The 55,767-nt window shown below is 40.1% G+C and overlaps 2 pseudogenes; both read left to right on the top strand.

Annotated features, from left to right (window-relative positions):
* Positions 1 to 13,481: 13,481 nt before the first annotated feature.
* LOC110561131 (metallothionein-1-like) lies at positions 13,482 to 19,013 on the top strand (annotated as a pseudogene).
* An 11,447-nt stretch (positions 19,014 to 30,460) lies between these two features.
* On the top strand, positions 30,461 to 31,683 carry LOC110562522 (archaemetzincin-2-like; annotated as a pseudogene).
* The last annotated feature ends 24,084 nt before the right edge of the window (positions 31,684 to 55,767 follow it).

Below are 55,767 nucleotides of genomic sequence, written 5' to 3'. Positions count from 1 at the left end.
AGGTATGCTACAGGTGTAAAGGAGGGTCTCAGTTGGTGACCCAGGGCTCCAAGGGCATATCCCTCTTTTCCTGTTACATAGAGGGAGAAAGGATAGGTTAAGTCTGGGAGATATAGGGCTGGGACCTCAAGAAAAGCCTGTTGGAGCCTCCGAAAGGGCTTAAGAAGGGATTCATGAAAGGGGCCTAAGGCTGCCTCATATAAGGAGCGGGCAAGAAGGGTAAAGGAAGGGACCCAGGATGTAAGAAACCAGCCATTCCCAAATGCAATAAAATTTCTTTTTTAGTAAAGGGACCTGCCAGAGACCATATTAGGTCTTTCCTATCTAGGGTGATGCCCTTGTGAGTTGGGGTTATTGTTAGTTCCAGGTAAGTGACCTCAGAGGTGGACAACTGGACCTTGGAGGGTGAGACCCGATAGTCCCTGCTGGATAGGAAATTTAGAAGAGCAGAGGTGTTAGTTTGGCTAACTCGTAGGCATGGGCTGCAGAGTAGAAGGTCATCTACGTATTGTATAAGTTTAGATTTAGGGAGAGAAAAGAAGAGTAGATCAGAGGCTACGGCTTGGCCAAACAGGTGTGGGCTGTCCTGGAATCCCTGGGGTAAGACAGTCCAGGTAAGCTGAGTAGGAACCAGGGTGTCAGGGTCAGTTCGGGTAAAGGCAAAGATATTTTGTGACTAGGCATCCAGGGGGATAGAGAAAAATGCATCCTTGAGATCCAGAACTGAGAAATGGGAGGTACCTGAGGGGATAGTGGAGAGGAGAGTGTAGGGATTAGCTACAACAGGGTGGAGGGGGACAACTGCAGAACTGAGAAGCCGGAGGTCTTGAACCAGGTAATAGGTTCCCATTGGGCTTTGTAACTGCAAGTATAGGGGTGTTAAAAGGAGAGAAAATGGGGCAAAGGAGGTTTTTCTTAGACAGTCAGTGATAACAGGCTTAAGTCCCCTGAGACTCTCTATAGGAAGTGGGTGTTGAGCTTGGGTAATATACCAGGTGGGATCCTTGTAACTGAATGGCCACAGAAAAATGGTGCCTAGTGATAGAGAGGTTTTGGACATCCCAGACTTGAGGGTCCACTTGAGAGGCTGGTAAAGGAAGTGATGTGTCACAATTGGTAGGTTGGTAGCTAGGAGAAGGAGGAGAGAGGACGCTGGTGAGCTTGGGGTCAGGCAAATGGGTGGAGTAAAGGAGATAGAGGCTCCCACTTTGGCTAAAAAGCCCCTTCCTAGTAAGGGGACTGGACAGGTTGGCATCACTAAAAAGGAATGAGTCAAGGAAACACCCCTGAAAATACAGTTGAGTGGTGGAGTCCGGCAAGGCTGGCAAAGCTGTTCTCCTACCCTGACAATAGAGGAACTAGAAGGAGAGGTTGGTCCTCAATACTCCCTCAGGACTGAGCAAGTGACTCCAGTGTCAACAAGGAAGGAGATGAAAGACCCTGATACCATGATAATTACCCATGACTCCCTGCTAGTGATGGCAGTGATTGGGTCAAGGGAACCCAAGCACCTTCAGTCATCTCTAGCCAGGCCTAGGATATTGGCCGGAAGGTGATCTGGGAGTGATGCCCCATACCATGGGAGAGACGGTGGCAGTCAATACCCCAATGTCCCTCTTGGTGGCATTTTGGACATGGCCTCAGTGGATTTCAGGGGTTAGGACAAAACCAGGCCCAGTGGCCTTCTTGACCACATTTGAAACAGGGACCCAGTGGTCCTCTTGCCTTAGGAGAAAGGGAGCCTGAGCAGTCACTGAGGCCAGTCAGACGGCCTTGGCCAGCAATTGGTATTTTTGATTGAGGGCTTTCTCAACTCTCCCATGGTACACCTTTAAGGCCAGTACTAAGACTTCTGCCTGTGGCATCAGAGGTCCTCTCTCCAGGCACTTAAGCTTAACCCTGGGGTAACTCTGGGAGAAAAAATAGGTCCCTGGGAGTTGCCAAACCCCTGTACTTTCAGGGTCTAGATTAGTATGTTGTAAGAGGGCCTTTGTAAGGTGCTCTAGGAATTGAGATGGGTTTTCTTTCTTGTCCTGAATGACCTCCTGGAGCTTCTCATAATTAACTGGCTTGAAGGCAGCCATGCTGAGACCAGGCAGGAGGCAGGTTGTGAACTGATCCCTAGCTAAAATGCCTTCCAGGGCATTATAATCCCATTGTGGATCCTGCTCAGGCACCATCTCAGCCCCAACCAGGAATGCTGCACTTGTTTGGTGAACCTCATCTGCATGTGTTCTTGCTTGTTTCCAAACTTGCCTGTGCTCCTCAGGTAATAGATTGTTGGTAAGAATTATATATATATACATCGAGTGAGATTGAAATTCTTTAATGAAAGTAGAAGGATTAGAGGAAGAGGATCCTAGTCTTTTCTACTTGAGAAAGTTCAGTTAATGAGCAGGGAACATGCTCCCTAACTAAGCCATCCGTGCTGGCCACCTCTACCACCTCCTGCAAGGGAAGAATTGAGACTGGTTTATGCAGAGTAGAAGAAAAAGGGGGCTTTGCTACAGAGCAGGAGAGGGTAGCAGGGGGAGGCACTAATAGCTTTTGTGGGGTGAAAGTGGGTGCCAGAGTAGGATGACTAGGATGGCCTGTTGCTGGGGAACAACTTGAGAAGTTTAACAAGCGCTTTTTCCCCTCTTCTATAAAGACATATCTAGGCTTGGTGGTGCAGAAACAAAGACATAAACTAAAAGAGTGTTATCCTATCCCCATGAAAGATTGTAAAGATATAAGCAATATTATCCAGGCTTGGCAGGCAGTCCAGCTCTGGGTGTGGTTGTAAGCCAGAACTCGAATGGCAGCAAGTCTCAAGACAAATGGGGCTCCCATAACACTCCCCAAACTAACAGGGCACCTCTGAGGCAGGCTCCACGGGTTACCCCACCTGGTGTTTTGGCTATGTTGCATGTATGGTCTGTCAAGTGGAGTATGACCTCCCACCTAGAAGGTCAGACTGTGTCAGAGCCATACAGAGGTGAGAGAAGGAAAGAAATGGAGAGTAAAAAAAAAAAAATGGCTGCCTGAGAGAAAGGGTGATCCTACTGGGCCCACTCTGCCTAGGGTCCTCACGCATATGAGAGCCACGGAGGGCATGGGTGACTGACTAGTGGGTTCAAATTCCCTTCCTGGGTTTTGGCACCACATACTAGATTTCTAAGACAGCTTAAAGAGACGGAAAACAGAAAAAGAGACTGCACTGATTTGTGATAGACCAGGCTGTTTATGGACACACACAGCTCTGGGGCACACTCTCACACACATGGCTGTTTGAGACTACCTATGGAAAAAATGGCTATGACCCTTTATAAGCATAGAACTGACTTTAGCATTTCCTCCCATAGTCCCTCCCTTCCGGAGTTACCTGCCCAAGGTGAGATAAGGTGTCTCCGCAGATAACCAAGCAAGATTGTCTGTAATCTTCTAAGAAACCTGCTTAGCAGGACAGACAGTCTATCAGTAAACACCTTTAGTCCCAGCACTTGGGAGGCAAAGGCAGGTGGGTCTCTTTGAGTTCAAGGCCAGCCAGGGTCACGTAGTGATATCCTGTCAGGAAAAAAGAAAAAAGAAATGCTACACTGAAAATGGCATTTAACAAGCAGCAGAGGTACAGAATGGAGTGACGACTGTTTTACCTTTTCCATAATCTATTGCTGTCTTGCAATAGATTTTGGGTTGAAAATACAGTGATGTGTTACTTTTTTCATTCCTGTTGGACCCCGTGGTTCTGTTCCAGATGTTTTAAGTGGGACCTCTCACATGAATACCCTGATAGATAGTCCTTCTACAACATCTCGAAACAACAACAATAAAAATTAATCACACTTAAAACATCTGCAAAGGAAACAATAAGCCTGGTTCTTATAGCTGAGGATCTATTGCTAGTTGATGGTTTCTGGGGGAAGGAAAGTCAGCTTTCTTTTAAAATGTGGTCCTGATATGTCAACTGTTCTCCAGGGGATGGCCCATGAGTATGATGGCAGCAGAAGTAGAATCCATGGGCTATAAAAAAAGAGGACACAATGTTGGGAGAGGGTATGGTAGATCTGGAGTTAGAGTAAGGAGTATGAAGTAAATATAATAAAAGCACATGGTATGCATATATTGAATTCTCAAAAAATAATAAAAATATTATTTTAAGACACACTACCTAGATTTTTTGTCACCAAACCACCACTCATTTTAGAAACTCAAGCGCAGTGGGCTGGAGAGATGGCTCAGTGGCTAAGCCCTAGCTGCTCTGGCAGAGGACGCAGATTTGTTCCCTAGCACCTGCATGATAGCTCATAACCATCTGTAACCCCAGGTTCCAGGGTATCTGATGCCCTCTGCTGGCCTCCCTGGCCACCAGGTATGCATGAGGTACACAGATGTCTATGCAGACAAAACACCCATACACATTTTATAAAAGAAATTGATTGGGCCTGGAGAGGTGGCTCAGAGGTTAAGAACACTGGCTGTTCTTTGAAGGGTCCTGAGTTCAATTCTCAGCAACCACATAGGGACTCATAACTATCTATGAGTCAATCTGGTGCCCTCTTCTGGCCTGCAGGCAGAATGATGTATAAAGAAATTGGTTAATTTTTAAAAGACAAGCAAACACAGTCTATGGGTATAGTTCCAATGGTAGTGTGCTTTTGCTTTCATGAAGCCTTGAGTTTGATGTCCAACACCACAGAAAATTAGATAATGTGGGGCACACCTGTCATCTTAACACTTGGGAAGATGAAGCAAGAGGATCATCTTCAGATCATAGTGAGTTCAAAGCCAGCGTGGGCTAAGTGAAGCCCTGTCTCAAAAATAAATAAACACAAATGTGAATAATTTTCATGTTTTATTCAGCTGTGTAATTTTTTCAGATGCATAGACTATAGCATCTTTTGTTCCTTCTAAGTCACTGTTCACCTTACTGGCATATCTGAGATGCTTAATAAAGATTGTGGCATTTGTATTTCCATGATACTTTCCCTCACTAGATCTACCAGTCTCTACCCCACTACTTCCATACACAGTCTCTGTCTTAGCTGCTGTTTTTTTTGATCTTCTGGGATCATTTCATTTGTTTCTCTTAGATGACTGTTTATTAGCTCTAGAGTGAGTATGGAAAGCATCCCTGAAGGAGACTTGCAGTTAGGATGAGGGAGAAATGAGGAAATGCCCAAGAGGTCGGCTCCAGCTGGTGCCAACAGACAATGACACCCAAAATCCTTCAAGACTATACTAGCCTTACCTTAGCATTGCACAAGGAAAATGGGACTTCTGTGTATGTGATCCTGAGTTAACTCAGACTGTTTATGCACTAACAGATACATTGAACATCACAGTAAAATTAATTCCAGGCAAAGAAAATTAAAATTTTTTTGCACATCTGTGTTTATGGTTAAAAATAGCACCTCTATATGTTAGGGGAGAAACAAAACTGAGGGCTGAAGAGATAGCTCAGTGGGAAAAAGCACCTGCCACTAAGCCTGAAAACCTGAGCTTAAGGACCCTTTGGGCAAAGAAAGAACAGCCAAGACAGCTGTTCCACCAAATAAAAATATCCTAGGTAAAAAGTAAGAGACAAAACACAAATCAAATGTGCCAACTGTGTCTTCTATCTCCCTCAGGAGATCTCCTGGAACCTGAAGTTATTGGAGTAATTTATTTCTCATAATATTCAAGCTCCTGATTGTTGCGAGGGAATAAGACTATTTTTTTTAAGTGTCATATTCAAAGACACATTCCTTGAGACTTAGTGTCATATTACCAAAGACAAGGAAAGCTTAGTTTTTCTCTTATTTTACTTAATTTCTCTTTCTCCATAATAAGAATGGATCTCATTTCCTAAATTCTGTGAGTGAGCAAGGAGTCACAGTGTTGAAGAAATTCAAATCATCCTGAATAAATACACTGGAAGATGATTCATTGTTTCAGATTTCCTTAAGCCAATCACAAGCAGCCAGCGGTAAGCTTCAGCACCCACAACATGAATCCACCAAAGGGCGCTACAAGCTAACTTTTAAAAATAACCATTTGTGGAGACTAAATAAAAAGCAATAGGTGTAATCTGATTGGCACTAAATGTGGCTCATGTCTAGGTAGACTTGAAACCTTCATAGTGATTCAGGAAGTTAACTCTGTAGCAGCTGCATCTGAGCAAGAGCCGCCAAAGTGTCATTCTGTGTGAAATTGCCTTGGTAAATGTGATGAGTTCTCTCTCTTATCTCTCCCTCTCTGTTCTTCCCTCTCTCTCCTCTCCTGCTTTCCTTCCTTCTTTCTTAGACTCCTCCTCCTCCTCTTCCTCCCCTCCTCTCTGGGTGTTTTGTTTTGGTTTGGTTTGGTTTCATTTGGTTGTTCTTTTTTTGTTTTTGTTTTGTTTTTTTTTATTTGTTTGTTTGTTTTTTGTTTTTTTGTTTTTGGGTTTTGTTTTTTTGTTTTTGAGACAAGGTTTCTTTGTGTATTCCTGGCTATCCTGGAACTGACTCTGTAGACCAGGCTGCTGGTGAATTCAGGGGTCTTGCCTGCCTCTGCCTCCCAAGTGCTGAGATTAAAGGGGTGTGCCACCACTGCCTGGCAAAGCTTTTTTTTTTTTTCTTAATTAATTAATTTTAATAGACTTTTCTTCACTTAGAAAAATAATCAGAATGGCTTACCTTATTGGAATCATTGATATGTGTTCTTTTTTTTAATTGACATTTTGTATAAAACTATGGTGTGCTAATCAGCTAAGCAATAATTTTAAGTATTTGTGTTTGAAATGAGCTGTAATGTAGGAGATCTTAGAACACTCTTATGAAAATATTTCTCCAAATGTACTCTGTGTGTGTATGTGTGTGTATGAGAAAGAGAGAGAGAGAGAGAGAGAGAGAGAGAGAGTTTCAGGCACATTTTTGACACAGCACACATTGTGGAGGTCAGAGGACCCTCGGGGTTACTTTTCTCTGTCACCTAGGGGATGGGTTTTCAAACTCAGGCTGTCACGATTGTGCACAAAAACCTCTATCCCCTGCGTCACTTCACCAGCCCTTTAAATAGAGCTTTTTTAAAAAATTGCTTTTAAAGGGAGGAGGAGTCAAAATATGATGGCAAATTACAATGTGATTGGATTTAAACAAATTTTCTAAACAACAAAAGAAAATGCTGGTGGCCTAAGGGACCTATTTCCAGCAGGAAAATGTAGAAGTGGTTATTCTTACGGCAAACACGTGGAGTCTAATTTTATTCAGTTTTCAGTCTCATAACTCTTTCGTTATGTGTGTATGTAAATGGTATTAATGAGTTACAATGGAGCATTGTTTTTGCATTTCTTCTTTCAACACGTAAAGCTGTAACCAGAACACCACACCCCTTATAATAGAGAAGTGAGGTAATAAAGCCCATAGTCTTAAAGTCTTACTGTGAAAAAGCCAAGCAGGTGCAAAACGATAAATTGCTTGGCTTAGATAAACCAGGAGTTTAGCCACCGCAGAATCCTCACAGCTGGGAAATCCTGGAGAAGATTCGCTTCTTAATTCCTTTCTCCATATACTAATTTTCCATTAGTTATAATCTGTTACCTCGACACATGGCGACTTAACGTAACTAAGATGAATTGTTTCATGGGTAATTTCAGCAGTATTTGGCTTATGGTCTCTCATAAGCATTTGCCTAGGCTATGTGGTGCCCTGTATCAACTCATTTAATACTCATAACCATAAGTCTTTGTTAGGATAAAATTATAACTGAGTATTTATAAGTGAGGAAAACTCACTCTTCTCTATTAGAAAACTCCCGGAACTTGCTGGCAGTGGGGGATCTAACCCCAGGTCCTATAGTTTGGACCCTAGGTCCAAACTTCCCCAAAGACCTGTGTGTTTAAGACTTGGTTCTGGCCCCTAATATAGAAACTATGAAGAAGTGAGGCTTTGTGGAAGGAAGTAAGATGACTGGGACTGTGTCCTTGAAGGAGACAGTGGGACCCCTCACTCTTCCTGTATCTTACTTTATTGACCATCATGAGGTTAACAGGCACCACCACCACCACATGATATGCTATGTGATATGCTATGCCATCGCAGGCTGAGAGGCAACAAGACCAACTAACCACAGATTGAACCTTTGAATAAAAATAAAATTGTCTTCCTTTTAAGCCGGGTTTCTCAGATACCCTTCTATAGCCATAGGAAGTTAATATGTCAGCTATCTAATTCCAGAGTCCATGGTACCACGGTGTCCTTTTCTGCCTCCCATTTGGACACTGTACTTCTCACAAGCCCCACCCACCCAGTCATTGAAGAACAAAACACAGCAGCAGCCAGGAAATGGAGGAGGATTTGAAATAAGATTAAAGAAAAGTTGACAGCCCCAACCAGCACACAAAATGAATCTCTAAAAAGGGGTAAAGTATATTGAATTAAAGGAGATTGGATTAGAATATTGGTTTACAATGAACGTTTACCCTTTACTTGCTTCATACTTGTTTAAAATGCTAATACACTGTGGTGATGATAAAGTCTAGAGACCAAGAGCAGCAGGAAAGAGCTATTTTCTGGTGTCTATTACTGAACCTGAGTTTTGCTATTCTAGCTATGCTTAGTAATTTAAAATTGACAAACTTGTGCTAATCTCTCCACTGTACAGATTGATAAACTTACCGAAGTGTAGCCAAGGTTAACTTTAGATATAACTTTATCAAAGTGTAAGTCTGAAAGGAACATAGGAAGTTATTCATCTACTGGTAACTATGAAGCGATAACACAGAATGGGTGTGGACACAATGTAATAAAATGTGAAAAGTGATTCCTTGGTATAGACATTTTCAAAGAATGACTGAAGTTTAGTGATAACTCAACACAAAAGAACAGAGTAACCAAACACTTATTTTCTGGTTATCTGCCTGATTATTTGCTTTTTTTTTCTTTTGAGACTTGTCTTGGTTTTAGGCTCCTCATTCCACCAACTCCCAAATGCTACAATGACAGATGTGTGCCACGCTACTACAACCACTGTTTCTTTTTAATTCACAGCTTCATAACTTAGAAATTTCAAACTTTGTTTCTCATTATTCCGAAGGTAACCCAGACTCAGAAAGACAAACATGATATGTGGATCTTGGTACTGAATTTTTAAAGGTGTCTGCTTAACTTGGTGTACCCATTGAAAGCCAGGAAACTAAAAAAGGACCACTGGTGAGGAGGAGAATAGATGAGAATAAGAGGAGGGAAAAGGAAATGGGAAGGTAGGATGTAAGGGGGGAGGAGTGATTAACAATAAGGATGTTTTAAAAAAGTATCTGAAAACCTACTATTTTGCAAATATATATGTAATAGACATACATGCATAACAAGGTATACTTATAGTTATGTATGTTATAATATATGCATAAAATATATGTGCCTGTTTATATATAATATATTCCTATAAAAGAGTTTAATTTGAATTACTGTATACAGGAGATAATGATACTTCCAAAAGCCACTAGCAGCTAAATAAAAAGTCTAGTGCCAGAGGGTAAAAGTAGATACTCTCCTTAAGTTACTGATGAGGAGTGTCCTAGAGAAAACCAAAATAATACATTTTATTGCCATTGTTCTTGGTTGTTTGCCAGAACTTGATATTGCTGAAGACACCATATGTTTTGGCTACACGACATATAAAAAACAAGTTGGTACTGACCAAGACACTTTTCCCCTTATGCCTAGTTTTCATATACTAGAAGGTACTATGCAAGAGGCTGGAGGCAGGAGGTCATCAATAGTCTTACAGCTGTGGGCACTGAGAGCTGTAAGAACCAACTTGGCAAAATATGCCAGCGTGTACAAGAGTGGCACTAACGTTATGGGAGCCACCAAATTTTCTGCTTGGGTTTAAGGTCAGTTTCATAAGGAAACACAGGCTTGGTACTATAAACCTGGCCAACAACTCAATGCTTGGGGAGTTTATAGACCCCATATGTGAAACTGCGAGTATTATTCTGCTAAATGGACATAACACCAAATTGCTCTCTAAATATGTATCTCTATATCCATGCTCTTAAACCTCATCAGAAAGGTTTCTTTGTGGAGTGGACAGTGGTTAGCTACGAAACTCTCCAGCCCCCATCCTTTTGTCCTTCAATTACAGAAAATATGAATGTCCATTATATTTAAAATTTTAAGACAGTTTTGTCATGTATGTGAAGAAAAACGTCAATTGAGAAAAATGCCTCCAGGTCTCCGTTTTCAAATGAAAACAAAAGCAAAAGGCTTGATAATGCTAGCTTTTTGACCTAATAGCAATAAATGCTAGGCTGCACCTCCTGAAATTCTGATTCGTTGTTCATTTTGAATGAATGTGGATATTATTGTGTATATATGATACAGATACGTGTGTGTATGTGTATGTGTGGTGTTAAATGGCGTTTGAGAAAAATTCTTACTGTAGAGACAAGACTTGATTGTACACTTGTTCTATAGCTTAAAATCCTCCTATGGCAGACTCCAAAGTCCTCCCGTTAGTGCTCTGTGCTGCCATACCTCTGGCTACTGTTTTCTAAACTGTCTCTTTGCAATTAGAATCATGACCCCAGCTCCTTTTATGTATGCAAGTGTGGCTCATTTCTTTTTCCAAAAGGCCCTAATACCAAACCAAAGCAACTAGGCAGCTATATAAGCCTTCTGTTAAAATGCTACATCCCGTGATTTAACATTTTTGTAGTTCTACAACTATACTGTTTCCTGGTCATTCACTATAATTTTCCCAGTGCAATAAATGACTATGGATCAAGAGTTTTTATAACTAGTCTCAAAACTATTTTTAAATCATTAACATTTTTGTTAACACTAACAGGACCTTAAACTGAAATTAAGGCATTATTTTCCTTCAAGTGATCCTCATTACAAATTTATCTACTATTCACTGGCATGGCACTTTTGTAATCAAAGGCATTCATATGTAAATATGAATGCATACATACATAAATTTATAGCCCACTGTAGTTTGCCATTGCTTATAAAAAAAATCATTTGACAGTTTTTCCACTGCCTTACTTGATATAGACCTGGCTTTTTCGGAGAGCTCTGAATCTCTCATCATCTGGGTCTGCACAGCAAAGTCTATTGTCTCATTTGCCACCTAAGCCATTCATAACTATTTCAGTTGGATTCATACTCAGTGAGACCAGGAAACAATTTCTTGTCTGAGTACTATGTGACATATTCCATTGAATGATAATGGATGGCCAAGAAATGCACGGAAAAATGATTTCTCATTTTTTAAATATGAGGGTGCTGTGTGAATCAGTAGTCCATTCAGACTTTTATCCAACTGACTATGTTAAAGTTAACTATCCATTCTGGTGAACTTTATTCCATGAAACCACTTATTAATCAGTGTTTATGTGATCATCCATGTTTTCTCTCATGCACGTTTAAGAGGCAAAGCACCCCCTTCTTTTGTTTGTTTGTTTGTTTGGTTGGTTGGTTGGTTGGTTGGTTTTGTTTGCTTTGGTACTGAAATCACGGTTTGGCCCTCAGACACTCTAACATTGAGTGACAACACTTGCTCAGAACTTCCTTCTTTTATACATTGGTAAAGTGAGAATCAGAAATAATTAAGGGTTTGTTTCTTTTTTTTCAAGACAGGGTTTCTCTGTGTAGCCTTGACTGTCCTGGAACTCATCCTGTACAACAGGCTGGCCTTGAACTCACAAAGATCCACCTACCAGCCTCTACCTCCTTAGCACTGGAATTAAAGGTGTAAGCCATCACCACCTGACATGATTTTGGCAGTGAAATTATGGCAGAAGCAAGACTTACTGCTTAAATTACTAATTCTTACTTCACCTCTAATGTAGGCGTTAGTATATTTCTATCAAGAGCAGAACTCTGACTCCTGGTAATTAACCAAGTAATTCACATTTATTGTTCTCTGTCCCTGTAACTTCAGGTCCCACTGTGGTGCAAACAGTGCCAAGCATGACTTCTGGGAACTCAAAGCCTGGTTATATGTTGCCAAATTCTCTATATCAGCTCCTATTAAATTTTCAATTCAGCCAGAAGCAGTGGCACATGCCTGTAATTCCAGCACTCAGGGCAGCAGAGGCAGGTGGATCTATGTGAGTTTGAGTCTAGGATACACAGAGGAGAAACCCTGTTTCAAAAAACAAAAACAAAATATTTTTTTAATTTTATTTTTCTTATTAGTTACATTTTGTTAACTCTGTGTCCCAGCTGTATCCCGCTCCCTCATTCCCTCCCCAACCCCACACTCCCTCCCTGGTCTCCTCCCTGCCCCTTAAGAAAATATTTTCAATTCTTGCCATTTTTAAAGTTATGATTTTTCAATAATACAGTGGCAGATAGAATCTGCCATATTTTCAGTCACAAACAGAAATGTGAATGATACCATAGAACTTGTTTGTTATCAATGTGCTTCAAAGGGTGGAGTTATAACAAGAAAGAAAGAGAAAGAAAGAAAGAAAGAAAGAAAGAAAGAAAGAAAGGAAGGAAGGAAGAAAGAGAAAGAAAGAAAGAAAGAAAGAAAGAAAGAAAGAAAGAAAGAAAGAAAGAAAGAAAAGGAAAGGGGAGGATGTAAAGACAGACTTAAGAAGTACTAAGATTTGGGTGGATGACACCTAAATGAACATCAGTACAAAGTCCCAATTTATTTCTAATATCAGAGATCAGACCTCTACTCTTGCCTGATGCGTCTAAAACAAAAAGGGGGAACTGTAGAGAGCTGCGGAATGCTATGCCTTAAAGATGGAGCTGGTTTCCGCCTTCCACCTTCCCGATGGTGAGTGCTCTCTGTCACGAACAATTCCACATTTGGCTAAGGCTGAGGATCTGGCTTGCTTCCATGTATGTGGACCTATCTGCATTGCCCACGTGGCACGCCTGGGTTGGCTACCCAGAGGCTATTTAAGCTGTGGGCTGGCTTTCCCCAGGGTCCGAGGATTGTTCAAGGTTCCTGAATAAACTGCATTGAAAAAAAAAAAAAAAAAAAAAAAGAAGTACTAAGAAAGACATGAGCTGAATTTAATGTTTAGAAACTAAACTGAATATACCTGACAGAGAGGACTCAGTTCCAGCAATGAATCACTGGCCATTTCCTTGGGAAGTAATAATGGAATATTGATAATGTTTTAAAAATAGTTCTCAAAATTTTGGAGATAAAATCAGAGCATGAGTAGCCAGTTAATGATCTCTAATATTTATTGAACATGTCATATTCCAAAGACTATGCTGACTATGTTACAACTATTAATTAAAATACATTATACTAAACATTGTGTTTCATTTTGGGGATGAAAAAAAACTGAAGGACATTATCCAAAGTCACACAGCTAGCAAAGGTCTCAACTAATATTTGAATCTGGATCTGTCTCATCATTTCATTACTAAGAACATGCCTGAGGCATGCTGCCTGTAGGTAATTACGTTTTATCTCCTGAAAAGCTGTAAACTAGATTTTAAAGGTCAGAGAAATAAAGGCAGTCTCTGACTGTCTTCAGGCCACTTTTACTTCTGAGTGTATAAGAGATGTCTTACAAGGAGCAAGTACTTTCTAGTCATTGGTGTAAGGGATTTGCAGAATTTCTTAAGGGCAGCAGGAACAGTGTACTTCTCAACTGGTTGTATAAATTGCGCAGGTGAGTGAAGGCACTGGAGAACAGTCTGAATCACCTCAAATATGAAATGCTTTGGGTTGTCTAAAGCCTTCCAGATGCTAAACCAGCAGCCAATGACGTCCAAGGCAGAACATTTTGAGGAATGTTTTTCAGAATGCTAACAGGAAGCTTCATTAAACTGAACAACTTCCCAAATCATTTTTTGAAGCCCAATGAACTGAAATGTATAGTCAGGAAGGTAGTAAATCTTAGGAAAAAAGTGGATCTGGAAACGCCTGAGGAGTAGAGAGTTTAAGATTGGAGAGATGGTGGTACTCGGAGATGCAGAGAGAGCAGTTCCTGTTTCTCCTACAGCTTTTACCCCAGGGAAGAGTGGTATGAACTCACATCAGTACATTTTAAAAGTAGAACATAAAAAAAAAAAAAAAAAAACTATTGCTAGGTTCCCATCCACCCTATCTCTCTACATTTATGCCAAACTATGTGCTCTTCAGTACTGTGTAAATGAGAAACAGGGTATTTGTAAAATACCTCCAAGAAAGGTGCCAACAGTACCTTATACTATCCTGTGGACGCTGCTACTAGCAATTGTCGGTAGCTCTAACAAAAGATGAATCTTCATTTAAAAACTGCTTCTTCTACTAGTGCCTTCTTCAAATAATACAATTTTAGAATCCATCTGGGTCACATCTATACCCCTAGACACTCTAGAAGTTGAGGTTGAAGATGCTAGTTTGATCCCAGCATGAAGATCATACCAAGACTTTGATGTAGCAAGATCTATTATCAAAAATTCATAGAAATTTAGAATTTGAAATGCTAGAGATGATCTAGCCAAATTACCTAGCTTCGTATGTAGAGAACTTCATTGTGTGTATATGTCTGTTCAATCGACTGAGAATACATTTGTCTATTTCTTGCCAAAAACTTTGAGTAAATTATTAGTCAACTAATTTACCTAATGCAATAGTAAACCTGGATCAAGATAAAGCTTGGACTAGAAGCAAAACATCTTTACTGCCCTTCACCATCCTTTTAGGGCTGTTGCCACCTGGGTACATTAGGCAATTGGGCTTAACTGTCAGGGTAACCGCACATTCTGGCTCTATCTTGTTTTATGGATTAAACAACATATTATTGTCCGAAAGACTCCAAAATTTCACTTATGGCATGAGAAAAACTTAGTTTGGGAAAATACATTTTTTCTACAATTCAAAGGAAAATAATTGGTGACATTAAAAAATATTTTGAAATGACTCTAAAGAAGTGATGACTTCCTTAAGATTAATATACAAAAAGCAAGCATTTGACATTATATGTACTTTATTCTTTCACCAGGAAAATGCTCAGAGGATGTCCTGTAATCTAGAATTTCTGAACAAAACCACATGGAAGTTACCATGGCATTTTGATTTTTTTAAACCCCTAGCTGGATTCAGAAATCTGAAATTTGAAAGTACCTTCACCCAATTTAAACTTCACCCACTTAAAAAACCCTGCAAGGTGTTACCTCATAAGACAGTGAGTGCTAAATTTGTGATAGCAAGCATACATAAAAATAATACCAAACAATAAAGCCAATCTAAAGCTCTCTTTGAGCTTAGTAGAAAAAAATCTTTAAAAAAAAAAAAAAAGGCAACATTATGCCTGGGTAGCACTTAATTTTAATCCCAGTGCTTGGAGGAGAAAGGGGAGGTGGATCTCTGAATTCAAGGCCAGCCTAGTCTGCATAGTTAGTTCAGGAGAGCCAGGAAGATACTATGCATAATGAGATCCTGCCTTAAAAAAAAAAAGTGAGGAAAAAGGAACAAACTCAATAAAAAAAATACTGAAGTATATTAAAGTTATCTTAAAGATACTGAATAGACCAATGATTTACTCTGTGTTAGTAAAATATTAAAATCTTTAAGAAATGAATATGGGGAAAAGCAAATTAGTAAGCTCTGAGTGATCAGAATGAAGAGGCCAATGTGTTGTATTTGGGGAATAGGATTTCTACATTCTCAGTGATATAGCCATCTCCTTTAGTTTTTAGTGAATATACATGGTTATATTGATTAAAATTGGAATGGTTACATCAAAATAATAACAAGGCTAGTAAGTTATAATGAATTGAACATTTTCATTATCTATGGTATTTTAATAATACCATATATATATATATATATATATATATGTAGAGAGAGAGAGAGAGCCAGGTGTGGTGGCACAGATCTTTAATTCCAGCATTTGGGAGGTAGAGACAGGCGTATCTCTGTGAGTTCAAGGCCAGCCTGATCTACAAATCGAGTTCCAGGGCTACACACAGAGAAACTGTGTCTGGAAAAATGAGAGAGAGAGAGAGAGAGAGAGAGAGAGAGAGAGAGCTGCAGCTGGTGGGGGAGGAGGAAGTATGGCTGCTTTGGCAATCTGTCAACAATTTGTAAATCTACTCTATCAAGTTTACTCTATCAAGTTCAGGAAGATGTTTCACTCCACAAGACTTTCTATTTCTAGTTAAGGCAGTAAGAGAGGCTGTTAATTTTTTTTTAATTAAAAAAATTAATTTATTATTTTTATGTGCATGGGCTTTTGCCTGCATGCCTGTCTGTGTGCCATGTGCATGTAGTGTCCAAAGAGGCCGAAAGAAGGCTCACTGGATCTCCTGAGGTTGGAGTTATAGAGTTGTCAGTCATCATGCGGGTGCTGGTAATTCAACCTGGAGCTTTGGAAGAGTGGCTGGTGACATTTAACTCCTAAGATAATTTCCAGCCCTGTTTTTTGCAGAGGAGGAAGGGCGGGCTACTAGGGATTGAACCTAGGGTGTCACACACGCTAGATAAATATTCTACCACTGAGTCATATCCCTAGTGCTTAACAATTTGTAATTCTGACTAAACAGTATATGAGAATGATAGTATTTACATTTGCAAATTTACATTTTGAAGCTTTTCATAATAAAACGTATCCCTTCTCAATATATAGTAAAAGGAGAGCAAAAAGTAAGGAACGTTATCTCTTAGTAAAGGACTTAAACTCAACCAAAATGGCCTAGATAAGAGCTCATAGGTAATAGGATTAAATGAAATGGTGTGGCCGTAATTGAAGAAAGAAGATCCAATCAAATTTATGGATATGTACTATAATAAAACACAGAGTGTGTTTGTAAGAGCGGAGTTGTCTGATTATTGTCTCTAAAAGGGGAATATGGAATCCTGGTTTGAGTGATGTAACGAATGTCTCTAGAATTTTCTAGAGGACAAAGCAGAGTGGAGGCAGGTTCATCAGTTTGACAGCTGACTCCTCATTATGGAAACGAATAGGCCAGTACCTGCCTCGGCAGACCAGTCCTATGATTCTGTGGGTGGCTATTGTTCTACAGATTTTTTGAGGGAAAGGAAGAACAGTATTTTTATTGACATCCTGGCCCTTACAGTTTTAGTAGGTATACACAGTTAAATGTATGTTATTTGGCAAATGTGTTTCTGGGTTTTCAGAGCTGCAAACGTGGGCAACAGAAGAAAAGCATGATGCCTATCAGGATGTTTCTGTCATTTTGTGACTTTAATTACTGCCAAATGTTTCTCTAAACTTCTGGCTTGGAAGTTTACCAGAAACAGTAATCGAAATAAAACAAACTGGTGTTAAAGCGAAAAACAAAAAAAACAAAGAATGTCTTTGACATGAACTCAGTGGTTGGCTCTTTGACAACCCCCCCCCCCAGGGGAGCAGCCTTACCAGGAGGACAATGCAGCCAGTCCTGATGAGACCTGATAGGCTAGGGTCAGAAGGAAGAGGAGGAGGACCTCCCCTATCAGTGGACTTGGAAAGGGGAATGGGAGGAGAAGAGGGAGGGAGGGGTGGGATTGAAAGAGAATTAGGGAGGCGGCTATAGCCAGGATACAAAGTGAATAAATTGTGATTAATGTTAAAAAATAAAAATTTAATAAAAAAAGGAACTCAGCATGTTATCTTAGTGTTATAACTAAGAGGCAAAAAAGAATCTCAACACACTTTCTTATAGAAGAAATATAAACCCAGTTAAGAGAGGATCTCCACAAGGACATTTCCCCAACTCTCAGCTCTGTGTTGTTCGAAACACCTTCATAATGTTTACAGAAATGAGCAAGTTCAAGTCAATTAGTTCAACAAATATTTCCCCACTGACTGTTATGTGGAGACTTTTTTACATTGTCTTTTGCTTATTTTGAAAATTTCTCTCACGAGAGTCCTTATCTTTTAGAAACACTTTGCTTTTGTGTGTGTGTGTGTGTGTGTGTGTGTGTGTGTGTGTGTGTGTGTGTGTTTTACCTGCCAAGTAAAATATCAAAGTATTCATTTTCTGGCACAATAGTAAGTGATAAGCTTGGGCACGCCTTAGTCACAGTCAGGAACTACCAAATGAAAGCCATTTTTACAACTTACTAACACTCTCTAGAGATCATTTCCTTCCAAATATGCTCTAGTATATATCATATAAAGAGTATTGACCGGCTGGGCACACTTGTAGTCCCAGCACTCAGGGAGGCAGAAGCAGGTGGATCTCTGTGAGTTCAAGGCCAGCCTGGTCTAAAAAGCAAGTCCAGAATAACCAAGGCTAGACAGAGAAACCCTGTCTCAAAAAGAAAAGAAGAAGAAGAAGAAGAAGAAGAAGAAGAAGAAGAAGAAGAAGAAGAAGAAAAGAGTGCTGACCACATTGATCATTTCTAAAACCATCTACAAGGGTTGCATGATGTACTCCAGGAGAGAGGTAGTAGTATCAGATGGGAAGCCTTTTTAGAGGACATTGCATAGGAATATGAATTTGTTGGAATAATCTCAACAGCAAATGTGTGAATGAAACTGCCAAGACAGAACAGAGAGTACAGGACATTGTGAGAAGATAGTAACAGGACCATATTACAATGAATGAACCAAGTATATCCATAGCAGAAAATAAGGAAAAGAAGACTGGTGATTAATAGGGTATTTCCAGACACCAGAGGACTTTATATAACAAAAAACAAATAAATAAATGTCCACAGATTGACAAGTTGCCCAAGCACAAGGCAAACAACAAGAACAACAAAATGAAAATACAGTGCAAAGCAGCTACATTGCTGTGTCAGAACTCTGAAGATATGTGCTCAGAAAATTAACCCACAAATTTGCAGACCCAAAGGACAGAATACTTATTACACCTTTGAAAAATCACTAGTATCGACTGTGACTTCCAGCAGCCTGACTAGCTATGGTCTCCTTACTGGCTCCATACCTCCAGCTTCACCACATTCCAAAATGGACCCCAAAACTGCTCCTGCTCCACCGGCAGCTCCTGGACCTGCTCCAGCTCCTGCAGCTGCAAGAACTGGAACATGCCTCCTGCAAGAAGAGCTGCTGTTCCTGCTGCCCTGTGGGCTGCTCCAAGTGTGCCCAGGACTGTGTCTGCAAGGGATCATCAGACAAGTGCACATGTTGTGCCTGATTCCAGGGCAAGGATGCTCCCGCATGTAAATAGTAGTGGGGACCACCCCAAAGTTTGCTAAACAGCTCCACCCTGTTTGCTAAATTCCTCTTTTCTACCAAGTATGTGAGTAATAAAGCCGATTTGGTCCTGTAAAAAATTATTAGTATCATTTAAGAGGAAGCATTTGGGCCAATTCAAGGACCTGAGTTTGATCTCTGGGATACACATAGTGGAAGGAGAGACCTGATTCAAACACAAAATAAGTATGTAAAACATAACAAATTTTTTATTTTAAAGTCATTTTTGAGATTTATTCATTTGACCTTATGTTTATGGGTGTTTTGCCTACATGTATGTCTGTATCACTTACGTGTGCTACCCAAGGAGGCCAGGAGACACCATCAGATTTCCTTGGAACTGGAGTTAACCAATTGTGAGCCACCACGAGGATGCTGGGAATTGTTCTTGGATCCCCTTGCTCTTCATCTCTGAGGTCCAATTTGTTTGTTTAAAGAAAACCATCTTCTTGCCAGGGGCATGAAAGTTTATTGTGAAATAAGAGATCAACCCAACTAATTTGCCAGTCTTGGTTAAGATTATATATTCAGACAGTTGTTATCAACCGATATTTTAAATCCTTTAAACAATTACAAGATGCTCTTTACAATAAAAGAACAAATGAACCACTGTTCTGAAAAGAGATCAAATGGCATCAGAGAACCTGAGAGGACATCAGCTTGGGCAGTGCTTTTGAAGGTCAGAAGAGACTCAAGGGATTTAACAGGCAGTTTTCAAACTGTATTTTTTAAATTTTTATATATTTTTATTAATTATAATTTATTCACTTTATATCCCAGCTGTAGCCCACATCCCCTCCCAATCCCACTCTCCCTCCCTCATCTCCTCCCTTGCCCCTCCCCCAGTCCACTGATAGGGGAAGTCCTCCTCCCCTGACCCTAGCTTATCAGGTCTCATCAGGACTGGCTGCATTCTCTTCCTCTGTGGCCTGGTAAGGCTGTTCCCCCATAAGGGGGAGGTTTCAAACTGTACTTTAAGTTTTAAAATTGAAAATAGAGTTTTTTCATACAATATATTATGATTACATTTTTCCCCAGATTCTCTCCAGATCCCAGGAACCCCAGCTCACTTTCTCACGCATCCAAACCCACAGCCTTTCTTTCTTTCTGTCACAAAAATGCAAAGAGATCTAAAGAAACAATAATAAAATTAAAATGAGAACAAACAGGACATAAAAAAAAGAGGAAAAAAGAGAGAGAGAGCCAGAGAATGAGCAGAAGAAACACAAGCAGGTGCTTGCATGTGTTTTGATTTTGTTAGACCAAAAAGGGATAATGTATGAAATTTGAGTATGGTTTGGATACTTTTAATATTATTAAACAAAGATTTTGTTAGTCTTAACATTTTATTTTGGGCCAGGTGTGGTAGCACATACCTTTCATCTCAACCTTTAGAAGGCAGAGGCAGGCAAATCTCTGAATTTGAGGTGATCCTGGTTTACAAAGCAAACTCCAGGCCAGCCCAGACTACAGAGTAAGACAGTCTCAAAAATGAATAAACAAATGAAAATAATCATCGTTTTGACTACCTAAGGTATTTTAAAGCAACAGTATTGACACATTAAGGGGTGTCGTACTGAGTTTGCACCACTAGAGGCGATGTGATGCAGGTAAAAGAATTAGCGGTCATCTTCACACTGCAGGCAGAGCTATCCTTCGGAAGACTGCTCAGAGGCCTTCCGACGACGGCTTCTCCCAGCTCCAAGTACCTCCATTTAAGTAAGCAAAGCATTTATTCATCAATATTTTAAGTACTGGGAAATATTTTGTGTGCACAAAATGACATGTTCAAAGAAGGTGAATTCACTACCCACGGTAAATTCCATCTTCCTGGTGCTGAATTCTGTTGCTATGATACTGTACCTGACTTGTGTGAACTCTGAAAGCTAAACTTCATTAAGAGAGAAGTGTGAAGTCCGCTGGTATTTTCATGCTAATAAGCGTTCCTTGCATTTCAAGATTCTGTCTGAGGCCTGCTACATTTCTTTCTATCGTAAAAGATCATCCGTAGTTAAGTTATGAGGAAAGAGACACAGTCCGCACCTGAATCCAATTATTTGAAGTTGGAAGCCACCTTATTACCACAGAAAACCCACAATGAAGGAGCTAATGTCAGTCTGCAATAGGCAAATTGAATCCCACAGGCAGCAATTTCAGGCCCATACACGTATAATCACTGTACGGAGTACAAGATTTTGGCATTGATTGGACAGAATTATCCTAAAGTTCAAGACCACAAAATTTCTGTCTATCTCTAACTTAAAAGGTCTTTCAGAAAACAATCACCTCTGCCTTACTTAGCCTTGCATACAAAAGTATATTTGGATATGTATTTCAAATCAAACAGTAGCCCGTAATTATGCCAATCCCTTCTAGTTTTAATTAAAAAAAAAATAAAACAAAACAGCAACAAAACAAAACACTCTCCCTGAAAGAGACTCTTGGTTTTTTTGTTTTTTGTTTTTTTTGTAGAAAGTGTATCTATGCTTCTTTGAATATAATCAAGAAGCATATTAAACCTATAACTCCCACCAAAAGGAAAAGTAAAGGATGTTTTTAAGAGTTTGGTTTTGGGGCTGGAGAGATAGCTCAGAGGTTAAGAGCACTGGCTGCCCTTTCAAAGGTCCTGAGTTCAATTCCCAGCAACCACATGGTGGTTCACAACCATCTACAATGAGATCTGGTGCCCTCTTCTGGTATGCAGACACACATGCAGGCAGAACACTGTATACATAATAAATAAATAAATCTTAAAAAGAAAAAAAAAGACTTTGGTTTTCTCTCACTAATTGACAACAAATCACTGTTTGCTGCTTATGGGCTAATTCCGAATGAGACCAAAAGTCTCAGGTCCATTGTTCAAGACATTCCAGGTACCAAAGCTTGTCACAGTAAGTCCCAGTTTTGTGGGAGTGTGGCGTGACCAAGAAGCTGCCTGATATTAGATCCCCAGGCCTGATGCTCTCACAGAGCGAGCGACGTATTTTTAAAAACAAAGATCAAATGTCACAGCTTTCTGGGCAAGCGGTAATTTTAGATTCCTGAGCACGCCTTCTCTCTTATTTTTGGTTGTGAGCCTAGCCTTTAACGGCTGAGCCATCTCTCCAGCCCTACACGTCTTCTTAAGATTGTGTGGCTTCCAGTGCTTGCTGCCACTAAGCCTCGCATACAGAGTGATTTACACAGGCAGGCAGCATATATTAGAGCTTATTTTAATTTAGAAAGAATTCCGTACAATTTAAATATAAATATAACCCTATTTTATATAATACACCTATTGCTAAAAAGTAAGTCCGACTCTCAAGTATTTTAACTTGACTGGGGTTTTTGCTTAATTGTCATCCTGAAATGCACAATAGATAAATCATTATATAAGAGGAAATGAGTCCTTTATACCAAAGTATAGATGCCACAGGATGTTAACTTTACTTTTAAACGTATGTCAAGTACATCTATAATTTCTGAGGAATGTACAAGCTGGCATGGTGGCTCGTACCGTTAGTATGAGCATTCCAGAGTGAGGCAGGAGGATTGCTTTGAGCTCACAGAGTATGTAGTTCTAGGCCAACTTCCGTTACAGTGTAAACCTTGTCTCCAAAAACAAAAACAGATAAACAAAAAACAGCAAAAATCTCACTATTCCAGTATTTGTAGACTTAGGTAAAATTTATAAACAGCTGTTTTATTTTTTCCCTATGGCCTTCACAAAGATGTAGTTGATAAGATAAGGTCAGCTGAAGAAAAGTTACCTTACTTCCTTTAAGACAGAATTGAACTCATGCCTGTTTCTTCTACAAGTGAAGGGTGGCGCTTTGGGATATGACCAGGTCATTAAGCTTCAAGAGAAAGCAAAAGTGGCTTTCAGACCACAGAAGCATTCCTATTGTGTTAAAAGGTTTTTTGCCTACAAAGTAAATTCTAAGTATTAACATTTCACCTGGGCATGTTGGTGCATGGCCAGCCTGGGGTAAGTTGTGAGTTCTAGGTAAGCCTGGGCTACAACACAGGATCCCATCTTCAAAACAAACATTTTCAGGAATGAATTATAAAATACTATTTAAAGTAACACAGAAGAGTAGATATCTCTTCGTGCCATTATATAAAATGTCATAAACTAAATTAGGCATAAACAACCCACACTTATTTTTCGGGGTTCCAGAGGCTGAACAGACTTTGGCTCTTAGGAAGGTGATCTTCATTCATGGAAACATCACCAAATAGCTGTGGCCGATATCTTCTCTGAGGTGCTTTCTAAGCACACTAATGTCATTCATCAAGGCTCTCACCTCATGGTCTAATTACCTCCTAGAAGTCCCATTTCTTCATAGCATCTCTGTGGAAGTTAGGATTACAACACAAATATTAGGGTCACACTATCATCTGACTGTAATGGTGGTAGGTAAAGCTTTCTAATCTCACCAGGATTAAATTAGATAATAGTAGTTCAAGTCTGTATTTAAAAAAAAAACAAAAACTGTGTTTTAATCAACTTTAGAAGACTGCTTCCTTTTGGCAGCAAATGGTGTCAACTGCAGTCTTACTAAATTACTGTCAACACAGAGACCTTGTATTTAACTAGTTTATAATTCTCTGGGGTGCCAAGACCCTGCCCAGTAAAATGAATTCAAAATGGGTGTAGTATTGGCCTAGACTACAGAGTGAGTTCCAGCATAGCCAAGGCTATGCAGATAAACCCTATCAATAAATAAATAAATAAATAAATAAGAAAAACAAAAAACCAAAAAATCCTAAATCATCCTTGAGAGCATTTCTTTCTTCCTGGTTAGTCCTGTCCTCCACAACTACAAAGGGTTGTATTCCCAGCTGGAGACCTTCCAGATGTATTTTTTCCTTTCTTGTAATTATTGGAAAATTATCTTTGGCAGTAGTTACCTACTGACTTTACTTCTGAGCCTTCCTGACCAGGTTACACTCCATTTTTACTACATTGCTTTTGCAAGTCTATAGAGAAGCTAGATTTTTGTTTGTTTGTTTGTTTATTTTGTTTTTTTGTTTTTTTTTTCTTTTTTTTTTTTTCAATGCAGTTTATTCAGGAACATTGAACAATCCTCGGACCCCGGGGAAAGCCAGCCCACAGCTTAAATAGCCTCTGGGTAGCCAACCCAGGCGTGCCACGGGGGCAATGCAGATAGGTCCACATACATGGAAGCAAGCCAGATCCTCAGCCTTAGCCAAATGTGGAGTTGTTTGTGACAGAGAGCACTCACCATCAGGAAGGTGGAAGGCGGAAACCAGCTCCATCTTTAAGGCATAGCATTCCGCAGCTCTCTACAGTTCCCCCTTTTTGTTTTAGAAGCTAGATTTTAAAGGCACAAAATACATTGTTTCTTTTGTTGTAGGTGTAAGTGTGGGTACATCATGTGCAATTGTGTTCAAGTTACACTCTCACCCAGGTAGACTGAGAAAGAGATTGTTAGTGAACTTTCCATCATATTTTTTTATTTATGATAAACTACATAGAGAAAGAACAGTTACTAAACAATCAGGAAAGCCATATATAAAAGTTACCTTAAAAATGTTTAGCTCATGTGTATTTGACAACCTTGAAGAAATACCATATATTTTATCTAGGTGAGTCTAAAGTTTGTACCTAAATCATTCTCTATAATATCTTGTTGCATCAAATTTTTTAATTTATATTTTTATTTCATGTGCATTGGTGTTTTGCCTGTGCGTATGTCTGTGTGAGGGTGTCGGATCCCCTGGAACTGGCATTAAAGACATTTGTGAGCTGCCTGCTGTGTGGGTCCTGGGAATTGAATCCAAGTCCTTTGGAAGAACAACCAACGCTCTTAACAACTGAGCCATGTCTCCAGCACTTTGTATCATATTTTAAAATTGCATTTATTTATTTATTTATTTATTTATTTGCCTTGTAAGCGTATATGAAAGAGAAAAGATATGCTACCACGTTATGTGAATGTGAGGGCGAAAGTCAAGTAGTCGGGCTTGATAGCACTTGCTGAGCCATCTTATGAGCTTCTAGCATAGTATTTCTAATTACAAGATATAGATCTGAAGAAAAGCAAAAAACAAATGCCCAGCCATTCTTCTGTGATTCAATGAGTAACAAGATTATGTTCTATATCATCCACGTTTCTAACGTTTACTAAAAAGCCACACTCCAGGTATAATGGCACGTGCCTGCAATGCCAGCACTCAGGAGGCAGAGGAAGACGGATCAGTGCAGGTCTAAGGCAGGCCTGGCTATACAGTGAGATCTTGTCTCAAAACAAGATAAAACAAAACACCCACAAATGAACAAGTATGTTAAAAGAAATAAAAGTCAAACATTCTTTTCTCTCTGCTTTTTGAGTGTGGATGACGTATCAACACTCAAAGTGAAGTGTCTACCATGATAACCTGTACTCCAGAGCTAGAGGCCAGAATTAAGCCTTGTTTCCTTTCAAAGAAAAAACAGTACATTGAATTTTCTCTTATTCTGTTTCCCCTCTACCAACATGTTTTATTCTCTCCCCCTCCTCCTCTCTTTTTCTTCTCTCTCTAGGCATGGTGTTGCACCTCTGTAATCCCAGCATACAGAAACTGAGGCACGAGGACCACGGATTCACAATCTGTAAAATTCAAAGTATTCTATGTAGCCACAGAAAGTTTCAGCCACTCTCAAAACAAACAACAAAAATTTTTCCATTATCTGACTTTAAAGGAACCTTAGTAATAGGGTTTTTAGTGGTTGTATGGTTTTCATCCTGTACCTCCCTTTAGAGGTAAGCAAACAGAGAAAACTTCTGAACAACAAAAGCATTTCAAGTTTGTCTTCTTTTTTTTTTTAATACATCAAAGCAATTTTTGTCAAATGCTCATTTACCTCTGAAATCACAGTAAGTCAAAAAAATAATGACGTTTTTGGAGCCATTGTAAAAGGTAAGTCAATTAAAGGATGTTTTCTGTGAACTGGTTTATGACAGATAGGCCTTGGTGCTTTACAAGCAGAGAAAGGATTTCTGAGAATGACAGTCAGCTATTGAGCAACACTAAAATTCTGAAGGGCAAGTGGGAAAGGTAATGAAGTCTAAGTGAAGACTGCCTAGAGCTAGCCCAGCTGCGTTGCAGAAATCGGCCCGCCCATAAAAATCATTAGAGTTACCACTTTACCTGGAAATCCAATTCCATAAACTAAGGGCCGGGCCAGGAGTACGCTTGTTTGACAACATTCCCCAAAATGCATTTGGGCTACCTTGCACAACAATTCTGACCCCTCCAATGGAAGCGTCCTTGCTTTACCAAAGCTATCAACAAGATTTTGTCAAAGATAGCAGGTCGACAGTGAGCCTTGGAGGTGCTATCTGAGCTTGCAGACCTGGTTACCTGTGAGAGGAGCACTGTCAGTGTAATCCAACTACTACAGAGACTAAAGCAGGAAAGCCATGGGGCAGATTTAGGCACACAGGAAATTCTTTCTTGTGGATTCTGCTCTACAGAGTGAAATTTCTTCTCAAAACACCAAAGGGATGGAGGGGAACAGAAAAGAAAAATCACTCTTAACAGACAGGGCATAACATGGAAGGAAAGCTAGTTTTGAAGAGAGTAATGTTGAAAGTTTAGGTGAGCATTTAAGAAAGCCAAAAACCAAACCAGACAAAACAAAACTGTTATTACTTTTGTGTGATAGCTTGTGCTGTAATCCCAGGATCCCAAATTTGAAGCCAGACTGGGCAGTTCATTGAAGCCCTGTCTTAAAACAAAAATGAACTGTTCTAAGGATGGGCCAACAAGATGGCTCAGCAGAGGAAAGAGCTCGGTGCCAAGCCTGACCACCCACGTTTGATCCCCAGAACCCACATAGTGGTATTTACCTCTGACTTTAACAAGCGTGCCAAAGCACATGTGCCTTTACACACGTACGCACACCCACACGCAAGTAAGTAAATAAATAAACAAGTGCAGAGGGCTTTCAAATCTAGTACACCAAAGTGTGGGGCAGTTGATGTTACATTTAAGGAATCCTCTGCAAACATATTTAATACAAGGAAAGACATTTCTTGTGGAAGCGGGGAGAGAGGGAGAGAGACAGATGGTGTGGGAGAGCATGAGAGAAGACTGCGTGTCGGGGAGACAGAGAATCAGAGAGACAGGCACAGAGAGAGGAATGTGGGATAGCAGGGGGGTTGTACCCCGAGCACCTGGTGTAGGTGATGACATAGGACACAGGTGGTGACATAGGATGTTGTCAGGACCATAAAGGCCCCCGAGGGCAGGCCAGTTGAATTGCCTGCACACCGACATAACAGTTGGGCATTACAAGCACAGGAGAGCAAGACTTACCTGGAGAGCAGATGCTGCAAGGGGCAGTGACTGGTGAGAGTTTATGGGTAAGTGAGGACTATCCTGGAAGATTTTCAGAGAAGTGGATTGTGTGACTGGTAAGAGCTATGGCATTTGTTAAAATATGCATTTAAGCAGATGAGCAAGGAAGGGGAAAAGGAGGAAGCTCATTTTTATAAACACCAAAATTATTGAATGTTCAAGTGTAAAATTCTACCTAAGACTGAGAAAAAGGATTGTCAGATGGCGTAACTTGTGATGTATAACAGTGACAGAAGTTGAGGCTGTGCATCTCCGAGCCCCGAGAAAGCCAGCCTTGTTCAAACAAACCTCTAATCTCAGCTCTTGGTGGATGAAGGCAGGAACATCAGGAGGTCAAGGTCAACCTCAGCCTCATAATGAGCTGTAGACTAGCCTAGTTATAAGAAGATAACAACAACAACAGATCAGACAAAACAGAGGATCGAAGGGTGTGTGTGTGTGTGTGTGAATGATTTAGAAAACTCATTACATAGACAGGAAATGAAATTCTGTCTTATCTATAGGCTGAGAAAGTAAATCTATTGGTTGAGTGTAAGTAGTTTATGGTAGGCGGAAGCTTGGAGAACAGAGGAAAAGGGTTGAAATATCCACTATCAGTTGATCAACATCCGCAGATGGCAACCAAGAGCCCACCCTGTTCACAAAGCAACTGTTTAGTTGAATCAATTGCATAGCGATGTAATGTTCCTTTAGGAACTCTGAACTCAGCTGTAGGAGGACAGGACAGCAACACCAAGAACTGAAAATAGCATTAAAAACATGACTTACGTAGAGGACACCCGTATCTGGAGTTGCACAGGGTAAAATGAAAGGAACTGACTGAGAGAGTATGGAGGATTCAGAACGTCTGCGTCATGGGGTCAAAGTGCAAGTATAGTTCAAGTGAGAACAAGAAGGTCACTACAAACAAGTATAAAGAAAAGCAGGTGTGTTGCTCAAACTTCTGAATCTCTGTGGGTGAAGGATGCTCTGGTCTCCCCTTCTGTCAATGTTTCCTGGGGCCTTAGAATGATTTTCTGTGACTTTTCTTCCCAAGATGACAACCACTTGGTGGCGCTCTTGCAGAAAGAATGCAGCCTGAGGCTTAACTAAAGTTAGGTCCCTTGAAAAGTCGACGCTGCCAGTTTATTTTAGCCTGTCCTAATAGGCAGTGGACTTGCTGAATACTGCGTTCTCCCAGTTTTACCAGGTATACATTCCTCATTGTTTCCAATGGAACAATAACTGAATGATTGCTGGGGCTCTGAACAACCTAGAATTTGGAAGGTTCTTTGAATTTAATCTATCACTAATCTTCTCCAAGTCATTTCTTGTTAATCCTCCACTGGCCATAGAAATACCTTTAAGAGAGGGTCCCCCAAACAGACCAAAATTAAATCATTGTTCCTTGAAATCCTGCCTGTGAATATTACCTTTAATTTATTTTTCCTCACAAGTTGAAAAACCAATCAGTCTACTGCCCAGTTCTTTTCCTCTCTGATGCTGACTATAGTGCTAAAATTGCCACCTAGACTTTATTCTGTAGAAGCCAGGTGTTAAAACTGTAAGGGCGGTAATTACCAGTGATAAGAGTGGTGTTATCTGCTGTGACTTCCTGCTCAGATCTGGTTACTTTAGTTACCAGGGTAATGTTTAGTGCTCATGTGTCATAAGGTCCTTATTCTCTTGTCCTTGGGAGTGCCCTTCAAATATGTCTTTCTTGTTCCCAGAAGCAAGTGTGTCTAAACTGCTTTGTGTTCATCGTTACAACTGACCAGATGATTTGAGCCACGAGATCTCTTTAGAAAGTTCATCATGGTTTCTGACTACCAGCCCATACATTCAGATGTGGTGGGAGAAACGCAAGAGAACCTCGTTAGTTACTTTGTAGGAGAATGCTGTGGTGGGATCAGGAGGTGGGCAAGTGCCTCCACTTCATCTCCATGTTGTAGATCAAATGCTAAAACTTCTCATGGCCTCCTCTTCAAATCAAGGAATGTAGTAGTTACCTTTGGCTGTCATAGAATTAAAAAAGAAGTCTGATGAGAGCTTGAAAAACAGCTCACTGGTTAAGAGTTTTGTCTACACTCTTGCAGAGAACATGGGTTCTGTTCCCAGCACCCACATGTTGGTTCACAACCATTAGTAACTCCAGTTCCAGGGAATTAGATACCAACTTCTCATTGTCTCAGACCAGGCATGCATTAGGTACACATACACACACACAGGCAAAATACTCACACATATAAAATGAATAAACCAAAATCTAAAAAAATAAAATTGAAACTGTGACTATACCACTTTGACATGTTTTCAGGTGGGCGGAAGAGTAATCTTCAGTGTCGTATAATCAAATTCTCTTTCTCTGCCTCTATAATCATTTCTTTTCATGCTGATGGGTCTTGTTACATTCTGCCATGATCTGTTAAAGACGGTAAGATTATATTCCAAATACCCCAAGAGCAGAGATCTCACTTCTTACCTAGTTTGGGATGGCTAGAATAAAGAGAGATCCAAGAAGCCATGGGCCAGGGGATACCAATGAGTAGTTCTGGCTGTCCTGAATCTCTAGCTGTCTGGCCTCAAACTCACGGAGATCTGCTAGTCTCTGCCTCCCAAATGGTGGGATTAAGGGCGTGTGCCATCATCATCCGGCTGAAATGAATAACTCTTATAAAAAGAAAAAAAATTAAAACCATGGGACTAACTAAAACTGGAAAAAGACTAACAGAGGAGAAAATTGGTGAGTATCACTAATGATGTGAAAAACATATTTCAAGAACAAACTATCTTCTTAGAATATTCTGTCAAATTCATAACAAGATAAGATCATGAGGCTGGATCAGAAAAAAAACAACAACATAAGTTGCTATCTACAAAGCAAATGTCAGGACAATTTGTCTACCCATATGTCTGTCAGTGTTTGTTTGTTTCTTTGTTTGTTTGTTTGTTTGAGTCAGGGTCTCACTGTATATCCCCGACTAACCTGGAACTCACTGTGTAGACCGGTGCTTGTGTCACAGTATGAGAAATTAGGTGCTGGGGAACAACATTTAATGAATGAAGCCTTCCAGCCATCCAGTAATCTGTTTGGACCCATTACCGTGCAATCACAGTCAGACTGGATCACCTCCCACCCTGAGGTTCCCCAAGACTTCGAACAGTTTTTCACTGATCCCTACAGAAAGGTGCCTTGTCCAGAAAAACGCATTATCTATATACAGTCCATTAGCTCTCCAGGCGACACCAGAGTGATCAGTGTAGAGCATATGAAATGGCTCAAGGGCTGCTGTGAAGCATGTTTCTATGGTTTGACGGTAAAGTTCTTAGAACCAATTTCAGTCTCTGCAACAAAGTGTTTCTTCAGAGTGAATGAGCACACACAAAACCTAGAAATTCATGCAGGGCATATCCTGGCGTTCTTGAAAAAGAAGAGACCCAAAGATGCCTTCTGCATCATGGGGACTACCATGATCCGTCTTTACCCACGGGACTTTGTAATTTTGTCTTTGGACAAGCCTCTTCGACAGATGGTTTGGGGATCTTCAGCTTTGCCGGGTACAGCAAGGATTTCCAATATGAAGGCAGAGTGAAGACTCCATCGCGAACATCTTCCAGTGACTATTCCATTTTTGATAACTATTACAATCCTGAAATCACTGATCTTTTGCTGCGGCTATCCTGTAAGACTTTAACCGTGAGATCAGACACATATTTGGACATTGCCAGTGGCTTGCGTGCTTAATACAAGGATCCAATCACTGGGAGGAATCTGACCAGCGCCCTTTAAACCTTTGCCCTACGTGCTTTCGCAAGCTACAGAGTGCTGTTGGCTTCAGTATTATAGAGAGATACAAAGCACTGGTGAGGTGGCCTGATGATGACTAGCAAGGCATCAAGAGCAACTCCGAAAAATAGGTCTGACCATGTGAATTTGCCGGAACCTGTGGAAGCCTTTAAGGAGTTGGAGAGAATGGATAATAAGGTGCATTGCTTTTCTCGAAAAATAAGAACTTTCAGACAGGAGTAATGGAGACGGGCACACGAGGTGTTTGTGGGTGGCGTGCTTCATTGGAATAAACGTCTGCTGAAAATATGCTGAGATCAGGAAACAGACTAGAACTTCTCTGAAGGTCCCAGACCTGAATAACGTTTCACTGAGAACAATGAAACCCTCTCGGCCCTTCTCTCCTGTCTCATTTGCTGTTCTGTGGCAGTGAGCCCAGGCTCAAATAAGATTAAGTGAAGCTAGAGGGTAAATAAATAAATATTTTAAAAATAAATTTTGCACAATATTTTTATTGTATTGACCTCTCCCCCAACTCCTGTCAGATCTACCCCCCTTTTCTTCCCTTCACAAAAAAGGAAGAAAATAGGTCTTTCTTATACAATATATTCTGGTATGGTTTCCCTTCTCCCCTCCCACTGGAATTCACACCCTTTCTATCTTTTCTTAGAAAACAAACAGGCATTTAAATAATAATAATAAAATAGACAAGATATAAACAAACAGAAGAAAAAGAGCCAAGAAGCAGCATGACATATACATGTAGATGCAGAAACACAGGGTGTTTTGTACACACAGGAGTCCTTTAAAACACAAAAATTGGAAGCCATCCTATATGTGCAAAGGATATGTAAGGCTAAAAAAAAAAAAGTCCTGTCAAAATCTTGTAGTACAAAAAAACCTCCAAACTTCATCTTGTGTTGGCTGTCTATTGCTGGGCTGAAGAGTGGTTCGCTTCCTCAGTAAGACTGTAGGAGAGAACTGAATTTTCGTTTGTGAGTGGTTATCAGTTGGACACAGCTTCTGTGTTAGGGATGAGGGCTTGTGTCCATGTCTCCTCCCAACGCTCACACTTATCTGGTGCAGACCAGGTGTATGCTGCCACATTCCCTGTGAGCTCATGTATAATGGCCTCGCTGTGTTCAGACAGTCTGGATTCCTTAGTATCCTCCATCCCTTCTGGCTCTTACAATCTTTCTGGCTCCCCTTCTCCAAGATTCCCTGAATTATAAGGGGAGGGATTTGATGGAGACATTACATTTAGTATTATTTTCAAGGCTGCTCCCTCTCTAAACATTGTCCAGATGGGGCTCTGTGTGCCCACCTTCTGCAGGAAGAAGAGGATGCTGATGATGGCTGGGCAAACACTATGAGTATAGCAGACTGTTGTGAGGAGCCACTTTATGGCTACACTAATTTTTCCCTTAGGTCCCTGGAATGTCCGGTTTCCTATTCTTGGCTACTTGAGCAGTGTCAGGGATGGGTTCCATTTTATGGAGTGGGCCTTAAATTAATCAGATGGCAGCTGGTTACTTGCACAGGCTTTGTGCCACTATTGCAGTATCACAGTTGGCAGGCAGGTCATCATTATTGCTTGAAGGGGCTGCAGATGGGTTGGTGCAAGCTTTCTCCTTTTTGTAGTGTGCATAGAACCTTCCAGGACCATGAATACTACAAAATCTATTCCTGTAAAGGCTTCTCTCCTTCTTAGAGAGAACCGTCCCACCCCCCCACCCCGCCATTTCCTTACTCTATACATAATCTCTGTGGTTATATAGATTATACCAAAGGCTTAACAGATAATACCCATGTATAAATGAGTACATACCATATTTGTGTTCTGGGCCTGTGTTACTTCACTTATTCTAATTTTTTTTTAGCTTACCTGGGAATTTTGTGGTTTTATTTTTTTAAACAGCTAATATTTCATTGTGTAAATGTATTACATATTATTTATCTATTCATCCATTGATAAACATCTAGGCCTTTTCCAATTTCTGGTTGTTATTAATGGAGTAGCATGAACATGGTTGAGCAAGCATTTTTTGTAATAGGATGTAGAATCCTTTGGGTGTATGCCAAGAGTGGTATAGCAGGATCTTGAGACAGATCTATTCCCAGCTTTCTGAGAAACCACCACCCTGATTTCCACAATGGCTTTGCATTCCCACCAGCAATGGATGAGTGTTCTCCTTACTCCACATTATTTTCGCATTCAATTAAACGATCATGCAGTTTTTGGTTTTCAGCCTATTTATATGGTGGATTACATTTATCAGTTTGAATTATGTTGAGTCATCCATGCATCTCTGGTATGAAGCCTACTTGATCTTGTTGGATGATCTTTTTAATGTGTTCTTAGATTCAGTTTGTAAGTATTTTATTGAATATTTTTTGTCTCTGTTCATAGGGAAATTTGGTCTGTAATTCTTTCTTTGTTTTGTCTTTCTGTGGTTTGGACATCAGGTAACTCTAGCCTTATAAAATGAATTGGACAATATTTCTTCTGTTTCTATTTTGTGGAATAATTTGAGGAGTATTGGCATTAACTCTTCTTTGAAAGTCTGGTAGAATTCTGTGTTAAAACCGCCTGGCCCTGGGCTCTCTTTGGTTGGCTTAATTACTGATGCTTTTCACTAGTAGTTATGGCTCTGTTTAAATTACTTATCTAATCTTGATTTAACTTTGGTAGCTAATATACATCCAGAAAATTATTCATTTCTTTTAGATTTTCCAATTTTGTGGGATAAAAGTTTTTAAAGTATGTCCTTATAATTCTGTGGATTTCCTCAGACTCCGTTATTATGTTGCCCTTTATTTCTCCAATTTTGTGAATTTAGATATTCTCTCTATGCTTTTTAGTTAATTTGGCTATGAGTTTGTCAATCTTATTGATTTTCTCAAGGAATCAACTTTTTGTTTTATTGGTCGTTTGTATTTTTTGTAGTTGTTTCTAGTTAATTGATATCAGTCCTGTGTTTGATTATTTTTTGATGTCCTTTTGGGTGTTTCTTTTTTTTTTTTTATTTTTTTGTTCTAGAGCTTTCAGGTGTGATGTTGTTACTATAGTAGATCACTCTTATTTATTTATTTATTTATTTATTTATTTGGTTTGGTTTGCTTTTTTTTTTCTTCCTCAAGACAGGGTTTCTCTATGTAGCTTTGGCTGTCCTGGACTCGCTTTGTAAACCAGGCTGGCCTTGAACTCACAGAGATCCACCTGCCTCTGCCTCTCTAAGTGCTGGGATCACAGGCATGCGCCACCATGCTGAGATCATTCTGATTTTTTTATGTAAGCAATTAGTCCTATGAGCTAGCATCTAAGAGCCAGCTTCACAGCCAGGTGTGGTGGTGCATACCTTTAGTCACAACTCTCAGGGAGTCAGAGGCAGATGGCTCTCTGTGAATTTGAGGCCAGCCTGGTCTATAAAGCCAGTCTAGGGTAGCCAAGGCTACACAGGGAAAACTTGTCTCAAAAAACAAAACAAAACAAACAAACAACAAAAAACGACGTCTTTATTCTGTCCCGTAAGTTTAGATATGTTATATTTTCATTTTCATTCAGTTCAGGAAAGTATTAAACCTTTTTTAATTTTTGTCCTGACCCAATTTTCATTCAATAGAGAGTTACTTAGTTTCCATGAGTTTGTAAGCTTTCCCTAGTTTTTTTCTCTTGTTATTGATAATCAGCCTTAATTCATGGTGCTCTATATGATGCAGGGGGGTATTTCAACTTTCTTATATCTGTTGAGACTTGCATTGTATCCAAGTATGTAGTCACCTTGGAAGAAAGTTCCATGAGGTACTGAAAAGAAGGTGTTATTTTGTGTTAGGGTGAAATGCTCTGTAAATATCTGTTAGGTCCTTTTGGTTTATAACATCTATGAGTTCCAGTATTTCTCTGTTTAGTTTTGTCTGGATGACCTGTCAATGGGTGAGAGTGGGCTATTAAAGTCTCCTACTGCTAGTGTGTGGGAGTCAATATGTGATTTAAGTTGCAGCAGTGTCTCTTTGACAGAAGTGGGTGCCCTTGTGTTTGGGACATAGATGTTAAGAATTGAAATAGCCTCTTGGTGGATTTTTCCTTTGATGAGTATGTAGTGTCCTCCCTCATCTCTTCTGATGAGTTTTGTTTTGCAGTCCATTTTGTCAGATACTAAAATGGCCACACTGTCTCGCTTCTTCAGTCCATTTGCTTGGAATACCTTTTTCAATCCTTTTACCCTGAGGTGATATATATCCCTGATTTTTTTTTAAAGATTTATTTATTATGTGTAGTGTTCTGCCTGCATGTGTAGAGCAGATGGTGCTCTGAGCCATCTCTCCAGCCCCCTATCCCTGATGTTAAGGTGTGTTTTTTGGCTGTAGCAGCAGAAAGTTGAATCCTGTTTTTGAAACCAGTCTGTTAGTCTGTGCCTTTTTCCTGAGAATTGAGACCACTGACGTTGAGAGTTATCAATGAGCAATGTTTCTCGGTTCCTGTTATTTTGTTTCTATATTGTGGATTTATTTCCTGACTTTTCATTTTCTGGTCTGATAGTATTTATTCCTTGTTGCAGGATATTTGACTCCATTGTGAACCCCAAGATTGTGAACTGTAAAAACTCATTTCTTTTTTGGTGTGGCTCAGCCCTAACACACGTCTTTAATCCAAGAGCTGTACACAGGAAAGTTAACCTTAGGTCAAGAGAAAGAACAAGTAACTAGATGACAGGGATTAAATAGAAAGAAGGGACTTTGAGTTGAAGGGTATTTAAGGCAGTGTGGAGAAAAAGAAAGAGCTTTTGGCTTTTTCCTTCTGGGCTCTTAGGTAAGCTGGCAGGTCTTTTCTTCCTGGGCCATCAGTTGAGCTAATAAGCTTTTGGCCGTTTGGCTTTTGGGGCGTTTAGCTTTGAGATTTTGGTTTTTAGCTTTTGGCTTTTTGGTTTTTTTCTTTCTGGGAGGTGAGCTGAGTGGGAAGGTGAGCTGGGCGCTTTCTCTGTCTCTCTGAGCTAGCAAGTTTTCACCACAGCATCTGGCTCCTGAGTCTCTGTTGTTGGTAATATCAAACAACTTAGGATTGTCTTTATTTATTTTCTTGTGTTTTATTGGGCATGGTTAACTTCTTCAGGTTGAAGGTTTTCTTTTAACACCTTTCCTATTTTGTAATAAATAGGTTTGTAGATAAATACTGCTTAAATTTGGTTTTATCACAGAATGTCTTTCTTTGTCTATATACCACAGTAGTCCTATAGTTTTGCTGGGAATAGTAGTCTGTGGTCTTTTAGAGTCTGTAGCACATCTGTCCAGGCCTTTCTGGCATTTAGAGTTTCCACTGGATAAAAAAAAAAAAAAAAATCAGGTTTCATTCTATTAGACCTTTTACTATGTTATTTGGTCTTAATCCCTTGTAGCTTTTAATATTCTTTCTTACTTCTGTATGTTTAGTGTTTTGTTATTACATGTCATATGGAATTTCTCTTCTGGTCCAATCTATTTGGTATTCTTTATGCTTCCTGTTCTTTGATAGGCATCTCCTTTAGGTTAGGAAAATTCTCATCTATATTTTTGTTGAAAATATTTTCTATGTCTTTGACCTGGGTTTCTTCTCCTTCTTCTATCCCTACTATTCATAGAGTTGGTCTTTTCATAATGTTCCAGACTTTCAGAATGTTTTGTGCCTGGGTTTATTTTTATATTTAGTGTTTTCTTTTAGTGAGGTATCCAGTTCTTCTATCTTGTCTTCAATGCCTGAGATTATCTCTTTCATGTCTTATACTTTATTCTTCTTTTTTAAGGTTTATTTATTTTTATTTTATGTGCATTGGTTTTTGCCTACATGTATGTCTATGTGAGGGCGTCCCTGGAACTGGAGCTACAGATGGCCATGTGGGTGCTGGGAATTGAACCCAGGTCCTCTGGAAGAACAGCTAGTGCTCTTAACGGCTAAGCCATCTCTCTAGCCCCCTTATGCTTTCTTTATTCTTGAGGCTTGACTCTGAGGTGTCTGTTCAAGTTCCTAACTTCTTCATTTCCTATTTTCCCTCAGTTGGGTTTTCTTTCTTGATTCCATTTTCACTTTCATTTCTTGAACTGTTTTCTTTACTTCATTCCACTGTTTGTGTTTCACAGATTTCATTAATGAATTTATTCATATCATCTTTAAGGACCTTGAGCATATTTACGAAGGCTGTTTTGAAGACCTTGTCTCGTGCTTCAGCTATATTGCTTTTCTCAGGGTCTGCTGTGGTGGGGTTGCTGAGCTGTAGTGGAGACACGTTATTCTGGCTGTTATTGATTGTGTTTTTGCGTAGGGTCTAAGCATCTGGGTTTGAGATGAATATAACTCTAGGTGCTGGTATCTGTTTTGTGTTTGTTTGGCGTTCCATTCTTTGTATTCTGTTGCCCTCTCTGGTTCTTAGGAGAGTGTGATGACTATGGTTTGCCTGGTGAGGATTGCTTCTGAGATTCTCCCAAGAGTTGCCACTGGGGGCTCCTGGTAGAGTATGTTTCTAGATATTCGGAGCTGACTCCAAGGAAGGAGATGGGCTAGAAGGGGTGGTGTTCAGACCCCAGGAAGGAGAAAAGCTGGGTGTGTCACAAGCATCTGCATAAACCCCCAGGATTGGGGGCAGACAGGGAGGAGAGGCCACAGAAGATGGTTGGACAGGAAGTGGAGGCTGCAGAAGAGCTGCTAAAAAGCTGGCAATAAGACTGGGGGACTGGAATTGAAGGGGAAGAGGGAATGAAGTTTGCCACCCAATTTCCTGGCCAGTGTAGCTCTGTTTTTGTGGGGGTTTTTTGTTTGTTTTTTGTGTTTTTTTGAGACAGAGTCCCTCTGTGTAGTCCTGGCTGGCCCTGGAACTCACAGAAATCTTCCTGACTCGGCTTTCTAAGCGCTGAGGTTAAAGGTGTGCAGTGTCATGTTTGATTTCAAAATGGGAAGTTTAAAAAAGCAAGGTCTAAAATGACGAGATGGTTTAAAGTCGCTGTAAATAGATAAGCTTCTGTTTCCTGATCTAGAATCTTACAGAGCTGTCGAGAGAATGAAACAAGGTCATATGTACAAAGGAGGTTCGAGGGGTTTAAAATAGCATATACTTCTGTATCATGGTTAGATATAAGAGTCTGACATTGAAGATGGTTTAATAGATGGGTGTCAGATCATCCAAGCAATGCCTGATGTATCCAGAGATATTGGAATGTGTGGGATAATTTGAAAGCGCTTTAGGTTGTCCAACTTCCCATCTCAAGTAGCTTTCCTTTTAACAGGCTTTCATTATCTAGCACTCCTAGGCTATGTGCATTTCATGAGAACCTCAGTACCACGCTGGAGTGGTGAATCAGTGAGTGAAATGACTGCTGTATGAACATGAGGACTTGAGTCTGGACCATTGGCACCCCACATAAGAATCCAAAGCAACATCTGTAAGCTTAGAATCAGGATAGAGACATGGAGATCCACAGAGCTCACTGGCCAGGCGGGCTAGCTGAATCTGTGAGCTCTGTGTTTAACGAGAAAACTATCAATAGCTAAGGTAGTGTGACAGTGCACACCTTTGATGCCAGTATTCAGGAGACAGAAGCAGGCAGATCTCTGTGAGGTCCAGGGTGACCAGGACAACGTAGAGAGTCAGTCTCTTTCTCTCTCTTTCAAAAAGACACACACACACACACACACACCTAAAGTGGAGGCTCCTGGTTGCGGTGCTCACCTTTAATCCCAGTACTCTAGAAGCAGAAACAGACAGACCCCTGTGAGTCTGTGTCATGAGACCCCGTGTCATCTAACAAAACGCAAACAAAAAGGTTAAAAGAAAAAAATAATAAAGTGAAGGTGGAAATCGAGAGAAATGTGGAGAAAGCAGACATTGTCCGCTGGCCTCTATACGTATCCTCCCACAAGGGTACAGACACACACTTACTCTGCTCCTCTGGTCACTTCTTTCCTCTGGATTATCCTCACACTTGTGTTTTTGTTCTGTCTTTTAAATGTTTTTCTTAGTGAACGTTTCCCTATACCCAAACAAAGCGTTCCGTGTAACCGTGTAACCTTTCCCAACGGCTCCCACCCTACCACAGCTCCATTTGTTCCCCATTCATGTGCAAAATGATAGCGATCTTGAAGTGGAGCGACAAACTGCAGACTCCCTTTCACTCCAGGCCAGACACAATTCTTTCCATTAGTTCTTTATTTTTCCTGTCCCCTTTCCTTGATGCTTTGCAGCTTCCTGCTGCTTCTGCCCGCTCACTTTGGAGCGCCACTCCGGGCAGTGGGAATAGTCACTGAATCGACAGCTCTACTGGCTTCTCAACTAGTTCTGTCTCTCCTGCCTCTGCTCCCCGCTTTCCCACCCTTCACCTCCTGGGCAATCTCTCAGTTTTACTCTGTAACCAAATCATCTGCTTACAAACTTGTAAAGGTTATTTTTTCCAAAGTCTCTCCAGAAATGCCGGATGGCAATCACACCACACATCACAGCTGAGGAAGTTAAATTTCTGCTAAATTAACAGAGGACCCCCTCTTCAACGAACCTGAAACGACCTCTGTCTGACAACCACACTCCTCACCTTAAGTGTCTTTTGCCTGTGAAGAGGTAAAAGAGGTAGTAAGAGAAAGCTCTTGAGACAGAATTCTCAGAGAGTGGGGGAAGTCTGGAAGTCTCTGGAGGTGGCTTTGCTGACATGCCACCTTTAGCAGGTACTGTTTTTCTCCCTTGGGATGCCAGGTTTTAATGAACGGTATTTAACCTGAACAGTGCCACAGTATCAAAGCCCTGGGGACTCTGTGAGCACTTCCTGTCCCAGGCCCGTGGCCAAGGCTTACTCAGGTGGCTCCCTCTCTGCCACAGACAGATTCTCCTGAGGCCAACCCTCATTTGAGCTTTAGACCTTTGACCTCACTGTTTTAAGTTCTGTTAAAATGAAAATGCTGTTTGCAGTATTACTGCTTATTGTATGCTGCGATGGGATCTAAACAGTTTTGACAGGCGTAGGACAGTGTAAGTAAGGCTTCGACAGGGAGCTGTCAACTGACATTTTTGAGAATAAATTAGATTCGTACTCATCTGCTGTGCTGTGAATTCTAGATTGGATACTATTTTAAAGGCAACTTTAAAAAATTTTTTCTTTGCATTTTTATTTTTTTATACCCGAAAGTGCACACATTGTACACCACAATGTATGTGTGCACTCGTGAGTGTGTGGTGTGTGTGTGTGTGTGTGTGTGTGTGTGAGTCACTCCTGCTGTATGTGTCTGGAGGGTGGAACTGAGTCATCAGAATGGTCTTACTACCTTCACCTTCAAGTGCCAGGATTACAGGTATGGACCTGCACACGCAGGTTTAGGAGGTACTTTTGAAACCTGCATTTGATAGAATACAAACTTAAAGTCAAGAAGGCAGTTGGATCTACGTATTTCTTATTATTTGTTATCAACTAATTAATTGAAACAGGGCAGCCTGTTTCAGTCTCTCTAAAATATACTGTCAACATTGGTTTGTATCACTTTGGTAAGTAAAAATCTGCTTAAACAGCCTGTGTCTTCCAGCTAAACCCTTTCCTTCAAAAACAAGGAGAAATTTTGAACTGGTAATGTACTTGAGGACCTTGATAAGTCTTGATGAGCTCAACCACTGAACTCTATCTCCAGCCCACTCTTGCTTTTCCATTAAAATTTTGTTTTTGTTTATTTTTTTCCCGTCTTTCTCTGTTTGTTTGAGACAGGATCTCAGGTAGCCATAGCTGGCTTTAGACTAGATCTGGCCAAGGAAAACCTTGAATGCCTGCATCTAACTCTCAAGTGCTGGGATTACAGGCAGTACAGTACACCCAGCTCATCTTGCTATTTGTAATAAAACTTGCCACTACACACAGCTGCCTTCATTCATTCATCTGGTGCTCAGCATCCCACAGTCTTAATAAAACCTAAGTCATTTGAGCAGCCTCTCCAGTTAGACTTTCCAGTTCACAGTATTTTATTATTTGAAAGGTGGTATGTTGTCCTTTTGTTCTTACTATGCAACTGTGCAGGCATTTGTAAGATAAATTTATAGAACTACAATTAGTGAGTCAGAGAATATGTGTGTTTAGACATTCCTGGTCCCGACAGGTTCCCCACATGCTCTCCACAAACATTCTGGTTGGCAATGTCACATGGACTGCACCACATCATTTGACCTCAACTGGTTTATAGATGAAATACAGCATTTCTATCGTTTGGAGTATTTTTGTTTGCTTTGGTTTAGCTACAGAATGTTCTTGTTTGTTTGGAGTCAAGGCTGGTAGCCTTGTTTGTGGTAGCCCAGACTGGCCTCAAATTCAGGTTCCCTCTGCCTCTTCCTCCCAAGTTCTGGAATTACAGGAATGCTCTACCACACCCACTGCAGAATCAAAGTTCTTTCCATCACTTCCAGCTGGCATGAAAGCTCAGCAGGTAAAGGTGCCTGCTGCCAAAACCAAAAAGCAGCACTTGGACCTGCATGGTATAAAGCATACACCAACTCTTCCAGGTTGTTGCCTGACCTCCAAACATGTGGAGGACTTCACACACACACATACACACACACACACACACACACACACACACACACATACACGCATGCCCAAGCACACACACTAAATAAACAAATACATGCAATAACATTTTAAATATTATTATTTTTCAAAAATTAGTTAAAAACATCCAAAGTCCATTTTATTATTTCAGATAAGCTTTTAATTTCTTTTAAACGTATTTATTTTACGTGTGTATGAATATATGCCAAGTCTGTGCATATCTTTGAAGACCAAAAGAAGTTGGGTCTCCTGGAGTCGGAGTTGCAAGCAGTTGGTTGTGAGTTATAGGACATTTGTTTGAGTTATAGGCAACTGTCACTTGTGTCTTCTGCAAGAGCAGTGAGCGGTCCTAGCTGTGGAGGCACCTCTTCAGTCCCAAGTTTTTTAACTTCTTCAGGGAACTGAAATCACACCCAGAACCTCTCACATTCTATGCTTTCATTTTAAATCCAGGGGATCTTCTGAAAGAGAAAAAAGAATTTTCAACTTCCCTTCAAACATCGGAAATCTATCAACTCTGACGGGTGATTAACAACTGAATAGTGACCGTTCTGTATAGACCCATGGATCCCGCAACAGGCAAACATGATTCTTTATAGATTCTTGAGAGTGATGTTAATAGCCAGTTGCCGTTTATCACCTCCTGGCACAGTCCCATGCGCTAATCTATGTAACCTGGCTAGAGATGAGTCAAAATATGACACAAGTAGATAAGTAAAATTGAAAATTTTATATCCCAATTTTTGTGTCATTTTTCTTTTTCTGACCTTTCTCCTTCCCTCTCTCCCTCCCTCCCTCCCTCCCTCCCTCCCTCTCTCTCTCTCTTTCTTTCTTTCTTTCATTCTTTCTTTCTTTCTCCTTTTCTTTTACGTTCTTAGTGCTGAGGGTTTATTTGCAAGGCCTCATTCATACTAATCTTATGCTGAATCTAAAGTGCAAATCCTATCCCCTTTGTGACATTTATAATGAAGAATACAAAGCTTTTAACACTAAAAGAGACGTTACTTTTTCCAATAGCTAAAATATTTACAATATCACATTTAAATAGTTTGAGTTATAAAATTAATTGACTTTTCAAGGTCCAATAATACTGTTGCCTCAACGGTAAGTGTGAAAAACAGAAATCCTGATGGTTTACACTCAGTGGGGAAGAGCAGTTAATCCTTTATAAAACTCTACCCTGCACCTTGACCTCTTCAGATCCAGTGTCTTCTGGAGCTCAAACTTCTGAAATGCAACTAATTTTATCTGCAGTGATAATCTTTAAGAAGGCTTTCATTGTTACCACAAGAGACGTCTATACCGATTCGACAGAAAATGACTGCAAATCACTCTAGAGTGGAGTTTTCTGAAAACAAAGCTGTTCTTAAAGAGAATGATGTCATAATGAGGCCATATATCAAGGACGATTTCCCAACATGTGGCCTGTGAATATTAAGCTCATTACAGGTTTATATGATGACTCAGTGCGGTTCCACTCGCTGGACAGTGTCTTGAGTGCATATTTGAATCGACTCTGCCGTACGTAGAACATTCTGGCACCTTTTGTTCATGAACCATTGCAGATTTTCCCATGTCTCATTTGTTTGTTTTACATAGAGTTATTCCAGAGTCTCTCCAGAGTTCCCCTGGGCATAGCAGAGCTTCGCTTTGCATCACATCTGGATGTTTCCTCTGTTGCTCTCTGCTATCCACATACTCCTCACATCTTACATGTTAGAACTGACAGGTGGTTGTGTTGTGAAAATCACCAAACAAAACCAAAATTGAAGCTTTCTTGTTTGTCTCACTGATGTCTTAAAGGAGAGTGAGGACCCAGCCTGTGTTCTGTCCTGTCTCCAGACGGCTTTTAAGGCTCTCCTTCCCCTATTTAAAAATATCGATTTCCTCAGCCTTGTATTCAAAGTTCTTTATCCTCTATCATAATTCTTCTCTCAAGATTTGCTCATGATTTCCATCACTGTTCTGTCAAATCGACTTCGTGGGTTCAAGTCTGTCTTTACAAAACATGTACTTCAGAATGGGTCCATATTTAAAAAAAATTTTTTTTTTAACAGAAGTAATTAAGAATGAGGTCATTAGAGTGGGCCCTGATCCAATATCACCAGTGTCTTTTGCTATACAAGGGAGAAACTTGGACTCAAAGTCAGCAAGAACAAAAGGGAGGTTATATGAAGCTAGAGGACGCAAGGAAGGGTTTCCCATGGTCTCCATGACTTCCACTCCATTGCACTGCTCTCGTTGCTTCAGGCCACCCAGTTTGGAGCACATTCTATTGTCGTTAGAGTCGCCCAAGGAACACAACTGCCAAATAAAATCACGCTTCTGATAGTGTTGTTTCTTCTACCGCTCTTTATCTCCCTTTTCCCTCTCTCAAATGCTACCCAGTTTTTGTTTGTGAGTGGTTTCATGTAGCCTGGGCTGTCTTTGAACGCTTGGTCCCTCTGCCTGTCCTACCAAGTGCTAGGATTACAGGCCTCAGCCACCAAACCAGGAAGGAATGGTTCCTTTGTAAGGGACAGTGGCAAGGAAAGTAAAGTATGACAAAACTTTAAAAATGTGTAGAAAGAAACAGCTATATGTTACAGTATCTCAAATCCAAGATCCTCCCCAGACACATAGAGATCAAGGCCAGCCTGAGCTATGTGAGCTACTATCGAAATCCAGGCTACAAAGCATTCCTCAAACCCTGAGGTCCTATGTGATATTCTGTGTTCTTTATACTTGATAATAATTGTGGTCTGTGGGTACTGAGATTGTATGTCCGCTCTTTAAACTACACCCTAAACAGAATGCAATGAGTGGTGGATACTCCTCAGGTGAGCGATGAACTCTACATAAGAATTCAATGAGAATTGTTAAAAACATTAATAACTCATTAATACTCTCTTTAAATTATTTCTTTTATTTCTTTATCAATTTGTTTATTTAGTATGTATGGGTGGTTTGCCTGTATGTATGTCTGTATAGCATATGTATGCCTGTGCCTGAGAGGGTCAGAACATGGCACCCAATGCTCTTGAATTGGAGTTATAAATGTTTGTGAGCCAGCACATGGGTGCTGGGAACCAAACCCAGGTCCTCTGCAAGAGTGGCAAATGCTTTTAATCACTGAGCCATCTCTCCAGCCTCTTCATTTTTTAAACAATCTAATCTCAAGATCCTTATGTTTTTTTTAAAATTTAACTTCTTTATTGTTTTTATTTTATGTTCATTGGTGTTCTGTCTCCATGTATGTCTACATGAGGGTGTCAGATTCCCTGAATCTGGAATTACAGACAGCTGTGAACTGCCATGAGGGTGCTGAGAATTGAACCCAGGTCCTTATAAGAGCAGCCAGTGCTGCTAACCATTGGCCCATCTCTCCAGCCCCCTCTCAATTCTCATATGGAATTTAAAAATAAAATTGCCTGGCCAGACATGATATAATGCCCGTAATCTCAGCAAGTGAGGTTCTGAAGCAGGAGGACCAATAGTTCAAGGCCAGCCTGGGCTAAATGACACAACCCTATCTCAAAAATACAAAAAAAAAAAAAAAAAAAAACACAAACAAATAAACAGGGTGTTGGAAGATAACTCAGTAAAGTTCTTTCTGTTCAACCATGAAGAACTGAATTGGATCCCTAGAACCCATGTGAGGCGTTTGTAATGCTAGCATTGGTGAGGTAGAGATGACCAGATCCCTGGGACTCACTGGCTAACCAGCTAACGATTTGGCCAATTCTAGGATAGTAAGAGATCCTACTCAAAAAACAAACAAACAGACAAACCTACACACAAAACCCTTAAAACAAACAAACAAACAAAAAAACCTACATGGATGGCATCTGAGAAATGACACCCAGTGTTTTCTCTGACCTACATACTCATACTCATGACCTCCCACACAGGCCCTCATGAAACAAACATGAAAACATGAAGCAAACATGAAAACACACATACACACACATACACATCAGAAAAATAATGAACTAAGAAAATAAAATAAAATAGGAATCAGAATATGAAACCACTGTTTATCTCATTTTTAAAATTGATATATACTGAACAATTTTTATATTTAAATAATTGTTTAAAGCATTTTTTACTGGCTACATAATATCTCATTCATATGCTTTACGCTACAGTAGATTCAACAATTACTTGTTACTGTCATTTATTTCTGATCTTGTATGCTAGGATTAACATTTACAATATATATATATTTTTTTAGATACATTTTGTGTGTATGCCATCTGCATGTGTGGAAGCCAGAGGGTAACTTGTAGGAGAAGTTTCTATCATCCCATCATATAAGTCCCAGGGATCTAACTCAGACTGCCAGACTTGGCTGCTCAGACACTAAGCATCTGACCAGCCCTGTCACTGACAATCAACGGTTACACTGAGAAAAAGCACTTCCCCTTTTAGACTTTAAAAATAAATAGTAATAATCATTAGTCTCATAATTTCAGGAAGAGTGCCTGTCATGTAACCTTCAGAGCATCTGTGATTATTTCTTGAGTACATTCTGGAAGGGGAATGAGAAGGTAAAATGTATGTATTTGTGTTCTTGACACAGGGTGGTGGCTTTTCGTTTTCATAACTGGCTGTTTTGATTTAAAGTCCCGTGAGCAGCACATGAAAAGTTTCTATCTTATCGCACGCTACACACATTTCAGAAGGTTTAGTTGCTACACTAGTCAATTATAGCTGACTATTATTTATTATAAATTGTTATAATAGTCGACCAAAGTTCTTCATTCTTTTAAAGATCTATTTACCTAATTTTATGTGTATGTGTGTTTGTGTCTGTGCGTGTGTCTGTGTGGGTACACAGCATGCATGCCTAACTGCTGAACCATCTCTTCAGCCCTGCTGGTCCATCAAGAATTTAAACATCTAAAGTGAAATATGTATATTGGTGATTTATATTTCATGACAGTCTCGTGAATGCTTTTTGGTCATTTTTCTATTGCAATATCAGCATTTTTTTTTTTTGACAGAAAAATATGTTAGTAGATGGACTTTTCTTCTATCTTACATTTGGGTTCAATTTTTTTTTTTTTAATTTTTTTTTTTTTGTGGCAAGAAGTCCTGGTTTGAAATTGAAATTTCTTATGTGTTAGAGGCATAAAAATGCCATCAAAACCTGCTCCAACCATACCTCCCAATCTCTTGCTTACAAAGCAGCAGCAAAAGCATTCCTGTTTCCTACAACCTCTTACTGGCCTCTCTACCACTCCCAACTAAAACATAGGATTCGGATGTAGGGTAAGATGCAGAGTTCTTATTTTTGGTTAATTATAGGACTGTACAGTTTTCCTAACCCCTTCAGCCCATTTTCATGTCACTTTTACTAGCCAGAGAAGCATTTTTGGTGGCATTAAGGACGGGGGAAGGAGGCTGGTCATATTTTTGTTGTTGTTTCGTCTTACAGTTGACAGCCTGTTACTGAGGAAGGCCAAGGCAGGAACTGAAGCAAAACCATGGAGGAGCACTGCCTACTGGCTTACTTGCTCTCCACAGTTTGCTCATCTTGTTTTTTTTTTTTGTTTTTTTTTTTTTTTTTATACAACCTAGGACCATCTGCCCTGAGGTGCCACCACCCACCCTGACCTAGGCCCTTCCAAATCAATCATTAACCAAGAAAATTCCCCACAGACTTGCCTACAAACCAATCTAATAAAGGCATTTTTCCCAATCAAGCTTTCCTCTTCACAGATGACTCTAGCTTGTGTCACTCAACAAAATAATAACCAGTACAAATGAACCCTTTGTCAACTTGACATACAAAGACAATAGTATAAGCTGTAACCTTTCTTGCTTACCCTCAAGACCTCATGTAAATCGCAATATAAAACATAGCATAATTTTAAAAGTTTCACAGTCTTTAAGCAGTTTAGCCTCTTTAAAACATCCAATGTCTCTTTAAAAGTCCAAAGTCTTTCAAATGTGGGCTCCTATAAAATAAAATAAATTATTTTGTTACTCCAAGAACAAAGAACTGGGGCACATTCATAATTAGATCCAAGCAAAACCAAAATTCAACACAAAATGTAGCTGAGTGATTGATGACTGGGACTCAGTCACCATTTTCTGTGCTCCAAAGTGCTTGGGCATCTCCACTTGTCTGACTCCACTATCCACAGCATAGCTTGTCTCCTAAGCTCAGGCTTGTTCCAGCCCTCAGCTGCTGCTCTCCTTCATGTCCCGTCGTTCTGGCATGGCTGGGGTCTCTACCGGAACAGAGGCTGGGCTTTCACCAATGACCTCTCCTGGTCTCTCTTCAGAGATTCCATCACTGCCACATATTGCCAATCCTCAGCTTCTCTCTATGGCCTCTTCACGTCTTCAAACCCAGTACCATATATGAGACTCTTAGATGACTCCGAGTTTATCTAACCCAAGATTCTAACATCCTTCCTGGACCATAACTTCTATGTTCTGACCATGAGAAAAACTTCCCGAAGGTTTCATCTCAATGGTGCTGGTGTCCTCTAATCAGAGATGATCCTACCTCTAGAATTACAGATGTACACTACCACATCTGCTTTCTTATTCTCCTTACATATGTCAACTGTTATCTTCCTACGAGGAGGACCTGCCTCTTATTCTTCAGTTATTTGTTTGTTCAAAATGTGCCCACCTCTGTTTATTTCATCTGTCTTTTTGTCCAGCCAAATGAAAATTCAGTAACGTTATGGAATAAGAGCAAATACTATTTAAGAGACATAAATTATAAAAACTTTTTAAAAATTTACACTATGATATAAAATCAAATAAACTAAACAGTAACAAGAAACAACAGCAAAAATATGTTAGTTAGGATCAGACATAGAGCTAGGTGGTTGTGCATGCATGTCTGCAATGCCAGCACTTGGGAAACTGAGGCAGGAAGATATTTTAGTTCAAACAGCAATTCAAGGCTAGCCTGGTGTACAAAGTAAGGCCTTCTCTCAAAACAGGGAGCAGGGGTCTGAAAGGAATAAATCCTCCGCCTGGGTGTGCTTGAATGTTTTATTTTAAAATTTTTTTTGAGAATTTCATACATAACTACAGTATTTACATCATTTCTACCCCTCTTTCCTCCTCCTCCTTCTTTTTGTGACAGGGTTTCTCTGTGAAACAGCCCTGGCTATCCTGGAACTAACTTTGTAGACCAGGCTGGTCTCTAACTCACAGAGATCCGCCTGCCTCTACCTCCTGAGTGCTGGCATTAAAGGTGTGCTCCACCACTGCTGGCCCTCTCTGCTCTTCTAACTCCTCCCAAGGGCCCTCAAATGTATGACCTTGTCTTCAATTACATATGGACGAACTGTTGTGTCCATTTAGTGTTTCTTGCAGGTGTATGTGTTTAGGGAGCGGAGGACTTGTTTGTGGAATCTATCAAGGAGCTCATGCCTGGGGAAAACTGATTCTTGGGGCCTTGTGAGACTCCCCATCTCCACATACACATACCAAGCAGTCTTGTCATTGTGCAGGTATTGTTTAGGTGACTATAACTAATGGTTTATTTTGATTTGAGACATTTTCTCTCCAATGAAAATATTTACTGTTTTTTTGAAGAATAATGCAATAAGTAAATTTTGGGGTTGAAATAAGGTGCCTCAGTAACAATATTATGAGGATTTGGAATATTAAAAAAACTTGTATATATATATATATATATATATATATATATGTATATATATGATAAAGCCATTAACTCTGGAAATGATCCAAGTTTTCTGGGTGGCCTAAGAATAAATTATCAAACTTGCCTAGGCATGATCTTCTACCGCTGAAATGACAATGGTTTTTTTTAACCCACCTCATTAAGAGATGCCAGACATTAATTAATGTTCATAATGGGCTTGAGACCTGTGATTAAATGATTTTATCCTTGATTGAAAACAACCACTGAGGAATAATAAGCAAATGGAGGAGGATGTGTAATCCATGGAGAAAGGTGCTGAACAGTGAACAGGCAGCAGACACAGCACAGGCCAGGGCAAAATTCTGTGTCAAGTGTCAGTTTGGATGCAACTTTTTTTTTTTTTTTGTTATAGAATTCATCTCAACTTATCAGCAAAGAGCTATTTTCCCCTTCACTGAAGTCTTATACTTTCTCTGTGCCACACACAATAAAAGTAGGGGCTTTTCTATGCCTATCCTAACTCCCAAATAATGCCACAAAGCCCTATTATTTCTATTAGAAGCCTCTGGCACTATGGCTGAGCAGATTCTCAGTTAGCTCAATCTAAATTAACCGAGCTAATCCTGACATTTGCCAACTTCCCAGCCATGTGGCCCCATTACTTGCCATCTTAGTCTTGCCCTGGCTGTTCTTTCTTCATCCACGTCTTGACGGTGAACCCCATCCTGACCTAAGACCCCTGCTCCTCTCTGGGCCCGGAAGTCCCATCTGTTCCTCTCTTGCCCAGCTACAGGCCACTCAGCTCTTTATTTAACTAATCAGGAGGTGATGATGGAGAACAATTTTTACAAAACATTGAGACATTGAGATTTTTACAAAACGTTGAAACATTGAGACATTGAGGTGCTTCATAAAAATGACAATGCCAAGGTCCTGACTGTAACCAGATTCCTGAGTACAGAAATTAGCATTTGAATATGCAGCACACAAAAACATCCTCTAAAATATGTTTGTAGCATTTTTATGGGTCCTACATACCTCTTCCAGCATTGATTGTTTTTATTTATTTCCTTGCGTTTTAAATTATTTACTTACTGACTTGGTTACTATTCAATTACTGTGATGAAACACTACAACCAAAGCAACTTATGAAAGGAAGCATTTAATTGGGAGCTTGCTTACGCTTTTATAGGGTTACTATATCATCATCCTGGTGGGGAGCATGGCAGCTTGAAGGCAGGCAGGTAGGTATGGTAATGGAGCTGTAACTAAGAGCTTACATCCTGACCCATAAGGAAGAGGGAAGGAGGAAAAGAGGGAGGAAGACACACACACACACACACACACAGAGAGAGAGAGAGAGAGAGAGAGAGAGAGAGAGAGAGAGAGAGAGAGAGGAGTACACATCAGGATTATAGAATGGAGACTGGGACTTGGTATGGACTTTTGAAACGTCAAAGCTCATATCCCAGTGACACACTTCCTACATCAAGACCACACCTCCTCATTCTTCCCAAACAGTTCCACTAACTAGGGACCAAATATATGATCCTGTGGGGTCCATTTTCATTCAGACTACCACACTTGCTTATTTGGGGCTTTTCAGTTGTATATCGTATTGCCCCGAACTCTCTATGTAGCTGAGGATAACCTTGAACTCCTGATTCTATACCTCCTGAGAGCTGGGGTTACAAGCATGTATCATTATATCTGGTTGTTAAAGATTGTCCTGAAAGAGATAACTTTTATCAAATACAGTTATCAAAACAGTTTTATATTGAGTTATAGAGTAATGTGTTATTAAATTAAGTATAATCTAACAGATCTAATAACTGCTATACTTTTAAAGGAGTGATAGTTGTAAATGTGGTTTTGATATTTTCAACAACTTTATGTGATTTGAGCATATGTTTTTCTCTTGGAGATAAGCTTAAAAGAATTGTTCTTATTACAGTGGTTTATTACCAATTTTTGTTTTCAATGTTAAGTTTTAGTTGTAATTTACCAACAATAAAAATATTATCTTATATTCCTGGACTTCTTTGCAGTTAGATGTGGGGTTAAGAAACTCTATTTTGGTTTGATATGGTAATGCAGGCCTTTAGTCCCAGCACTAGGGAGGCAGAGGCAAGTGGATGTACATGAGTTTGAGGCCAGCCTGGTCTACAAATCGAGTTCCAGGACAGCCAGAGCTACACAGAGAAACCCTGTGTTGAAAAATCAAACGAAACCAACCAACCAAAAAACAAGAATGAAAAAAAAAAAAAACCCTGTTCCCTTCTTGTCCTGGGATCATTCAAGTAGCTAAGCAAACATCTCCGTTTGAAGGATGATCAGATAACATGAGTATTTATTTAAAATGTGAATCTTGGGACAGGAAGATTCCTGGAGGGTAAAAGTACCTTCCAGGAGCTGAGTTCAGTCTCCAGAGCCCACATCGTAGAGAAAGAGACTCCTTTCCTACTAGTTATCCTTTGACCTCCATTTTCACACAAACAAACACACAAATATAATTTAACAACGTTTTTAAAGTAAATCTTGGAGCTGGGATTGTAGCTTGTTTCGGAACGCAAGTATAGCATGGGCTAAGCTCAACATTCATCGTTAGTCTAAAAAGATAAAGAAGCAAATCCCAGCCGGTTATGGTGTGTTTGCCTATAATAGCAGCATTTTGAAGGCTGACTCAAGAAAATTATCATGAGTTCAAGGCCATCAGAGCAACAGTGCAAGTTCTAGGCCAGCCTCAGCTGCAGAATGAAATGGGATTTGTTTCAAAAACAAGATTTTTTTTTTTTTTAAATTTTTAAAAACTTGAGAGCAAAGAAAAGCAAGCGTAGTCTTTTTTTGGACTCGGAAAACCAAAGTTTGGATTGGAAAACGTCTGTGAATCTGTATTTATGGTAAGTACCTGGACAACTGACAAATGCAGTAACTTAACCACAGGCTGGTTACCTCTACAGTGAGCTACAGTGGAGTCAGTTCGAAGACCAGATTCTCACGTACTAGTTTGAGATGCTGTGGTAGCTCTGGAAATTCTGAAAATTGTGTTACAAGTATTCTGGCCTGGGGAGAAGGCTCAGTGGTTAAAGCACAAGCATGGAGACCAGAGTTCAGATCCCCAGAGGCTCACAGAAGTTTTAGTGTGTCTGGGCTCCCCCTGTAACCGCAGTCTCGGAAGGTGGGAACAAGGCCTCCTCACAAGCTGCCTCATAAGACTAGCCGTATCAGGGAGCTTTGCATTTGCTTGAAAGATCTTCCCTCAGTGAGTAAGGTGGAAGTGCCTGGGGTCTTCACACGCATGGACACTCACATGTATGCGAACCCACACACGTGCACCTGCCAAAATACACACAAATAAGCAAAAGAAAAAAAGAGTTCTCCTGTGATATCTTTGTTCTTAAAGTTTTGTTTGTTTGTTTTTATTGTTTCTTTTTTGAGATGGGGTTTCTCAAAAAAGCCCTGGAATTCTCTCTATAGAACAGGCTGACCTCAAACTCAGAGATGCAACTGCCTCTTCCTTTGGAGTGCTGAATAAAGGCATGCCCTACCACGCCTGACTAAGTATTTTTAAAAAAGTTTTAAGAAACATTTATTTATTTATTTATTTGTCTGTTTGTTTGTTTATCTGTGTGGGTACATGTATCCTACAGCATATTTGAAGAAATCAGAGGAAAAAAAAATCTGCATTTCTCTAAAGTATGCCTGTGTGTGACTATGTGTGTATGGCTCCGTGTGTGGCTATGTGTGTGTATGCCACTGTGTGTGTGTGTGTTTGTGTGTGCCACCAGCACAAGTATGGAGATCAGAAGACAACTTGTAGGAGTCAGTCCTCTCCTTTCATTATGTGAATTCTGGGGATTGGGTTCAGACTGTAAAGTTTGCCAGAAAGCATCTTCAATTGTTGAGACATCTTGGTGACCTGAAATTTAGTTTCAACGGTCATTGCAACTACTACGAATACCTCCCTAACTGTATTGTAAAAAGATTTCTAAGAATAAAATGTGTCTAGGGTGAGAAGAGCTGTTGAGGAACATCATCCCAATTCTTCTAAAAACATCCACTCTGTTTCCTGTTCTTCATCAGTTAAGAATCCTTGAAGGAAATCTCTGTGCACAATGTAAACCATCCCAGGAGAGAAAACCGTCATCCTGCATCACAGGAGATACAAAAGGAGAGCAACAATTATTTTTTTACCCCTCATCCTGGTGGCAAAAAATTAAATTTGTCATCAACTGAAAAAGGAATAATTATAAAGTAACGGTTGCTAAATATCTAAAAATATGAGCTTTCATGTTTTCAGAGCCTTTATGTCTCTGCCCAACAGACAAGCCTTTATCTCCAGCCAGAACACTCTGTAATTTGAGCTTCGGACCAATATAATCCAACTGCCTATTAGACGTCTATTCCTGGATCTCACGGACAACTCAAGCAGCTATATCATCCCTCCACAGAACGGCTTTCTCTCTATTGTGTGTCTCCAACATCAGCACCACCATCTAGAGAGATATTCAGAAGTTATTCTAGACTTCATCACCGATGTCCTTTTGTTAGGGGAGGAGCCTTCTAAGTGATAAGCAGTCTTACAGCTCTGACGTCAGCAGAGGGTGGAGCACCAGCCTGTGACGTGGCCAGCGCTGTAATGGACACTGTGCCCGGGAGCACCCTTCCATGCCCTCAGACCAGCTCCAGTGAGATAACTGCCCCACAGAGGAGACAGGAGGCTGTTTTACTTGAGCTCAGATTCTGACCTCTGACAGAAATTCCTTTCACTCCCATGATTCATTTGTTCTTGCATTCAGCTTCTTAGTGGATGAAGATCTGAACCATAAGCCGGGACTGACCTCTTAGTGACACTGTAACCCCAAGCCTCCTCCTGTCCACTCTCTCGGCCTCCCCCGCCCAAACAGCGGTGAGTAATTTGGCCTGTGGCTGGGGACAGCAATGCATGGCTGGCGCGCTCTCTTTTCACTGCTAGATATTAACCACATGGTTCTTGGCCACTTCAAACGTGGTTTGTCTGAGTCGAGAGCTTCTGCAAGCACCAGATCCCTATTCAGTCTCAAAGACCTACTACAAATAACGCAAAAGCAGCTCATTAACTTAGCAGTAATTGCATATTGAAAATATACTGCATATGTTATTTAAATAAACTATATTACTATTAATGTAATCTGTTTTAACATTTAAGGTTAGAAAGTTCTAAATGACTTAGGTGATTTGCATTATTTCTGTCTGGTATCACTGGTTGTCTAAATCATGAAGCAGACTTTTTAGTCACTGTTCTTTTAGGTTTCTGTGTTAAATATACTTTTTAAATTGGTGTTTTAACTAATGGTTGGTTCTAAAATGTGCTTTTAAATTACCTGGGAACGAAACAAAATGCCATTCTTGTGTCCCGATTCCCAAATATATTCCAGCAAGATTCTAACTACTGTGCTTAGCTTGACTTTTTCTTTTACAGCTACCCTCCAAGGAGACTGTGACACAGCTGCTCCTCTGAACACTGAAAAAAAAAAAAAAGTCACGTGAGGAAAGAGAGCAGAGAAGATTATATAGGCCGAGGCAGGAGGAAACCTTGCAAATTCTAGACCACTTTGGTCAACTTAGCCAGGCCTTATTTCAAAAAAAGGAAAAAAAAATACCCAACTTAGATGTAACTTCATGTAGAGTATAGCCTGTGCAAGGCTTTGCGTTCAATTGTCTTGGGGAGGGGATTATCTAACCTTGTTATTCTTGATACTTAGAATAACATACCGCATTTTCTTGGGGATAGTCTTTTCAGTCTCTTCAGAGCACAGATTAAGAAAGGAGTTTATATGGGAAAGGCCAAGGATAACCAACAGGTGACATTAGGAAGGCGAGCATCTCTGTGCAACTATAACATTGTTATTTAATATTTATTAATGTGCTAATGTGAATCTGAAAAGATTGGTTGCCCCGGAGATAGAGATCTCTATGTATATTTGTCTATGACCTCAACAGTATTCTGTTAAGTAGTCTCAATGGTAGCTCTTTAGTGGATATTTACCTAGCTCCTCCCTCTATTCACTGATCCTCATGCTTGATGATTCATGTTATAGTCAGTCTCTTTCTAGAGCTACCTCTATCCTACTTTCCCCAGATGAAAGCTCGCTGAGAGGTGTAAATGTGCTCCTTACTGTGTTTAACTAAGCCACACATGTTTAGCACATTATTATTGCTATTTGTCTTAGGTAGTCCAGACTAGCCTCCAACTCACTACATGGCCAAGGATTACTGTAAATTTCTGATTCTCCTCCCCGTGTCTCCAGAATGCTGAGGTTACAGGTATGCACCACCACTGCCATTTTCATCTAGAACTGAGATTGAACCCAGGGCTTCATGGTAGGCAAGCACACAGAAACAGAGCTGCATGCCCTAGCCCACAATTATTTAATTGCCATTTAA

Source organism: Meriones unguiculatus, chromosome 20 (assembly GCF_030254825.1).
Source record: "Meriones unguiculatus strain TT.TT164.6M chromosome 20, Bangor_MerUng_6.1, whole genome shotgun sequence".
NCBI lineage: Eukaryota > Metazoa > Chordata > Mammalia > Rodentia > Muridae > Meriones > Meriones unguiculatus.
This window is presented reverse-complemented; position numbering and strand designations above follow the sequence as displayed.